Below are 69,467 nucleotides of genomic sequence, written 5' to 3' on the forward strand. Positions count from 1 at the left end.
ATGCCCCTTCGGAGGAAGGACGGAGAATAGCGGGGACTTGTAAGGCACCCAGCTAGTCGCCAAAGCTGCATTCACGGCGCTGGCGGGGTCTATTTGATGCCGAGACGAGGCGAGTGGAAGAACGTGAGACGCTCGCGCGCCGTTCTCGTCGGCGACCTCGAGTGCGACGGCTCACACCAGACTCCACACAATGGCCTCTACGAACCGCCCGGCGGCAAAAGGCAAGTCAGACAATTGTTGGTCGCTGTTTACCGAAAACTCAATAAGCTTTCAGTCGCAGCAGTCAAGCAAAACTTGCCCCGAAGATTTCGCACGACTCGAACGCAACCAACACTCGAGTTCCCCACGCCGAATCTGTCCGTCTCATCCAATGCAGGCTCGTGATTCAAACAATGCCGCGAGGAAACGGACGGAGGACAACAGACGGGAAGCGGAAGGTAGCATGTGACCTCGGGCGACAAATCTCGCAACCCCTCCGATGCATCCAAAACATGAAAGGAGGGGGGAGGCCATGCGGCTCACACAGGACGCGGGTTGATTTAACCTGCTAGGATGCTTGTTTTAATCGTGGCCCAAAGTGCTGGAACCCTCTGATCCAGACTGCCGTTTTTGCAGACGGAATTCCCGAGCAGATTTTAGTCCGATGACCGACCTCGTTGGAATTCCGAGAGTAACCCATGGGCCGGGATAGTGGTTGCCAAGGACCGTTTGCAGGCCAGAACCTTCCTCTTCTCTCGTGATGTGCTGAGCCAAGAAAGGACGGAGATAAAAGGGACGAAAACATGGCAAGCTCCTGGGCAGTCCATACCTGCCTTTCGTCGCCGCCCAGGAACTCTCAAACTGTACCGTCATGCAGCGGCCACGGTCATGACTGGCGGCCCCTATTCCCGACTGTGGAAACCCTAGCAATCCGTGGCCCGCGTCTTTTTTTGAGGTGCCCCTCATCATCCGTTACCCGGGGCTTCCGCAGCTGCATTTCAGGTTTTTCTTTTCTCCATGGAGTAGGAGAAGGAAATCATGCACCTCCTCCGCTGGTGCCGAATATCTGTTCGTCCGATCCTGGCCCGAGTTGAGCCGTTGCTGGACCTCGCACACGATAGTTACTGCTATGTGCTGTGTGGACTGAATCGAGCAACGGAATTCCGGGTGGGTATTGTCACTGCAATCGTCTTGTACTATTCATGTCATTTTCCAACTCCTTACATCACCCTTGGCAACCAATCTGCCTATGCGTTCGTTCCCACTAGTCGTTTCCGGAATACCTCACGACATTGTGGTTTGAAAAAGCCCTCCTCTTGTCCGGTCGACCAGTTGATTGAAGCCGACTTTGATCCAACTCTCGTGAAACGCGCGAATGAGCCCAAAGACCGTCTGTGATGACATAATTTAGTAGTGATAAGATAACAGCCCCGAGCTTCAAGTGACCCCCACTAAAACTCCCATCCAACGCCCGACGCGAAAACGGCGTCGCCCACGCGTCGGCACCTCGACGACCATTCCATCCTGCGGTGCTACCTGTGTTCCGATGTGACTGAGGTTTCCATCACGGCCTACGCCCTTCATTCAATAGTGAGGAACCTGCGCGATAATCTGTATTGCAGCTTGGACACGAGTAAAACAAGAACTGCACAAGGTTGTACCGCACTTCCACTTACCCTCCGTCGGCCATGGCTCGGAAATCGGGCAACACCACCCAGGCTGGAGGCGCAACCGGCAGCCGAGATATTAGGAGCTTCTTTGGGACTGCATCGAGATCTGCCACACCGACGGTGTCATCGTTGCAGGCCTCCCAAGAATCCGGATCAGGAATTCCGAGATCGCAGTCGTCCGATGCCGCCGCCCCGGAGATACCAAATCGTGCTCGCGTCCAGGCCCGGAATGTGAAGCCGCCCCGGCAAACGGTGACCAGGAGTACCCGTTCAAAAAAAGCACAAGATGCAACCTCAGTTGCAGACACCATAGTTGTCGCCTCGGGTCGGCCTGTGTCTCCGACGACGGCGGCCTGCCCGCTGCCACTCACATCGTCGAGTTTAGACACTTCGGTATCGTCACTATCGGAACTCCACACTACTCCGGTCCTCCCGCCATCATTGCGGCGTCTCATCTATCAGACACCAGGCCGCAGTAGGCCCCGATCACGATCACGATCGCGCACTCCAGTAAATAATGCCACTCCCAGGCAGTCGCCCTCGGGGCAGAGCAGCGGCTCCTTGCGAAAGATACGATTCTCTTCGCTACCCGCGTCAATCAAGCAGTCTCCTGAGCCGGAGGAAGTTACGACACCTCGGCGCCGGCTCTTTGGGCAGAGCCCAGCCAAAAGGACGGTCAGCCAGAGCCCGCCCGAGTCCCAGTCGGCTGGCATACTCCCCGACATATCATTGTCGCGGACGAGCAGGCCATCGGGCATACTCAAGCGTAACAGCTCAGGGGAACCGAAAGCCGCAGGAACTCCCAACAGCTTGCCGTCCCTCCCTAGTCTACCCAGCTCTCCCAGCATTCGATCGTCTCCATCAACAGCGAAGAAGCGTCCTATTTTCGGTAGAGACGCGGTGATCAAAGGTTCTGACGATGAGGATGATGACGTCTCATTATCTGATGATTCTTTCCCCGATCTTGACATGCTGGGTCCGACCAAGCCGAGGCCAGACGGAACGCCAAAAGCCAAGAGACGGGCCAGGTTTATTCACAAATCGCCTCTTACCATCCAGCCAAAGCACAAATTTGATTTCAAGACGCTGGATGCGCACTCGCAAAGACACGATGTACTGTTTGACAGTCCCAAACGGCCAGCCGCGCCAGAGGTCAAGGATGAAGTGATGGAGGACCTGGGAGCCAGCCCCAGTAAAGCACGTCAGAAGTTGATCGAGATTGCTGGCGTCAAGTCCGAGGAGGATGCGGACAAAGCGATGAGGGCAATGGAGCGGGCTGATGCCGGTGCGTCCAGGACCAAGTGGTATTTCTTCAATAAAGAGGACGACGGTCTAGGTGAGCCCGCTCCTTTTCCACAGAGGTGCGCAAAGGGGCCCTGGTCTTTCCTTGCCAAGGCGGAAACGCGAAACCGACACATTTTGTCCGGGATGCCCGCCAGCCTGGCAATCACCGTTGGACTTCCGGACGAGCTATACCTCTGGATCTTAGACATGGCCACTGTCGAACAGGTCAGCGTCCTCCGAGAGGAATACCGCAGAATCGCCGCGGCCAGCGCGAAGCATGTCAAGCGGCTCGTCACGCCCCAGCGTCTCGAAGAAATCTTGCGCAGGCTGGACGCCGCAGATCATGTCGGTGACGAGGTGCTTAAACCGGTCAGAGAAGTCCGAGACATATATGCCGATCGCAACTGGCAGCCTCTTCAGTCGTTCCTGGAATGGCTGTATTGGGTGGCAGCTCAGCTCAGCCACGACTCGATGGTCTTCGCCGTCAAGATGCTGCTCCGTATGGCGGCTGACAGGGTGGTTCTCGAGAACGCGGATATCCTCACGCATCATCAGCATGCCCTGGAGGGTTTGGTGAACTCGGTGGCGGACGATGCCTGGGATGGCTTTGTGAGTCGAGCTTCAAGGCACGGGTTCGGGGCTCTTTGCTGACCTAGACACTACTTAGTGCTTCGAGATCTGCTCGTCTCTCTATCACGGATTCGACAAGACGTCACTCCGGATACTGCCGCTGCTCTGTATGCCGGTTACCTCGCCAAAACTCCATGAGCTACGGAGACGACTGGCGGTTGCGTTCTTCCTCCGGGACGCAGCGCTGGCCAGCGAGCACCCCGACGACGTCGTCTCTCTGCGTGTCATCATTGCCCGGGTAAAGGACAGTGACTTTCAGACCGGCCACAGAACTAACTACACCGATCTGCAAGCCCTGGTGCAGCTCCTCGACATGGCCGTGGATGACGGCTCCTTTGTGCATGGCAAGGACGACCGGGAGCAGGAAAAGGAGTTCAACGCAGAAGTTGACGATCTTACGAAGCGCCTCAAGGCCATCTGGCGCGGCATCAACGACACCGGGGCCGCGAACCTGGCGCGCACAGAAGCCAAGAGCGTCCTCGAGTGGGTTGGGGAGCGCCTCAGCTACTCAGTGCGGACGAAGCGTCCGCCCACACAAAGCATATTTGACGACGAAGGACCGTCGTCGGCGAAGAAGAAGCGGCAGCAGGACTTCATGCACAAGTTTGTCCACCCGAGGAAGAACAAGCCGGCTGGGGCAACAAACGCCAAGGTCGAATTACCGTCGAGCGAGGACGACACATTCGTGACGGCACTCGGTTAATGATGATGGACTCGTAGTATAACGATAACTACCTAATACGCCAAGAGTTGGCCACGATCATACAGCATCTAAGATACACCACAGGAAGGGGGGGTTCAGAAACAGGGTGGCGCCGGGGGTTTCCTTCATGCAGCGTTGCGTTTGTCTAGCCCCAGGTGAGGGAGAAAAGGGGGTAAGGGGGCTATGTATGTATTTGCAGGGCGCGCGCTTTCGGTGAGAGGGTGTGCCTTAATCAGTGAACCTGCGGTTGGGGTTCTTTCCAAACAGAGTCTCGCGGACGGCCGGCAGACCGGTGTCCTGGAGGATGTTTAGGCGTTCCTCGAATGTGTTGTTGATTTCGATCTTTCCCTTTCCGCCTACGATGAATACACCACCGGCGCTGTTTTTCATCTTCGTTAGCTTCTGTTCCTGCGGGCACAGTGATAAGTACGTGAGAAGGCGGGGGGGTGAAACATGCCTCTCCGCTGGCAGAGGGTTGGGCTCGTCAATCTTGGCGGACGTGTCCTTGCCGACCTCCTTCTTGTATTCCTTGACGGCGTCCTCAATGGCCTTCTTGACGACATCAAAGTCGGCTTTCCGCGCGCGGATTACGACCTCGGGTTCGGCGAGGGCGTAGAGGCCCTCGATGATCAGGTTCTTGAGGGTAGCCTGGTACTTGCCCTTGTCCTTTGTGGCGGAGGACAGCTTCTTGCGGGCGTCCTCAAAGATATTGTCGAGGAGCTCCTGGCGGGCGCCGAGGACCTTGAGGCGCGTCTTGTTGGAGGCGGTGGAGCGGGTGATCTGCTGGGACATCTGGGCCTGCTTGAACTTCTTCTCGTACTGGCTGTCGATGGCGTCCGTCTCCTGGCGGACGAGCTTGGACTTTTCGATTGCGAACTCCTCGTTGGCCTTGATCTCGATCTCGCGGGCCTTCTCCATCGCCTCCTGTTTGATGAACGCTGTCATCTTTCGGAGCTCCTGACTGACCTGTCCGTCACCCCCCTGGAGTTAGTGAATGTAATTTTAGAGGCACTGTGTGTTCTTATGTTGTCGATGCGTGGGAGCTTACTTGGTCGTCGGTCAAAGGTTGGTGCGACATGATGGGCGGTTTGGGGGGGTTCGTCGGCGTAAGCGTCTTTGTTTTCGGGATCAATTAGGTTTGTAGGGAAACAAGGACAACGACGGGCAATGATGGATCGCGCGGAATGTGTAGTGAGAAGGTGGGTGAGCCCGTCGGTGGTTGAGATAAGTCGCGATGGGAGGGGGGGGGTAGGTAGTTGAATGAAGCTGTTGTTTGACGAGGCCTTGCTACCTACTCAAAGCCGCCGCAGCAGCGCACTAGCCGGCAAGCATCACTAGGTACGTTCGGCCCAGCTTCAGCGACCTGCACTAACCCACCCACAGACAGCAGGTAATCCGTCAGCCACACCGACTTGGGTAGCGTCCAAGGACCCGCTTGGACAATCTGGAAGAAAGAAAAAACGCAAGCCACATGTGATCCGTGCGTGTCTGACTAGTGGGCTCCATGTTGTCTCTCCAGCCACGTTTCCTTTCGAAGTCAGTGACATCACGCACGACCTGAGTGAAAAAGATAAGATAGCGTTTTCAAGCATCCGGCTGTCAGGTGACGCCGGGCCGAGAAGCAGCCGCACCGCCACGGGCACTGAATAATGCAATGCAGGCGGGATCTGAAGAGTGGAGAGTCCTACCCTGGCTGCAGTGTCGTGGTGGTGCTTGGTTGCTGCGTGTACTTCGTACTCCGTACCATTGGGGAAGTGTTGTCCCTCACTTCTCCCCTTGGGGCACTTCCGCCCTGGCCAGATCCGAACCCCCCCCCCCGACCCTCTCTTTCTCTACACCGATAGCCATTGCGTCGTGGTACGTCTGTCTGTCTGATGTTTCGAACTGAGGCCACGATCTAATATAGAAGGTGGCTCACCGACTCTGGTCATGTTAATGGGAATCCCCATGCTTTAACAACGCGCATTAAATTGGTTTATACGCAAGCATCTGTTCCTTGCAGGGAGAAAGGTTTCTGTTTCCCCTTAACTGCCGTTAGGACGAACTAGGCGCGCACCCAGACCTTGAAACCCATCTGCAAGCTCTTTCTTGGCGGCTATTGGAGTGAAGCGCAGCAGCATACCTTGTCGCCCAAAACGTGGCGACCTGTGTTCGGCCAAACGTCTCTAGCTACATCTTTCCCCCCCCCCTCATAACGTTGAAGCGATTCCCGCACCGCTCTTTCGTCCGCCTCCTCCATCCTACCGAAGCGTCTGATCACTCGCCAAAGTCGATTCTATCTGATCATTCCGCAAAGGGAAACGATACCCCCTTCGCCCACCCCCACGACACGAACGCCAGGGCAGACCGAGGAGAGGGAACGAGGGAGAAGGGTTGACCGACGATAATTCATGATCCTGACGGCTGCTGCTTCAAACATAATCACTGCCGCCGCCAAATGACCGACACCTAGCTGGATCTTGTGCGCGCAATGGGGTCCCTTGGCGGCATCTCCCCAGGGGGGACAATCGCCGTACGCTTCCCAACTCCATTTGCGCCGGGCATCCGTCCCCTTGAAACCAGGTAGCTAACGTGTGCACCTTGACGCAGATCGGAATCATCGTCGGCCTCTTATCCACCAGCGTCCAGAGCCTGGGGCTCACCCTGCAGCGGAAATCCCACATCCTCGAAGACGAAAAGGGCCCGCACGAGATACGCCGTCCGCCGTACCGGAGGGGCAGATGGCAACTGGGAATGGGCATGTTCATCGCCGCCAACCTTCTCGGTAGCTCCGTCCAGATATCGACCCTCCCTCTCCCCGTGCTCTCGACCCTGCAGGCCTCGGGCCTCGTCTTCAACTCGATATGCGCCACCCTCATCCTCAATGAGCCCTTCACGAGGTGGTCGCTTTGGGGTACGCTGCTGGTCTGCACCGGCGCCGTACTGATCGCCATCTTCGGCGCCATCCCCGCGCCCGCTCACAACCTGCAGGAGCTGCTGGAGCTACTCGGCCGGAAACCGTTCATCGTGTGGATGAGCATGCAGGCTTTACTAGTCCTGTCCATAGCTATCAGCATCGACTGCCTCGACCACTTCACAAGCATGTCGCTCAACTCGAAGTTCCGCTTCGTCCGTGGTCTTTCGTATGGGTGCATAAGCGGCATCCTCTCGGCGCATTCGCTGCTGGTCGCTAAGTCGGCCGTTGAGCTGATCATTAAGACGATCGCGGACGGCAACAACCAGTTCGTACATTGGCAAGCTTGGGCCCTCGTGATGGCGCTGATTACTCTGGCTTTGAGCCAGCTCTACTACCTGCATCGCGGTCTAAAGCTTGTCTCTACCTCGGTGCTATACCCCTTGGTATTCTGTATCTATAACATCATCGCGATCCTGGACGGCTTGATCTACTTCAAGCAGACGGACATGATCAACCCCCTCCGCGCGTGTCTCATTGCTCTGGGAACGGTGATACTGCTGGCCGGCGTCCTGGCCTTGTCCTGGCGTCTCAGCGACGAGCAGCACGCGCCTGGCGTTGGCCAATCATCCCTGGCGCCCGGCCTCGGCCTCGTGGAAGACACAGAAGACGAAGAGGAGTCCCTCCTGGGTGGTGACGACCTATACAGCCTCCACGAAGAGGACGATCCCTTGCCTGCAACGACCTACTCGACATTTAATGTGGCAAGCGGCGAGACATCACCGATGGCTCCCACGCTTAAACGCAAAAAGACGGGCAGGAGATGGCAAGAACGCGCCGAAATCTGGGACGAACTCGAGGACCGCGACACGCCTACTCCGCCTACCGCGCGCAGGCGCTCCAGCACGATGCCCGACGTTAGCGAATCGACATCACTACTCCCGCACCGCCGCGGCGTGAGCAGCGGCAGCGGCAGCCAGTTTCCCCCTCTCACTCCCACCTCAGATGTGGGACCCGGCAGCGACTCACCCTCATTACGTCGGCCCTTAGGGCGCAGAAGACGTAAATCTACGGGGTTCCCGGGCTTCACGGCCCGCCGGCGGCGCAAGAGCCAGAGCAGCATGCCCACGTTGCAGGACGCGCTGGGCGGCATCTGGAGGCTCAAGTGGTGGCGGCCCGACAGAAGACCCGGCAGCGCGGCGGCGGATGACGGTGCAAGTAACCCACCGGGAAGCAGTGGAAGCGGCAGTGCATGGCCCGTGTTCCGAGACGATCCTCCGCCGCCTACAGAGCAAGAGGAAGGGGATGCCGGAAGAGGGAAGGGAAACGGCAGCGGTAGCGGGTCCCAGGATAGGGGGCGGAGCGGCGGGCCGAATGACGATTCGCCTGTATGAGTATCGGAACATTGTCATGTCTTCATTCCCTTTTTAAACACTTCTGTTCTCTTATAATCCAGAACATATTTTCATCAGGTCTATCAGAAAGTGAGTGAGTCGGCGATCCACGCGTGTCGTGGTTCATTGAAAAAAGCATCTTGACCGACCTATTCGCATTCATATGCATGCCACAAGGGCCTAGCATTACTATTATATCATTAGAATTATATCTCTTTGGTTCCAATGCTGGGGCGAGGTCGAGACGGCGCTTTAGTGTTGTCACTTGGGTTCCTCACCGAATTCCCAAACTTATGAGTAGTAGACACGAAGACGTGGCGACGGACAACGCCAGCAAACCCAATTACGCAGTAGGTTATTGGGTCTGATAATCCCACGTTGTGCACAATGTGCGTTGGGCCTGGTCTTTGTTTTCTCGGTCTTTTTTGGGGGAGGGGGAGGGGGTTTATGACGCAGACCGTTACGGTCCATCCGAAACGAAGATAGCTGCGGCAGTAATAACCAATCCTACATCGCCGACACACGCACATTAGTGGGCTCCGGTGACATCTCCCTACCCTTTCTTCGTCGGGACTTTGAGTCCTCCGTGTGGTGAGGACGTGGGCGGTGCAGACCGCGCTTGTATGTGCATGCATTTCGGTGTTGGCATGTGTCACCGGGACGACTCAAAAAGGGCGCGCAAACGTGGTGTTTTCTTCCGCCGCATCTGCAAAGGCGTGGAACGGACTTCGTGCGCGCGCGTGGCCTTCCCGATACCCGCCCTTCTTTAAACTCCTCGCCGAACCCCATCCCGGCTCCACGGGCGGGCAGGCACACGAGCTATATTTATCACGTCAGAGGCCGGAAAGCGACATGACGCGAAACCTTGTCCGATGCGCGCTGACCAGTGCTCAACGGGCTTGGCTGCACACAGAGAGTTCGATCTGGACGGAAGATTGTCGAGGTCTAGACGCTCCTCCTCTCCACCACCCCTCTCCCGTTTGGCTTTGACGACTACGCACTCCATGTCTTCGGGGCCAGCGCGGGCATCTCCACGCCCAGGCTCCTCCAGGGCAGCCGGCTCGCCCCCTCAAGCCAGCCCACACGGTCATCCAGACGCTAAGAAGAAGAGGAAGGAGGATGAGGAAAAGAAATCGGTCGCGGCGTAGGACCGCAGCCATCAAGTGTTTATTACATCGCCGCCTTCGCCGATGCTCTCCCAAGCGCCAGTGCTGGAGGTAAATGGGGGGTCGCCTGGCCCTTCCCCCGGTTCCTGCCCCGCAAAAGATTGGCGTTCCGTTTATACGCGCCGGGGTGGTTTGGTTTTTTACGCCAAACCACAGACCGTCAGGCGGTGATATTGACAGCCCTCGGCGAAATGGGTTGGCTACTTTGATCAGGCCAATATATGCCATGTCGAGCCGGGTTTTGATGTCCTCCCCTCCCCACCCACCCCCTTCCAGCTCTGCCAACGAACGAACCGATATAACAGATGTATTCGTAGGGGGTAAGGACTAGGGGAAAACCCTCAACGTGGGCACGAGGGTTTTCTTGGCAATGTTTACCCCAGACGAAGGCGTCCATGCTATTTCAAGCTGAGATAACTTTCGCCCACCTGCTCTGTGGAGCTCCAGCCTAAACACACCAGGCTCCCGGGGTTTCTATAATAAAGAGCCCTGGGATCTCGTCCATCCCCAGCTGCCAGGGGCCGCTAATCAGATATGTTGCATCTTTGCCCTGGCTGTGTCTACGTCCCTCACGTCATTGCTGCCACGAATAGATTTATAGGAGTGGCACACGCACACTAGGTTGACAACCGAGATTGTTGTATATATGAGCTAATCTCGTTCGTCGCCGTCTTCTGCATGTCCTCTGTGTACCAGCTTCGGGTGGGCAACGAGGAAGCACCGCCGCCCCCTATTCTTGCACATCCGGTGACTCGGAATCCGCATTCACTTGCTCAGTCACGCACAAACTCGCATACACCAACACACGACAAGACGATAGAACGGGATTCACGTGTATACACACACACACGCACACACACGCACAGCGTTGAGAAACAGGTTTGATTTCAGAGCAAGATCCCCCCTATGTACAGAACAGAGATAATCGACACTAAAAATCTATGATGTCCACACTGAGACAAGAAAAAAGTTGACGTCGATCTGACTCGAGAGATAAGACGACCGAGGTCAGAAGGGGAGTGAGTATGGGCCGTCACACTGAAAGACTTTCGCATCGAATATCTCCGTCCAGAATTGTCGTTTCGATGAGTCGAGGGTCGTGAGGCTCCCTTCTCTCCCCGGACGACGAGGAAAACCGAGGAGGCTCTGTGGAAGCAGAGAAAAGGGGGGGTAAGATATTGATTCTGCCTGTCCATTTTGTCTAAGGAGCAAGATTAAAGACATTCAATGACAGCGGCGGTGAGGCGATTATCACTTCATTCTCATCCCAAGAAAAAAAGAAAAAAAGAGGGGGAGGAGTGCCACGCTCGCTCCCTTACTGCCACACAGCAAGAAAAGGTGGTGTTTCTGAAGTAAGGTTTCCAGAACGAGAGATGAGAGAGGTTTGAGTTGCCCGATCCGTGGCTTGCGACATTGCCCTGAAAAACGAGACTGCCGAGATTTTAGAAACCGCGGGAGCCGGCCTTCTCGTCAATGTGGCGGTAGCGTTCGCGCTCTTTGCGGTCCTTAAGAAGCATAGCCGTGCATAAGACGAGGAGGGCATCGACACCGACCATGCCGAAGACGGCGGTGAAGATGTTATCGATGAAGATGTTGGCGAAGCTCGTAATCGGGGTTGCGCAGCCACGCTGCAGGGCGGCGGCGGCAGGACTCGGGCATTGGGCATCGGTGATGAATGCAGGTGAAGTGCTGTTGAAATATCCACAGCATTTGAACTGGTGGTTCATGTTAGGCCCAAGAATACTTGATCGATGGGTAGGTATCGCGAGCATCACTTACAGCAGTCTGCATCATATCCTGGATGCGGGGGTCTTGAGCGTTCCACGTCTTGCCGAAATCGTTCTTGGTGTTGAGGGTAATAACCCAGAGATAGACACCGAGGATAAGGCTGAAGAGGCCACAGAAGGTCGTCATGTAGCCCGAGATCTTGAGCCAGCCGCGAGTCGGCGTAATCATACCGGGGAGGGTGCTAACGAAAGTGACGAAGATGAAGATGGCATTGACGATACCAGCTAAGACCGAGTCAGTACTCATTACGACAAATATCGCCTATCACGAGGTGCCAGCGGGCGTGTTCGCATCACTCCGTCCCTTACGCACCTGTCAATGGGAATTTAGCCGTCAGCAGACGCATGACGGCTGCGACTCCTTCCGTAGGCGTCTCCCCGACGAGGCTCTGGTTGATGAGGGAGAAACCGAGGAGAAGGGCTCCAGTGATGAGGAAGACGATGTCGGCGGCCACGAAGGCCAAGAGAATCCTGTTCGCCATGACTGGTGGTGTTTCTTAAAAAACCGAGCAACCGTAGAGACCCGACAACCAAGATGTCGCTCGGAGAGACTTGGCTGCTCCTCTTCCCTTTCCTTTCCTGATTCGAGATATTCCTCCTGTTTTGTTTTTTTCCGTAATAGTTTTTAAGACTTGAGATTGGTGAGTTTGACGACCGGCGTCTTTCGATGTTGTTCGGTACGGGTTCGAATGTGCGTTCGTCGCCTTTGCTGCGTCGGGGGTAAGGACTGTCTTCGACCAGCAAATCAAGTAAACTTCCACCACCCAGCGGGGACAATCGAGCGCACACAAAAAAAACCGAAGGGAGAAAAGAAAGAAGCTGACGAAAACGTCGCGAAGAAGAGAACAAGGGGGGGGGTTGAACGATTGTACAGAAGAATGTGAAGATGGATCAGAAATCTCCCTCCAAGGGGAAGCGCAACTTGCTACACGAAGCAAAAGGGGAGGAGAAGAGGCTGCTGGTGCAGGCTGGTGCAGGCGGGTGGCCCGTAAAAGGCGATTAGATGTCTGAGCCTCGAGGACGCGGGAGAGCGTCCGGTAAGGGGGGTCCACAAAACTGTCTCGGACGATGATGGCAAGGGAGGCCGGCCCTAGAGAGAATCACAGGATTCAAACAAGCAGCAGAGGGGCATTCTATCGAGAAGGGGAAAGGGCCACGACGGGATGGTGGGTGTCATCGTCTTGTGTGGTTACGTAGGGGACTGACGGCGCTGTGGTCAGGGCCCTCCCTGGTCTTATCCACGAGGTCTCGAACAGCGACGGCGAGGATGAGAAACGCACTGAAACAGCTTGGAACCAGTCCACAAATTGCACACTGTGAGCGAAGGCCTGCTTGTTCTACCAAAAACTGTGCGAGATCTACCCAGCCCCCACAAAAGGGAACACTGGAGAGACTGTGTGAAGGGGGAGGAAAATGGGCTGAGGAAGGTCATGATGAATCCGATTCCCTGACGAGATGCGTTTCAGGACCAAGGGGCGGCCTCATGCAGGCGGCAGAGCACACCCCAACCTAGGACCGGTGCAAGCGCCAGCGTCCGAGATTGTAACCAATCACAACGCTGAAATGGTTCAAGAGTCGCCTGATTGGGGGAGCTCGCCCGTTTTGCCAATGGCTTAGGGCTGCTGTTAGCTGGCTTGGTCCTTGCAGCAGTGTGAGAGCGTGTGCGTCTATCGGGCTTGCAATGTGCTGCGCAGCCCACTAGTAGTAGTGTACCTATGTCGGTAGAAGGTCGGTAGTATCCGTAGGTGGTAGGTAGGTGCATTTCCCCCTTTCCACTCCTCCACATCCCGGATGGAAGCGTGGCTCATGCCTGCGACGACGAGACTTACATCAGCGGCCGGCGGCTCCCTGTGGAGAGAGTGAGAGACAAAAACCCAGAGGAAAGACACTCGGGCCGCCCTGGCTTAATTACATCATCGTCAAAAGGAAAACAGGAGACGAGCTCAGGAACCGATGTCTGGAAGGCGCCCACATAGATACCGAGACATGCCACAAACTCGGCGGGATCCCACTCCACGCCGCGTCATCATTCCACCGCCGGCCGAGCCTACCGAACCCGTGACCTTTTCCCGTTGGCGTATACCTGCATAGACGCCCGGCATGTGAATGGAGCCACGGAACACACGATGCAGAGTGATCTTTTCAATTGAGGGGCTGTGAACCACAACACCACCGACTGCGGTGGCACGACATTACCGCCACATACATACCGGTAGTACATGCAATTTCCACGCTCTTGGCCGCCCCCTGGCAACCCATGTCGCTAGCGCCCGTCGTCCCCACTACCTTACTTTGATACCTACCACGGAATACACTACCTACTAAAGTAACCCTGAGATGGACGGCTTCCGAAACCGATGCCGCTGCTGCAATTGTGACCCTCGGAGCGGTCATGCACGTGCTGGGCCAAGATCGGTGCCTTTTTTCTTTTATTTTTTCTTCTTTCTATTGTGTCTCCCCTCTTTTCCCCCTCGGGATTCATGATCCGTTAAGCCTCTTTCTTACGCAGCCCTAGGATACGACAATAGCACCATGTATCGTCCCCGTACGCGCATGCCACTTGGCTGGGTTTGCTGCCGCTGGATTTGGGACGCCCAGACCTGTCAAAACAATACTGCCCAACTCTGATACCTTACCAAAGGAAAAGGGGCCAAAGCGTAACGAAATGTTGTTGCTACCTCAACTATAGTCTATCGCCGCCAGTTTCCATCGCTTCGACTTACTGGCCAAATGGAACGGGGGGAAAGGGTAGGTATTGCCGTTCGATGTCGAGGGGGGCCTCGTGCTGTTTCGTACGTGCCCTGCCGGCAATGCTGTTTCGTTCCGTGTTGATTTCTACGCATTCTCCGCGGAAAGAAGCCAAAACAGGAGAGTGAGCCCGCACACGCGAGACTTCGAATGGTGGGGACACCAGAGCCTTCGGTATTGCAGAACCGGTTATGTCGGCAACAGGCTGACGCAGGTGCTGGTCTGTCCCAGTATCACGGTTCGCAAATAGTTGATCGACCTTTAGAGCGGCTCGTCGAGAGGGGAACACCGCCTCGACTCGCCCAATCTCTTTAGACGACGGCAGTTGTATCCGACCTAAGCATGACGCGCAGCAAATGATCACTTACTACGTACGAAATTCGCATGTAGTTTGAGATTCCACCCACTTGGTGTAAACTCTAATCGCGCCGTCGAGAGGCACAGCCGGCACTTGGACGCCACCGATCAACCTTGGTCAGTAACCAACGCATACTAGCAAATCGTTCCCATACCAACAGGCTGTGTCGCATTAACATTTAACTTACCAAGCGGCCGGCATCGCTTTGGACCGGAATGGAAAGAAATTTTGATATCCGTAACATTAACAAAAAAGGAAGGGAAAGAGAAAAACAGAAGAAAGGTAGCAAGAATAAAAATAAAAATATAAGAGAGAAAGAAGAAAACCCCAGGAACAGCAAGGAAAATTACATAGCGAAGCAAAATAGAGAATAAGGCCCTAACCAGGGATCGAACCTGGGACCTCTCCCATGCTGAGAAGCTATTCGCAACCCTAAGGGAGAATCATACCGCTAGACCATCAGGGCTTATTGACTCAAAGTCACCTCTTTGATTGAACAAATGCTCCGAAAATTCTATTCAAGTTGGTAGTGTGGGACCACGATGTTGCACGACCAGGGTCAACTAGCTGGACAGGGATATGACGAGAGAGATGCGATCAGAGCAACGGGTTCAAGATATGTCAGCCTCTACGGATATTGTGGTACGATATGGTTTCAGCCGCATCTCTGATACAGGAGACTCCCGCTAATGCTCCGCAAGCTGATTGGCAGTACTATGGCTTTGATATCCCGGCATTGCCAGACTCCCCTCTTCACTGCTCATCTGCAGGGCAGACGCGCTAAAGAAGCTACGTTGGGCTGATACCCCCCCAATATTATAACCAACTTTTGATCCCTTGAGTTTAGTCCACTAAAATGAAAGCCACATCCCCTTTGTGACCGCCATGGCGTCGTTCAGACACACCTTTTTCGTCCTTGACCTACGTGCTGACGTACAGACGTCTATAATACCGCATGTATCTGTGTCGTGATGCCTTTGGAGATGCACACAGGAAGCTGGGATCTGGAACGGAACAGTGATGCACAATTTTTCTAAGCAACCGCTTAACTTTAGGCGTCAACACAAGCATCTTGACATCCGCCCCCGTGTTCTTAGTGAAGGCGGTGGTCAAGGAGGGTGTAAAGAAGCAAAGCCAAAGGAGAATAGGGAGGTGCATGCCGAACGCCTATGGAAAGGCTGATGATGCACGTATCCCATCATGATTATTATGTCTGCGCGAGGTGCTGGAGACGCCACAGTAGGATATTGGTGAGTTTGGCCAGACCACCTTGTGGGCTTGACAAAGTCCAGGACGGCTGTTACGTTCGTGGTTCTGGGGAGAATATATGTCCCTCAGACATATGCGCACATGGTGGCCGTTTTCTGTCGGCGGCGTCCACTACTGAGATCATCCCAGACGCGGATGTCCTCAAAATGCCCGAGGAGACTGCATGGTGAGCACTGCTCGCATGAGGATCAGCTTTTCCAGCCGGTACATTCAAGAGCAGTAGGAGCGGCAACAGAAGACCTGGGATCCTCTTGCTCTGTATGCTCGTCTCAACTGCACAAATTCGGTGGGCTTCGACATATATGTCTTTCAAATAGTCACGGTATGGCTATACAAGATCTACGCACAACCGCTATCCCACCAGCGGGGTCCTAACTGCGATTCATGCGTCGATTGCCCTTGTTTTTGCCACAGCCTTTGTCCATGGTTTAATAAGCCTCGCGGGTGCTCAAAGCAATGTGAGGGTACTGTCCGATTGACCGGGCCCTTGTTCGTATTATCATACCGATGCTCAACCTTGAAGGCTTGTCCACATAGAGTATCAGGTCTTTCTGACTATTAACAGTAATCAGAATGACAGCGATTAACAGGTCATACATGTCACGCCAACATGCTTCCTGAAGCATCACAGTATCTTGCCGCAGCTTCCATACAACCTTCTCCTCCTCATTGAGTACCCGATGGCTGCGACCCGCGCGGTCTGCTGCCAGCCTCAAGCCGAAGCAAATCCCAGATCTCATTCCCAACAACCCCGTGTGTGTCTGCGACCGGTACCGCAAAGATCATCATGGTATTACTTGGACGTCGTGGCACGAAATTCAGTGGCTTCGGTTTCTCAGCCTGTTTGAGTTTGCGTTGTTTTTAGTGCAACGGGCGCCAAGTTGGGGACGTTTCTTCTTCAAAGTCCACCAGAGCTACCCAAGTCGTTCTTGACTACCGCTTGAAGGCTCAGATGGAGGTTCAGAAACAAGATAATGCTCTGATAACTCAATCATTATGTTTCTGGAAGGGAGCCGTCTCTGATAAATTGGCCGTTGTATCTGGTCGAGTATTCTCTTGGGGGCCTGCCTGCCTGCTATGGATGCGCATGCTACGGCTTTGCTGGCACGCCTGGATTCGGCGTCCGGAGATTTTGGAAGCTAGGTTACGTGTATTATCGTCAAGTCTTTACTTGTTTAGGTCAATTATCAATATAACCGACCCGCGTACCAAAAGCCGCCTGCCAGACGGACGATGTTGAACGAACCGGCAACATGGACGGGATAATTACCAAAGCCTGTAAGCTATCTGCGGTATATGACACCTTACTGCTCAAGATAGCACACCGACGGCATTGTTGGGCATGGCGCGATACGTTCTCAGACAGACCAATATGATGGTGCAAACTGGCCATATCACACACCGGCTGAGTAAGATAGAAGTAAACTAGCGGGTATGACTATTCCAGTCAATGGAAGACGTCGGTATGCTCCAGGCCAATTCAAAGACTATAGCGAAGAATGTTGCTTTAATGTACCCCGATTCTTAGCTTGTGTTTATGGTCTTCCAAAAACCTTTCAGTGTCGTCAAATATTGCGTTCAGTCAGCGCTGGTTATCATACCAAACGCCTGCCGGCCCCTGCGTAGAATAAGCCTACACCTGCTGAGATAAAATCAAAGAACATCTATATGGACATGTTGACACTCAACCCCATGAAGCAATGGACTTGAAAAACTGATATACACATTGATAAATAAGGTGCTCACCTATCTCGCCATCTCTCTGATAATGCATAACCGGAATCAAGAACAATACAAAGCTCGTCTCTCGACGTTCAGATCTAACCAGCACAACTCAAAGAACTGTCCTAGGTGGGTAATGTATTCGCTCGGAGAGTGTCCCACGATGATAACCACAGCATCCAATTCTGGTACATTCTCTTTATGCTTGGTGTAGCCTCATGCAGCTGGAGCTTTTACCATACATATAAGTTATACTAGACCCAATTTCCGCCCATAGGGTTGCGTAATGTCAGGATGAGAATCAGTGGAATTACATTCAACGAACCAGGCGACATGAGAAAAATGGATTCCTGATGGCACCACAATCTTGAAATCATCGGCATCGCCATCATTTACGGCATCTCAGCTACAGAGAGGGGACCCATCAGCCTTCTACCTCATTACACTGCAACTCCTTCCGCTTGGACGAAAGCAACCTCATCTTCTTTCCCATCACGTGCAACGTCGCCCGCCGGATCGAAAAGTAGATCTATCAAAGCAGCCGAGTAGGTAAGGAGATGAAATGGAGACGAGCCCCAACAGATGTCGAGTAAAACAGACTTTCCTGAATTCATTTCGTCATAGCCTCGCTCACCCGCTTACCGCTGTCGACTCCAAGTTCAGTGGTGTCGAAAATCCGGTATACATTACTGCAAATTCTGGAGCAATACTGCCGCACTTACTTCGGGGTGGATATCCAATCAACTACCTACCCGAAGGGTCGAGTGCGAGCCTTTTCTTACTTTGTCCTCGCCTTAGAGTCCTCGAAGCTGTCCAAGAGCAATACAACCGAGCGTGTTTGCTGTAACTGTCGTTCTGGTAACGTATAAAATGCATTTTTGGTCTCATGTGGTACCGTTGAATGATAAGATTGACTCTAGTAATCCCGTACCACAGGCCCCAGAGTTGCAGTCAAGTGTTTGATTCACACACACAACTGAACTAGAAGCACCCCCTTTTCTATTCGTATAGAGAACTGCTTTGATGATGAAATCTCTTATGTCAACGTTGGAAATAAGTCTGTGTTTCCAAGCGGCCGTGAAGCCTTGCTGCGTTGCTTGGAGCCTAGTCCTAGTCCGAATGAGCCCCTTGCCCGAAAAAACCCAGTAGCTGTGCGGAACAGGTTGGTCGCACGCCTTGCTCGTGACTTCTGCATCAGTGGGTGCATACAGTTTGTGATGGGCCGAGGAAGCATGACTGTCAACCCCAGTATACGCCGAGGCCTTGCGTGCCGTTCACGATTTTCAGCGGTAGATCCATCAACTTCTGGGCAGGTAGGTTATCGAGAACGAGAGTGTGAAGACTCGCATAGCTTTTTTCATGGAATGAACTTTGCCGCAGCAGTCCATCGCGGACTACAGCTGCACAGGAAGTGCCGTATCGACACTCGCAGATCCAAGTGCTGCAGCTTTCTCCTCTAGAGTAACACATCGAATGAGATATGGTAATGAAATCTCGAAACTACTAGCACATCACGTCGTAGCCAAAAACTCTGTGTGAGGCAATTAAAGGCCACAGCAAAAGGTATCTGTAGCGGTCGGTTGACGTTGTTCCTCCCCACCCTTAGCTTAGTCCCCGAAACCGACGCCACGAGACAGCACAAGAATTGGCAGGAGCAATAAGCTAAGGGGGACTGCGCAGAAGTAGGCACCGAGAAAAAAGACTGTCAGAGATGTACTGGAGGGGTGATGATCATGAGGCAGTCTCTGCTCCTTCACCACTCGTAGTTTACATGACATTCTCCAATGGGCGAGTCAATCCACTGCGTGCCGTTTCGACGCAGACGGGTGCTTGCACTTGAGGATACTAAAATAGGGCAAATTAGCCCCGAGCCACAGGATGAGAGAAACAGACTGTTGTCTGAAGTGTCGTAGACGAAGCCTTAACAGAGCTCGAGCTTGGGATCTCCTGTGAGACTCAATGAACTCCACCTGGCAAAGGGGGGCAACATAGGGGCACGCCGATGTCTCACGACCAGACCAACGGGTGCATAGTAAACACATTTTACTCATAGAATATGGAGTATAGGATCCAAGGCGAGGTGACTTCTCTCTGCCGTCGTAGCAACCGTGGTGAGACGTGATGTCATCACACGCTCCGGAATGTTGTCTCGCAAGAACGCGTCCACCGTCTTTCCGAAACCCAACAACCGCCTTCGCCTATCATCCGCGAGCCCCGTCCCTTCTAGTTTTTACTTCCTAAAGCCGGAAACATGTGCCGAGCCAAGGCTCACATTATATCTCTAGATTCATCCATCTCACTGAGGTGGTGGAGAGAAGCCTGGGGCCCTGGGGCCTCAGCGTGTGGAGCAGGCTCCAGAGAGGGAGCCGAAGCGCTCTACGTGGTGCCGGAACCCAGCTCTTGGGACAGAGGTGTCCAGCTGTCGATCGTTCCCAGCTCTCTGAACAGTTTGGAGCCAAATATGCGTTTCCTCTGGCTCTCTGAGGAGCGTCTGTAGATGACCGGAGCCGGGAGACTAGGGTTCTGGTGTTTTGTATATGGATACTGCTCCGCCTGTGGCCCGCCGGGCTGACAGATTCGGTTAGGTGCTGAAAACGTCAAGTTTGGCTTTTGCTGAGACCCTACTCAGGGGCATCCTCGGAGGGTAAAGCCGCTAGCAGCACGGTCTGGTCGGCGACAGTGCACACTTCATGCAAACCAGACCGGATCGTTCAAGCCCTGCGTTGCAGAAGACGATGGCCCCGGCGCCAAAGACGTTGAGTAGGGAAGTTTGCCAGTGTCGATTAAGGAATTACGGATAGACTTGCAGGATATGGTTTCGGCCGGTAGGCACCAACACCAAGGCCCGCGAGATCGGATACACCGGCGGTTTTTACGACAGCCAGAAGAAGGTTGGCCGGTGAGAGACGCGGCTCTGTAGAGCGGTAGGCAAATGCGATTCGTAAAGGCTCCTTGATATTCCAGGGACTCGTATGCTAACATGGGCCGAACTCAGGTTATGAAGACTCAGCAAAGCGGCTTATTCGGACATGCCCGGCAAGCGAGCCACTAACGAGCAAAAAAGAATAGGTGGATGGTGTTGCCAGCGTGTGTACCTCGGTCAAGATAATATTCCCTGTAAAACCAAGTCATCTGAAGCAGTACGGCTCTGGCTTGCGAGATACGGACGGCGTGAGCTTGCGGCCGAGCATGCTATGGTCAGGTATGTCCGCTTCCTTCTGTCCCCCAGTTCTATGCCGTGCCATGGTCTCATCGAGCGCTTGGCAGAGGAGAAGATGCTCCGAGCGGTGTTGAATACAGGATGGCCGACGACAAGCCGGAGCGTATGACCTTTGTACAGTAGTTGCACATTCGGGTTCTGGGAGTAATGGTTGGATTTGTGAAACCCGAGATATTGAGAGATAGAGCCCGTGCGATCAGATCGGCTTGAAACAAGACCGTGGTCCTCGGCGAACACGATTTGCATCATATCAGTGACGGTATATCAAGTCTTGACGTGATATCATCAATACTATAACAAGCGAGCAAGCAGTCAAGCTTCAGGTAAGGTTTGGTCCTAGTCTTTGACTGCATAATTTGCCCCATCCATTTCACGTATTACTGTCCGTCGAGTCTGCCGGATACCCAGGAGGCTGGCTCAGCAGTCGTCTCATGCACCGCATGCTGCAGAGCGAGAGTGCGAAAACGATATGGATCGCGAGGCCGGTTCGACATGCTTAAAAGCTGGGTGGGCTCATGACGCAAAGTCAATTAAGGGGTGTACGGATGCGTAGTCAACGGGGTTCTCGGCTTGCGATGGTTGATGCCAGCCTATGACTATGCGAAAAGGTAGACAATCTAGTGTATGCTATGCGTGCCCGACAGGTGCCGGTGACTTGGTAGGGACCGTTGAGGTCGGACCATGTCGAACGCGACGAAACTTGCAGTGTCGGTTGCAGTCCGAAGTATGCACGCACACACACTCCTCTGTACTCCGTATGGAGTAGGTATTCGTGCACACACACTGACTGTGCCGGGCAGAGCGGTTAGGAGGAGTGGGTGGGGCTAGAGGTAGGGAGAGGGGGTGGAGGGGAATCAGCAACGAGTGAATCAGTCGCAACACCGGATTCTGTGACCAACCCCTGGGAAGGCGCTCGAGGAACCAATGTCACGTGCGCGGGAAAAGGCCCGGTTTGGCCACCCAGTGACCGGACTTAGCGGTGGGAGTATCTATAGGGGGACTTTGCCCATTGATGCCGCCAGGGACGCTCACCTCTACCTATGGAGGTGGAAGGAAGGATACGTACGCATTGCTTCTCGGTATGCCCCGCGCCTGCTCACACGCCGTCCAGCTCCGCACCATCTGGCGTTACCAAGCTTGTGTCCTACCCAAGCAGTCAAGGTAGGTACTTGGCTTGCGTGAGGTTGTGCGGCGGCGAGATGCCGCAGGCTCATAAGCGCACTACAATAAATGGAACTGGCAATGAACAGGCCACCCGTGACTTGACACCAGACGCGCAGCTTCTGTTGCGTGCCCCGAAGTCCGAGTTAGTTTGATCGTGATTGGTGTTCCAGCCAGCGCGCGCTGGTGGCATACCCGCCCCAGATACCCTTGACCCTGGGAAATGGAGTCGTCGACATGTTGATGTGAGCGAGGCAGTCAATCAGGACCGGACCCTCGAGGCATCCGCATGTGCCCATTTCACCAACCGTGTCGGTGGCTTCGGCTTGCTGGCTCGCTCGCTCGTTGCTGACAGGCGATCGATGGGGAGAAGGAGTGTCCACTCAGTCTTGTTGCTGTTGTTGATTGCACGGCGAGCGATTCCCATCTTCAGGAGCCAAGGTGGTAAGGTGAATCAATCCTTTACTCCCACCCACATGCAGACAGACAGACAGACAGACAGACAGACAGACAGACAGACAGACACACACCTGCAGTCAGGCACGCACACAATACATTGAAAATCGATTCTCTCATTTACCGTTGCATTTTTCCTCGACTCGGGTATCCGCACGGGTAGCGGATCAAGTACCCTCCAACGCAGCTCGCACCGTGTGGTCCCATCATTTAGCTTCCTGATGAGGCATAGCGTCCACCTTTCGGTCCTCCTTTTTGTCGCCCAGCAGCACCAATTGTCCGCGGGTACGTACTATGTGCAACTGTATGTAGAGGTCTCCAGTAGTGACCAGCAAAATACGCCCCACCCTAACCTGGCCTAGCTGGGCCTAGGCCGACGACTCGTCTCCCCTCGCGTGGTCCAAACGCAATCAATGTCAAGGGTGAACATGCCCCAGCTTCTCCTACACACTAAATGATGAACGTCGACGAGGCCGCGGAAACGGATACGTACCAAGCAAGTTTTCCTCCTATGGATGCTCTGCTTGTCGTTCCTTCGCGCGAACGCGCAGCGTTGCCTGCCCGGACACGCTGTGTGGGTAAAGGGTACGTACTTCCCCTGCTGAAGCACGTCCGCCCCCCCCCCCCCCCCTTTGCCCGTATCGATTTCTTTCCTCATCCTGGATAGGGTTGGACCAATCTTGGCCCCCTTGCTCTACACTTCGTTCCACCCCGTTCCACGCACCTCGCCATACTACCTACCTAGTTTTAGTACGGAATAGTTTGTGCATTTCCACCTCGTTCATCGACTTTTGGTGCTCTAAACTAGAAATAAAAATAAATAAAAAAAAGACGGCTACATGGTGCGCCCGCCATCCGCCGATCTTCTGTCGTGGCCCCCCTAGCAAACGGTTCTTCCGACCCAGTCCATGTCTAGCATAGCACGCGCCCGCCGAGCCTGACATGCCCGGCGATGCCCCAGGTCTGCGGTCCTTGAAGGGCTGTCATCTAGGCTGTCAAGGACGCATCGAGCAACGGCCGGATCTCTCTTTCGGGAGCCCAAAAGTCAAATTCGGGCACGCCTTTCCTTCTCAGGCCTGACATACCACTTTGTTCTCCATCACCAGTCCCTTGATTCCCTTTTCGCGTCAGCCTCTTCAACCTCAGTTCAAGCCTCTCTCGTGACTTCAACCGTACCATCACCAACTTCACCAAAACGTTCCTTTCTCCAATCAAGACACAGCAAACCTGGTCGCGCAGGCACCGAAAAAGTCGCTCGGAATACGAGAACCCGTCCAAAAACTGCTAGGCAACCGATCTCGGCCCCTCCGGCCTCTAGCATTCGTACGAGTTCGCCTGCCGTCGTTGCTTTTCTTTCCACCACTCCATCGTCGACTATCTGCAGCTTGCCTCCTGACGCCTTTTCCCCACGACCCGACATGGGCTGAGTGCAGGCTTCGACACAGGTGGGCATGTACGTTTTCTTCGTACGGATGTGACTGCAGTCTGCATTCTGACCCATCCCTCTATCGGGCGATATCGCAAATCTGTCTTGTCACGTCTGTTTCGGCCGTCGTCGGATCCTCGAACGTGCTATCCGAGACACGCGCAGCGGACTCGCCGTGGGTGAACTTTGGCCTTGCATAAAGCACCGGTGCTCCAAGCACGAAGCATATATCCTGCATCCGCATGCGCATGGCAAGGAAATGATGCCCTTGCCACACGGATTTTTACCTGCCTGCCCTAACAACCCAACCCCGTCTGCCCATCAAACACGTCCTCATCCAAGATCCGCTCCTCAGCATCGAAGTCTCTCCCAGCATCACTCTGGCGCACTACTGTGGTCTCGAATTGCATCCATCGGACAATCCTTGAAGGAGAGAACGGAACTGCAGCATACAGCACCCTATCTCTCACGACATTCGGCTCCGGCCCCCCCCCCCCTGCAATCACACGCTTACTGCCTAGCTCTCCCTGACTGTCTCCACTCCGGGGCGACGTTCTCGACACGACCCATGAGCGCCTGAAGCACTGTGTGCTGTGCCGCAACGCGACCGCGTCGTTTCCCCATCCACCTTGCAGCAAACCACCAACCGAATCCTTGCCACAACTCCCCTGTCCGCGCCGTGTCGTGTCGTTTGATGTCGGCCAGCGGCGACGGCGTGGGGCATCCATTGAGCGAACGGACGAATGAAGGAACACCCACCAGCCCACAGGCTCTCAGAGGCACCTACCGGTACTAAGGTACACTTCCTGTATATTACCCCGTCGCAGCTGGGGTCTGGCCAGCGCTATCGATTCCAAGAGAATGGATGCCCGCCTCGAGGGGTACAGTACATACATCGTACATATCCGTACACAAGCACAATCTCAGCACGTTGCCAATTTCCGCCAATCACTGATTGGCCAGATTGTCCCTGGGCTGCTAATTCTGGTAGATGATGAAAGTCGTCTAATCAGGCGCGTCAAATGTCGCTTCGGTACCTGTCCAGCAATCGATTGCAGCATTAGGACAGAAAGCGACATTAACGGTCTTTGGCGCTTCTTTAGAACCCGGCGACTCACCGAGCCGCTGCTAGCAGGTCGCGTCTTGTCTTGACCGCTGCAAGAAGCTTTCCAGACTACGCTGCTTCAAGGCCCTACCGAGGACCAACTTTCAGCCGATCGTCGGTCTTGTCAGTGCCCATGTATGTATGTACTATGAGCTACTTGCCCTTTGCGGATGGCATGCCAGCGCTGATTGAGGCAGGCTTCTAGAGCGCCACTCAAAAAATGGGCGCAAATGAGCCTGGCCGAGCGACAGCTCTCCAAACCAGGAAATCAGCTTCGGGTGACATCTGGGAACACCCCTACACCTTGTGCAGCAAAGCTAAGCCAGCCAGCCCGCCCGTGTCACAGTGTCCCACACATGTCCTGCCTGTGCAGAATACCCAACTTCATAGTCCAAGAACTCCAATTGTTCTGCGAGTGCCAGCACCAAGGGCCGTTCGGAAGCCTTACGCGCAGCTCGGGTATCCAACCGGCCCACTGGGGACATCGTCATGTCTTTGACCAGCTGAAAGCAGTCAACCAAGCGGGCCATTCAATAACTGCAAAAGACCGAAGACAGACCAGGACAAGCCGAGGCTCTCGATTCCGCTAGTCGCGGTAGCTGACAGGGGTTCAATCTTGTACCCTACGATACCCACTAGGTGGTTGTCGCACTTGTGGGGGGGCCTAATCATCGAGCCAAATGGGCCCCCACCAAGACCTTGGGATCATTGATTATTTCGTTGGCGTGCTCGCTCAACAGTGCGCGCGCTTGGTGGTCTCTCGTGTCTCGACCTCGAGGTCTCAATGTCAAGGCTGGGATTCGGGGTTGAAAGATGATCTTTCAACGACACTCGAGTGCTTTGCCCACGCGGTTTGTCTCGGGAGCGGCCCATTTGCTCTCTCTCTCTCTCTCTCTCTCTCTCTCTCTCTCGCGCGCGCGCGCGGATCCTTACATTGCAGTCGTCAACCGTGATGTTCTGACCATTGTTGCTGGCCAGACAGGAAGCGCTCTCGGTGCACACGCACACGCACACACACACACTACGATAGTGGCTTGTTATGTATTTACTGCTTGGGATCGGGAGGAGTCAAAATTGAGGGCAGATAGAGGGGGGATTAGTTTTTTTTTTTTTTTTTAAAAAAAAACCATGCGCGGCCGGGGTTCAGTACATTCGTGGGGTGTTGGCTGACAGGAGCTGTCTTCTGTCCCAGCTTGACGAAGGTACAAAGCGCATGGCCGCTCAACCCAGGAGAGGATAGACTTACATGTAAATGCTTACATGTAAACTAGTCCTGAATGCGACGGTGCGAAAATGATTTAGGTTCTTCTGACAGCGCGCCGACGTCTGCGCTCTGTCTTGCGTTAGCTTGATACTCCTAGGGAACCGTCTTCCACGGTGTCGGCACATAATACCTGAGCGACCAGGAACGGATCCCAAACCGGACAAGTCAGGTACAGGTTCTGCAGAAATGCCGACCACGGCGCAAAAACCAGAAGCATCACCAAAAGACACAACAACGGAGTCGCTTCGACAAAGCTGATAACCAAGTGTTCCGTCATCTGCTGGTCTCTCTCGGTCTGTGTTACGCTCAGACCATAGCTTACACACCACCTAGACAGTGGATATGGAAGGGTATTGGCAGTCAAGTCACGAGTGCAGGACCAGTATTCGTACCCATGGCGGTGGGATTCCCCCTCAAGGAGACCAGGCTGTCGCTGGTCTGGTGCGGTCGGCCGCTACCTGACCGAAAGGCCCACAGGTAGAGCGGGACGCAACCTAACAGTGCCAATGGGAAGCAGGGCCATCCCTTGGCGTGGCTCCTGCGCCGGCACCGTCTGTCCCTGAGACTTTGGACTTGAGAGTCGCGAAGCCGGCGGGATCGGGTAGGTTTGCGACAGGAAGGCTGGGGAAGGAGTCGAGAGACCCGGTTGTACGAAACTACCTAACGTGCACCTCGTGAGCAGCAAGAGCAATTGCAAACCAGGGAGGCGCGCGTGGTTGCGCTTGCATTGCTAGAAGAAAACCTTTGCAGCCAGGCTGCAGGTGGATGCAGGCTAGTATCTCGCTCATCTCTTGTTCCTAGGTTATCTACGGGGCCCTCGAGAGGAAGGAGGAACAGGACGATGCAGCTCGTTATTGTGTTTATCACCCTACCCCCTCCCTCAGATGGTGCTTGATCGCGCTGATATGTCCAAGGCAATTGAAAATGAAAAATTAAAAAGGGGGAAGAGAAGATAAGCCGTGCCGCCATGTCAATGGCTGTAGAATGGCCTCCTTCCGTGGCGGCGGAGACGACGACAAGTCAGTGTGTGTGTTGAGAGAAGGAAGGTCACCTCCAGAGGCCCCACTCTCCTCTTTCGACACGATGCATGGCGCCTCGGCCAATCATGTCGACGCATGGTCAGGGCTGGTTGTGGCTCTTTCTTGCCTTTTGCCTGCCTGTCTTTCGTCCCTTCGGGTCGCTCTTTCCTTCGCGTTCTGGCTCTCGCTCCCTGTGCCTGCGCCTGGAGTGTTGTCGATTGTCCCTTGACACACCTTAGATTTCGCCCCCCCTGATCTGCTTCTCCATCGCCCGTTGACTTTTCGGTTCTCGCCCAAACGTTCGCAAACGCGCACTCCATCCCCCTCCTTCCATCTCATCTTTTTTTTCTCCTTTTGCTTCTCAGCGTCTATTCTACATGATGTTTCTCTGCATAGCCGAGAACTCGCAATGCGTGCACGGAGCACGGAGCGGGTCGATGAGCGAGAGGAATCTGCGAAACAAAGGTGTTGAACGGAGGATACTCTTCTACACTTGGCCCGTCCATCCAACCATCCACCCACCCACCACGACACAAACATCCTACACTACCTAGGTAGGTAAAAGTACGGATACGGAGTACATAAGGCAATACATGCACCGCGACGTACCCGAGGTACGTACACGCACCACCATCTCTCTCCTTGCCATCCCAGGTCCCAAAAGGTGTCGAGGTATCGTTGTGCCGCGCACTGTACGCTACAACGCGGCTAGCAGTTGACACCCCTGTCGCTTTCTCAAGGCCCCCCCGTCGCGACCGTGAGGTATGCGTAGAGAGAGGCCTAGAGCCCAAGCCCGCCACCCACCCACCCCGCCTTTCGTTTTTCCTTAAACTGTCTGGTTGTGGCCGCAGCCCGTGCTACAACCTCACTATCCTCTTTTCATTCACTCCGCAGTTCCCTCTTGCCTTATTCTCAATCGAGCTCTTTCCCCAACTGACACTTGTTGCTTGTTTTCGAGCAGGGGAAACCGCTTGACGACGACCAACAACGTTCACCCATACCAACCTGCTACTTGGCTCTCTCGAATAGCCTGAGGTTTAATTCTGGAGCAGCCAGAATATCCTTCCTTGGCCCCGTGTCTTCGATTACATCTCCGGACGAGAGAGAGAAAGGGAACCTCCGTCGGAGCTCGGCTTTGCCTTACCACACCTCTATCTCTGCTCTCTCTTCTCCTTCTCTTCCGGTCAAAAAACCCCACACCCCTTCCCCCCCAAGTCACCCAAATCGCGTTTTTCCTTTTTCTGTGCGACTAGCCACCCACCCACCCACCGCGACCATAATATACGCTCCTCTGCAGCAATACGCCAACCGCTCGGCTCTTAATTCGCACTGCAGCCAGTTTTCTGTCCTGTTTCGCCAGGCCGAGCCATCCCGCTTTCGCTGTGAACAACCACCACCACCACCCACGCGTTCAACCCACTACTTCCAAGACCAATTCCTTCGACAGCACGTCGGCGCCTGTCAAAAGATAGTCGCTTTCGACCGTCGACTGTTTAGGACAAATCTCGTCCCTCCACTGACCCCTCGACAAGTGCGAAGTGCATTGCATCTCAGGCACGGAAGCTCCAAAAGTCAAACAAAGCAAATAAAAAATTAAACCTGCAAATTCCTCGCTTCCGTTGGTCGGCAGAGGGGGGGAAAAAAGGTCGCTTCGACATTCACACACCACCACCAATCGCCCGAGTACCTCCACTACCTTACACCTTACCTTTTACTACCCTAACCTACCCGTCTTTCAACCTTCCCTACCTTTTCCACCTCCACCTCCCGCAAAAGGCACCGCATCGCATCCGCTCCGCACCAGACTCGATACAGGCTACGTCCCGTTTCGACCTGCTTTTTCTGCGACAGGAGCCCAAGCTGCACACAGCAGCACCTCTTCCTCCCTGATCAAGTATAGATCAATCGGCACCACGCTCAAAAGAGCATCTCCACCGCTTTTACCTTTTTCTGCCTCGCTTGTGACACCGTCCAACAAGTCCACAATGGCCGACATCACCGACCAACACGACCAGACTTCGCCCACCGACCTCGACGAGTCCCAGGTCGGCAACGGCAACGTCCCCGAGAACAGAGGTGTCAAGCGCCAGCGTCCCAGCACTGCCGACGACGACGACGACGATGACGAGAAGGGCGGCCGCGAGCGTCGCAAGATCGAGATCAAGTTCATCAACGACAAGTCACGTCGTCACATCACCTTCTCGAAGCGTAAGGCTGGAATCATGAAGAAGGTGAGCATACACCACGCCCAATCGTTCCTGCACTCTCGCTGCTGTTATGATCGCTTATCCTCGCGTGCGCGCGCGCGCGCGCGAGCGATCACATACATGGCGCTTTCTGCTCATCAGTTGCTGACCCCGATTTGCTATAGGCCTACGAGCTTTCCGTCCTCACTGGCACCCAGGTCCTGCTCCTCGTCGTTTCCGAGACGGGTCTTGTCTACACATTTACGACGCCCAAGCTGCAACCGCTTGTGACCAAGGCTGAGGGCAAGAACTTGATTCAAGTACGTCCACGTTGCTCTCAGCGCGACTACTCGTTAAGAGACACCACGCTAACCTTTGATGCAGGCCTGCCTGAACGCCCCCGAGCCCTCTCAGGGTGGTGAGAACGGCGTCGACGACTCGAACCAGGTCGACTCCCCCGAGGAGCCTCCCCAACAACACCTACCTCCTCAGGCCGGCCGCCAGGGCATGCCGCAAAACCCCCACATGCCTCCCAACTACATGCCCAACGTCGGCATGGATCCTTCGCAGGCGCTCGCATACCAGAGCTACGTGCAGCAACAACAACGGGGCGGCGGCTACGCCATGCCGCCGCAGTCTGGTCTCCCCCAGCACACCTCGCATCAGTCATGATAACCAGGTTATCTCTTGACTTGTGCATTTCTCGCTGATACCAGACACATTCTGCATCTCCCAAACCTTGGCCGTTGGTCCTCGTGTTTCTTCGTCCTACGTCGAGGTTCTGGCTGTTTGGCGTTATAAATCGATGTGGCCACTTTACTGCACCTCGTCCCACTACGTTTTTTTCTTTAATTCCCTTGATTCCGAATTCTACTTGCTGCCAATTCGGATGCCGCAGACTTCGTGCAACTCGACCACGCTGCCTTGGTTTCTGAGGACGCAAGGCTCTGTATGCCTTGCTTATCGCGGAGCAAGTTCCAATGATGCGCAATGAGGGTCATACTGGGGTGCGTTACGAGGGACGGAGTAATATTGGTGTATGCATCTGAAAAGACAGGGCCGGGGTGACATGTCGAAAGAGACAACCTCGTTGAACCCGGCCTTTTGCTGTGGAGTTGGTTGAAGAGCTGACTCCATGCGAGGCTTGTGTGGATTCGAGCTTGTGTGGCACCGTGGGCCAACCCCCTTTCCCTTTCTTTTTCATTTTCTCTCTTTCTCTCTCTCCCTTGGGCGGCGGAGGTTGCGATGTTCGAGAAGTCTGCCCTGAGGAAAGGGCTGGAGGGGGAAGGGGGATTCCGGCATGGGAAAGGTGGTTTTCATTCAGCATGAGAGCATGATATCTCACGGCTGGGCAGGCACGGCTTCTTCTTTTTTTTTTCTCCCTCGCCCCTCCCGGAATGGACTTTGACGATTTGTCTCAATTCGGGGATCAATGAGGACCAGACACGCGCGAATTTTACTCCCCCTAACTCGTAGGGACTTGGCTCGACACCCCCCTTCTCGGCCCTGGACAAATCAACAAAAAAAAACCTACAAAAGTCCCATGTTTACACGCTCATGTTGAACGCCAAATGCGCCCACCCTCAGCAGTCCGAACCCAGCTCGGTTTGGCAGCAAGGGGCTATCAGGAGAAACGTCGGGGAAGCGGCTGTATGGGGAAGAGGAAGGAGATGCAAGAGAGCCAACTTTGTATGATAGTATATCCCCGCGCGCGCGCCTACATTTTTTATCGGTTTCTCAACGTCTTTTTCTACTTCTACCGCCACCATCACCGCTGCTGCTACTATACTACCTCTACTACTACTACATCGTACTACAACTAGACCAGTCAGGGCCTGACAAATGCTAATCTTTCGACGCTTCCTACACTGTAAGCTTGGACCCTCCAGCGATACCTGTGAGCCCCCCATCCTCGTCGGGGGGTTTTATATCTTAAAAAAAATATTTTATATCTCCTTTTTCAGATTTTGCACTGATGCCTCACGAGTTCGGAGGATCCGGCTTTAGACACATGTCCCCCCTTTCGCCTGCCCGTAGGCGCATCTTCCGTCTCCCCCATGTCCGTTTGCGGACAGAATCGCGTCAGTCTCTGCCCCGTGCTGCCCTCCTGCCCGCGCGCTCTCTCTCCGGCGTCCGCCACCCGGCCGTGGACACGCATTCCGCAGCGGTGACATGACAAGTGGCTGAACTTTAAAGGAGAATTCGAGACACTTCGTCAGTAGTCCGCCGCCGCCGTCGACCCCCCCTCCTTTCCGCCTCCCGTCCGCCAGCCCTCGCTTATCCCCTTCCTCCCCTGTTCCCTTTCCTTCCACCCTCCCCTTTTATCAAGGTTGTCTCTTTGTCAGAGTTCGTGATGGCTAATCCCACATGTGTATGTGGCTGCGCAAAGGCGCGTTTCTTTTGACCTAATCTGGCGGCCGCATATCAAGACCAACCTGCTTTTCTCACCCTTTGGACTATTCTTTTCTTTTCTTTTCTCCCGTCTTTTGTTTCTGTTCTTCTTCCTTGGGTTATCCCAATTGGATTCGAGCTTCGGTCGGGCGGTGGGCGGTGTCGTCCTCGCCCGTCATTCCATTGAGCTAAGCTGCGGCCCCACGTGAATTTGCGGCATCCGAGTGTGTGATGCGTGGAGGGGGAAAGGATGGGTTCGATAGCGGCTGTTCTGGCCCGACATTGAGATCTTCGCTTTCCCCCCCCCCCCTTCTCCCCGTGTCGCAGACTCCCGAGATACCGGAGATCGGATTGCAAGGATATGATGGATGGATGGGTGAACGACTTGAATGCTGTTTTTGGCCGTCTGCTGGGTTGTGATTCGGCGAGTATGTGGCCTGCCTTTGCTCAGTCTAACCGCTGGAGGTGGACAGGTGGACGGTAGCCCTTTCGGGAGTCCTGCCCCGCCAGCCGGCGTGCCTGTTCATTGCCAGTCAGTGTGCTCCGTACCCTGCCTGCCTCGCTAGATGTAGTGCGCTCGTCCGCAGGGCGGGGTTTGGCGGGGAAAGGTGGTAGTGGCCAGCCCATCAAGTAGTAAAGCAGAAACACATTGAACAGTTCGTCGTGGGCGGTCTTGCATCTGCGGAAAGTCAGATCATGGTTAAACGACAGCATTCGTCTTGGGAGCCAGAGACCGTGAGGAATGATGCTCTGCATCATAGTCACATGCATGATTTCGCTTTCGTCCCGTGTACCTGGCGGATTGGTAATCAGTCGCGGGGTCTCGGTCGTTTCTTAGCTGTTTCCATTTCCGAAGACCTGACGCTGCTGGTGGCGATGGTGGAGGTTTTTTTCAGGAGGGGGTGAGGTACTTTCTGGATTCGGACATGATGCAGGGACAGCTCGTTGCCTGTTTGGGCCTGGCGGACATTGATGGGATTCGCGCCGTTGAAAGCCGCGATGAGAAGCCATGGTCGGGTCAACAGCATTGAGAAGATGGATTCGATACAAGTGTTTGTTTAGGCTTCATTAAATGGACGTCTCGCTTGGATACCCGGAGCGAATGCCTGCGTCGTTCCTCTAGATGAGCATCGTTCATCAGCCGTCACAATGGTCTCTTCCATTCTCAATGTGTGGATTCTTATGCCCAATGGCCCAGCCACCAAGAGCGAGCAGGACTGGGAGTGTCTTTGTAAATTCCGGAGCCCGTAGAAGTTTAAGTGTCGTGTGCTCCGTCTTCAGATGTAGTTATGGAAAGCAATACGCAAGACGTTGTCTTTGTGCTCGTTGTCTCTGGCATCGGACATTGCGCCGGGTCCCCTGTCTCTTCGGGCATTTGGCAACTTTACCTCGTCGCAATTCCGGTTCCCAATCAGACGGATGTTGACCAGGGTCCACCAGAGACTGAGGCCCGGAGACGGTGACTTTGTAACACACAGTGCCCGGAGTTGGGTATATGATGATGATGATGATAATATTTAACCGCCCGTCAGGTCCAAACTTGTAGCACAAGGCGCCCTAAACAGTCTATCTTCTATATCCCACTAGTCTAAACAGCTGACCAAAGAGTATCTACTAGAGGGTGGATAATAGAGAGGGAGAAGAAGGGTGTTCTAGTTCGTGTGGGTACGCAGGTGGCCTAGGCGAGAGCGCCTTAGACTAGTAATATAGGTGTATAGAAGAGAAGTCTAGCCTTTAGGCTGATTACTCTAGTCTTTAGAGGCCTTTCTCCTCTCTATTTCTTGTTCTTGCTCAAGCAGCTAGCTTACTAGCTATCGATTCGCTGGTCGGGCTGGTCGGGAGGCTGGCTTAGCTGAGTCTGATTGATTGATTTGGCCGGTTGGAGGGATTGAGCAGGCCGGAGAGAGGAAGTTGGAGTTGTTAAAGAGGGCTAGATTAAATCGCAATCTAGAAAGAAGAGCAAGGAGTCGCTCTTAAGCTTCCTAGAGCAATAGATAGAACCTCCAGGAGAGTCTCTATTGCTCTGAGGCGAATTGAGGTAAATGGCGATTTCATTGTTTTGATTCGTAGGCGGGGTGGTGTTAAGGGCTTGTTACCCCAATTAGGCCCTTTTCCCCTAAAAAGGGGCAAAATTGGGGCCTACGTTAATGTTGCACTAACAATGCAAATCAGAGGTGGTAGGTGTCTGTGGGAGGTTGCCCGGAGTTGGGTATACTCTTTGCCAGTTGACGAGTGTCGGGGTCGGAAAGACAGTAAAGATACAATGTAAGATGAAGGGCTGATACAGCCACCATAGCTTCGCCGCCTGTTGTCGCTACTTCATCAAACCTCGGCCTGGCTGGGACGAAGCGGCAGAGGATCGTCGATCCCTGGCACTGATGTGGGTTATCTCGACAGTTGCGCAACGACAAAGAGGCTTGCTTGCCAGCTGTTCATGGCTGCAACGCAAAAGCAGACGGCGCAAAGGGAGACGCTCTAGCTGTAGCACCGGCATCCTTCCGTCTTCTCACATGGAACTTGCCGCCTGGCTTCGTTTTCTGGTAAACGGATAAACGAAACAAACTAAACGGGTAAGAGCATCGGAGCCACGAAGCCTGAACAACCCACGGAAAGAGCAGCTCAGATGAAACGAACCGAGGCAAACTTCCTAGAATACGGCCCTCGGGAAGGACTAACGGTGCGATGAGTATCTCCGTGTATGGACGACCTTTTCTTTTCATTTCTTTTCATCGAGGAAGGCGACTTAGAGTTGTCGGGGTCTCGTAGGGAGGATGCCTGTTCATGGACGGTTGCTACGTGTCCGTACTCGCAAGACAGCAAGACATTAGGTAAGCACGTGTGCCCAAGGAAGGGGTAAGGTTCTTGTCCAAACCGTTCATATCGTTACCCCACCATTATTGGTGGTGTGTCTTGCAGTGTGGGTTGAGCTGTGGCCATTATGTTGAGCGGCCCCCCGACAAGCCAAATGTTTGATAGGCAGCCCAGACACGATACGGTTCAGCAATGACCCATGTGGTGATGCATGAGGAACCTGGATGTGAATAGTATGGGGAGACACCAATGAATGCTTGGCCTTGGCACGTCTTACAACCCTGAGAGGGGGGAACCGAAGGAGCGGGTTGAGGGGTTTTGAGAAGGTTTCTGCACGGACCAGGTGGCGGTACCGGAAGAACCCATGTACTTATACTAATATCACTACCACAGAAGTCAAGGGCACTAGGCACAGCACGAGGAACTCATGATTGGGGGGCATCAGACCTCACGACGGCTTTTTTTATCATCACAGCTTTTGGCTCGGCGGCTGTCCGCTGGGGTAGGGAGTGTGCAGGATCGCGAGAATAATACACAATCCAATAGAAATATGGTAGAATCCTTCTTAACTGAGGTCCCCCTCCCCCGGGGGAAAAAAGGCCTACAGAGAATAAAAAGTAAATAGTAGGTATATCAAAGGCTTGAACTGACTTCCTCGCTTTTGCATTCTCGTGATCGCGTTTCTTCATTCCCGTCTCCTCGGCTACCACAAAACTACCGATATACCCGCAGGGTTTCGTATTAACGCAGTAGGAGCAAGTTAACCGAGTCTTCGACGTTCTCTCCCTAGCCAAACGTCTGATAGCCTCTAGTGCTCACCCAAAGTAGCAAAGCGACCGAGAGCGAGACTGCCCAGGAAGACGCCGGCCAAAACCGAGAGCAGGTAACCAACGTTCATGGTCATGACAGCCAACATGCTAAGGCCATTGTCAGTTTGATGATGCACGGGGAGAACAACGGGGCCACGTACAGTAAATATCCGACCCCAGCAATAGCGGTGTCAATTAGGGCACGGATGGGATCGACCGAAAACCTCCACGGCCTCCATATCCCGTGCTGCTTCTGGACGACAGTGACGTTCTCCTCGACGCCGTTCTCCGAGAGCACCATCTGTTTCGCCATGCTCTCCGACGAAATTTGACCGGCCATACCCATCTTTCCGTTGACGCTGATGTAGCGACGCTTGAAGTCCTTGTCAAGCCATCGCTTCTCCTGGATGGACTTGAGCGCCACCATGCCGCGCATGCAGACGGCGAGAAAGATGAGGAAGATGCAGGTTGCGGCGTAGGTGCCGACGCTGTTCGGGGTCCACGCCTCGGTGTACAGAGGAGTCTTGATGCTGTTCTGGAAGATGCTCATCATCATCATGCTCATGCTGCCGCCGCTGCTGCTGCTGCTGCTGTTCATCGAGCCGGATCCCATGTCCATTCCCGGCATAGCGTCGGCGGCGGTCGCTGCGCCGTGGGCCTCGTCCCCATGCCTGGCCATTAGAAAGCTGTCCATCGCGGCGGTGTCGTGGGTGAAGCGGTCGACGCTGGCGGCTCGGCAGTAAGGGAAGAGGATGGAATGTATTCGTAGATCAAGGGAGTACCGGTCCGAGAATCAACGGACAAACCAGGCTCCAGTCCCGGTCGTCAAGATCGTTATCACTTCGGATTGAGGGTAAGGAGGAGGGGGCGTGAGAGAGAGAGAGAGTTCTTCAGATGGAAAAAAACGCCAAGATGTAGAGGACAAGGCGACGAGGTCAGTGTTATAGATTGGGAGTGAGAGGGGTTGCGTGAGATCTTCAGACGCTTCGAGCAAGGAGGGCGTTACGGATTGGGTTGCGAAGATAACAGGGCGGCGAAACGAGAGCAAGTTTTCCGCATTAATAGCAAGTGACTTGGCTTCTACCAAGATGCCTCAGCCGGGCAGTGACTTTTTGTTGTCCGTGCTGACGTTGTTAGCAGGCGAGTGCCGTGGACCATGCATCAAGCTGATAAGGACATACGGTTGTGCTGCTACTGTGGCAAGGGCGCTCCCTCAGAAACGTGCGCACTGGTGGAGTAGGTATGCGACAACGCCAAGGGTGGATGGTAAATGGGTCTTTCCTATCTCTCACCGCTTCTCATTGGTCCTCTATCATTCTTAGCTTCGACGGCGCAGGAAAGGCAGGAAGGGCAGGAAGTGCAGGAAGTACCGTCACCTCTTCCACTAACAATTTCCTGCTCGAGTGACTTAATTTTAAAACAAACTGCTCACCTTGTTACAGTCCGACATCAGCCGCTTTCCTATTCTGTACCATTTTCCCGCGTTTTCGACATTGTCGGCCTTTGAACGAATAAACAGACGAGATAAATTATATTCGTTGGACTGAACGTTGTCGCCTCATACTCAAGGCTTACCCGCCACCCTATCCAATGGCACGATGTTACTAATAATACCAGTTTTCAGCCGCCCTACATCCAGAGCATCTCAAATAGATGCTCCAAGAGGCGACGATACAGACATGGACTTGCACTGGAAAGGGTCGGCAGATGGCCGGATCGACCCCGTGTCTGACATCCAATCCCGAACCCCTGCCAACCACGAGCATGGGACTGTGGCCATTGTTGGAATTCTGTCGCCGGATCCTGCAATGCTTGGTTGGCTTGGCACACCTGGAACTGATGCGAAAGTCGACCTTACTGCTATCGTTCGAAACGCCTACCGCAGCTACCTTGCCAGCAAAAGAAATAAGCACATCTTGAGGTCTCATGCACCGCTAATAAGCCCAAAGTCTATCCGCCCTTTCAAATGCTCGTCCGATGTCACCTTGGCCCAGCCTACCTATTCTCTTCTGTCCTGCCGCCTCATAAAGGGATCGACCCCGCAACCCTCTATATCCCAAGACAGCCAATCGCAATCATGTTTCCCCATCTCTCCCTCACAAGGTACATAGATAATGGCTGGGCCGCCAAGCACGCCTTGTTGACTGACAACTTTCTTCCTCATGCCCCATTCCTTGCACAACGCGCGGTTTCCGATCTCCGAGGGACTAGTCCAATGGTCTCGGGATCTGTTCGGCTGAAATCCCACAATCTTATTGTACCTCATGGTGACGTTTTATTGCAAGCACCATCGCATCTTGCTCGGGCAGTCGGATCTATCCCGTGCGACTACCTACTAAGCATCAAGGAAAGCATTGCACGCCTACGACTACTAGGGAAATCAAACAGGGGCCATGTTTGCACGGACCACTGAGAATAGAAAGTGTACTTATGCTAACACTGACTTTCTCCAACCATGCAATGACTTAGAGTTACCAGTTTGCTTCTTAGGTGTCCCTGTCCCTAACTTGCTTTCCTGACTATCTCTATGGGCAGCCGGGCTTATGAACCGCCCAAGCGGTTGAAGTTTCGCCAGAGTCATAATATAGAAACTACATGTAGAGTAAGCACTGTCGAAGGTACGATAGGTGTCAAGCCACCTCCGTGTCGGCATTCCGCAGCAAAGTCGTCTCACGGTTGCTCAGTCAAGAACGTTGCGTCGTCAATGCTGGCACGTGTACGACAGACGACGAGTCAGAACCCTTGCAACCTTTCTAATCGGCACCTAAACGCCATCCTTTTAGTAGGTATTCGGACTTTGAACCTTCGTATGGTGGAGAGGGTGTGATGAAGCTTAAGTCGCCAAACCGGGTGCACCCACGACTCATTAGCTCAAGCACTGTTACACTGGAATAACCTGCAACAACAGCATCCTAGAAAACGTACCGATCTTTGCTGCGAGAAGAAGACAGCATTAGAAAAAAGAAAAAGGGAGAAGGAAAAAAAGGTAAGACAGCCCCACTCGGAATACCAGAAAAGACGCTTAGACAGTGATTTGCTGTTTCGCCTTACCAAACGAGTCGATGACCAACTCAGTTTATCAACGCCTTTCTGGACTAACAACTACCTCGACAGGATGCGGCGCGACGGGTGATGATACGGTGTCCGTCGTGTCCGGTCTCCACATCAAGTAATGCACAAAGATGCGGACTCTGGTCAAAACGAACGACAGCTTTCTGCTGGGTAACCATAGAGAGACGAAGCATCCAAGTTATCCCCTGAGCAGGATGCTTGGTAAAACCTCGCTCACGCTATAACTGGCACACAGGAAGAGCGGGGTTCTCCCCTGGACCGTGATGGAATCGGAATGCATCTTTCACACAATCGGCATCGTCACCACGCACGACTGCGGAACCCCATGTTGCAGGGGTGCCCGGCGATCACCGATCCGAACGAATGCAACCGCTGGCGATTTAGTGCCTTCTGGACAGCCCTTCCCGGTTATCCTTGGGTATTCACCAGCCCGACTGCGGTAAAAAGCGTTTGATGTCTTTTGGGTCGGAAAAACCATCGTCTCACAGTGTTCTGCAGCCTTCCGCAAGATGCATGACTGCCGCTCTATCCATATTCGCCACCCCCGTCCACGTCACGTCGGCACCGGATGGTTCCCACTCGGTCACAAATCACTTTGGTCGCGGATATTTGTCTCCATCAGACATGGAGACCGATCTGCACCAGCCCGCAGCATATCCACGGTTGAGGCCACAGATTTAGTCAAAGGTGGGACCCTATCTGCACCCAACCCAAATCGCGGAGCCGGGATTAAGGAGTGGACAACGCAAGTTGCCGAGCCTATTTTAACGACTTGCAACGGATGCCCTTGCTCCGCAGAGTGGCTGCTCATCGTTAGCCCGATAAATGCTGTGTTGAACTACTAAGTTGACGTTCAATGGGAGCCGTCGCAGCCTCGGCGACAGCCGATCTACTGCGGGGGTCACTCCGTGATCTCGACTAATACAAGCCTCGAACTGCTCGAACCAAGAGGGGTTTGCCGACTCATCAAAGCCGTCGCGGAGTTCGCATGGCACTTGGCTCGAACCTTATGGACTTTCTTCCTCGGCTGCATGTGCAAAGCATGGCGGTTCCATGCTCTTTAATATACTGTCGTGAATAGCCACGCGAAGAAGGCTGGTGGTTGATTTTCATACGTTCCAAAGCTCCCGATTTCGCCCATGTCACAGCATGCCCGACGTATGATTGGCGTGCATCAACAGCTTGGGCCAACTTGACAGCCAACGGGGAGCGGAGGGTCAATGTGCTGGGTGTCACGTAACACAGATGGCAGTGCTGCAGTGAGTGCCATTTCTTTCCACGAATCGGCCAAAGTCCATCAGCAGGGGTATCTTCGCCGAAAGGAGGCTATCCGTATACACGCCCATGAGCGGAGTAATTGTACCACGTCGGAGACGTCGGCTAGGCAGAAGAGGGGGCCGTTAAAAGTGCAACGGCTTCTGGCCTCCTGATAAAATGGCACATAGTGATTGGTACAGGCACCCTCGACGCGATACCTGCCTCCACGACGAATACTTCACCGGACGTGATGCAGGCGGTGAGATTAAGTCAGTGCAGCGTGGATAGTATCAGGACATGGAGCTGCTGCCAGCTTTGGGAGGATTCAAAACCGCTGGTACCCGGTCCCAAGGGCGGATTTCGGCTCAGCGGAACCGGCCGTTCGGCATAACACCAAGATGAAAAGCTGCAAATACAAGCTCTGTCGAAGAACTTTGCAGTGGCAGAACTCTCGCATATAATTTGGCAAGTTGAAGACGACAGACACACACCGGAGAAAAACAGGCTGAAGCCGTCACAAGATTTGGAAAGGAGCCGGCCAATCCCATCAACCTGTACGCCGACTCTTTTTTGAAGGAGCTTGTCTTGGATGATATCATGGGTCGATCGAACGCAGAAGACACAAACGTGGCGAGGACACCCAGGTCGACAGGACGGTGGGCGTTTGATTGTTATGGGGATCCCCAATCCTGCATCCGGAAGTTCAGCCTCTTCCACCTTGAGGGGAAACTGCTAGACTCGAACCAGGATGAGCGATGGTTTATTTACCGAGTGGCCAGACAGACAGCATTTGCGTGGCGCGGCAGGCTTTTTCGTCTCCGAGGGGCTTGTCAACGCCCTGGTCTCGCGACCAGTCTGCTGGACCTTTTCGCCTTGGCCGCGGTTAACAAGGCGTCTCTCCTCCCACGTTGAGCCAGAGTCCGAAAGAGAAGGCGCACGAAGGGTGTCCGCCCAAACGTCCGCCACGCCCAAGTGGCCTCTGTGTGGGAAGGGGGGGGGGGGGGGGGGGGAGGTTCGGAAGACGAGCATTGGACCCTCTCGCGATGCACAAACGAGAACCTCTAGAAAGCGGGAGCAAACAAGCCGCCCAGATCAACTTTGCCAAGACCAGACACCGATGTGTGACATTGTGCGCCGGGCCTGTCAGAATATACTCGCTTTTCTGAGCCATCCCTCCGGCGATGGCGTCAAGCACGATCACGACGTCAATGTGGGTTGTCACGGAGAATGGCCTTGTCGCCCCTCACCCAACACTTTCGTCGCGCGGGGGGGGGGGGAGACTTTCCAATGCGCCGAGGAAGCCATTCCCCATACGGCAGAGTTGATACAGGGCCTCATCAGAGCTGCCCATTAATTCCAGAGCCCCCCTCCCGGGCGTGTTACCTGACTGCGGCTGGACGACCGGTTCGTCAAGCCCGCGTGCTCGCATGGAGGTGGCATAGCTCGCCCACTAGTGATGCTGCTGAACACGAGGGGAGATGGTGGAAAGGGGGGGCTAGAAAGTTCCGGCCGACTTCTTGCCAGCTTACTCGCTTCACCTCTGCAGCCGGCTTGCTTTCACCTGCCCACTCCCCTCCCCGCCCAGCGGGGCTTTGTTCCCTGGATCGGGAATTTTGGGCATGTTCAATGACAGGACTAAATCCGACGCCTGGCTCTGAACGGGACCCAGGTACCGTGTTCGATATTGCGTCTTTACCTGCACAACGAGCGAGGCCGACTCGTCCCGAGGTCCCCAACGTAGCATATATGCAAGGGAGCAAAATAGTCTTTTGGCACGTTTCTGTCTCCCATTCTCCCATTCTCTCATATACCTGCGTTGTGAACGTCGCAAGCACTATTCCAAGTTGGACCGAAACCCTCGCCAGGACGCTGAGGTCAGCTCGGACTCTCGGCGACGAACTAGACTGCCTCTGCCCCACCGCTCGGGGAATATTGTCACGATAAGCTTTGCTGGTACCCCGGGGCGAGAAGGCCGCCTACAACTGACATGACACGGAAAGCGTAGAGACTAACCCTCCAGCTCCGATTTGCGCTTCGATTCGGGCGCATCCTGCCGGATGAAGGCAAACCCCCAACAGAGAAGGAGACCAAAAGGGCCGACGTCACTTGTTCGGACACGCACCCGAGCAACGAACCGGGTTTCCTGTCGGGACTTTTTTCTTTTTCTTTTTCTTCTCCGTCGGACCCATCCCTCATCTTGGGCCTCCCCGCCTTCTGTGAGGCGGGAAAAACAAAAGATAAGTAGATAGATAACGGGGGAACCTACCTACCCAGGTTCCATGGTGTTTGTTGCGCACTCTCTTTCCTCATGCCATCCGATGTTTCGAGCATGGTGCCTAGGTATCCATCTGTCATCCCATCTCTTCTCCCGGTCATTCACCCATTCACACTAGCCCTCCCCCAACCAAGCGTGAGCACGTCCCCCCCTTTCTCAGCCCTCGATCTCGTCCGTCCATGCCGCCATCTCACCTTAGTCTCTCCCCACCCCTGTAATACGCTTGAAAGGCCCTAGACCCCAGGGCTCGTACCACTCTCGGACATCTCACCTAAATGTGTATATTCACGATCTCAAGGGGAAGGGGGTGGGGATACGCAATGCCTCCGCGAGAGTCTTGAATGAGAGTTTGAGACCATCTGTGTTGGGTATGGAAAAGGTTGGGGGGGTCGACAAGTCTCGTATACTTTCGCCTCTCTCTCTCTCTCTCTCGTTTCTCTGCCGCCCCCATAGTAGAGTCTCGAACGCGCCGCCCGAGGGTGCTTTCGTCGCCGGCGTCTAGCCCGGAGAGAAAGGGGGGAACGAGGACAAAGATGGCCGAGCTAGGCCGGGCAATGTTTCTGGTCTTCTTCACATGCCAGCCAGTCCCCGGTTCGGGGCTGCCCTCATCGTCTCCCGGAGCCCCCGCTGTTGCGTCACGGTAAAATGACCAGAGAACCTTTCCAATTTGGGCATGTGTCGACAGATATGCGAACAGCGAGCTGGATCATCTTTGCATTTTCAAATCTCGGAGCGCGTGCACAGCGTAATAGTACATGAGGGGGCCCCTTTGACCCTTAATAATCTTTGGTATCTCACAAAACAGTCCCGTGAACCCAACTCCACCCTACCTTGAGGGATTCATTTGTCCCACAACTCCAACCTAACCTGTCCAATGTGTCCTTCCAATTTCTGTCTGATCCGTGACTAGATCTTTACCCCCGTTGTCGTATGAGACCCTAATGCCCATCGTGATCCGTCCCAAACCATGGCAATAACTCCCCTCTTTTCTCCGAATATTGGACATGGTAAAACCATGAAACCAGTCCTCATGCCAGTCGTAGACAAAGGTCTACGCTATATTCCTTTCGCCATGAATGCCAGCGCGTCTGTCCCATACCAGCCCTCGTAATCTTTGGTGCAAACAAGTTCCCCGGGAAAGCAAATCGTGATGATAGGAAACTTTGCGTGGCGAAAAAAAAAAAGGTGAAAACAGTGCCAGGTGACTCGCCCTCTATGACCCTGATAGTCCCTTACCCATTAGTGTGCCGTGGTATCGGTAAAGTAACAATTCCTGGCTAGTCGTGTGTGGCCAAACGCACGGAGAAAATGAAAGACGATGACGAGGTCCGCGATCAAAACGTAAAGAGCGGGAAATTAGAGGGCGGGTTCGAGTCGGTCACTTTTTTTGATAACGCCCAACATGCCTCGCTCCTGTGTTTCTCCGGGCCATCTACCCCACAAAGTGTGGCTGTTCTCGTAGCTCCGTCGTGATGCGTCTCTGCTTACTAGTGTGGTGGTCGCAGGCTCAGAGGTTGCAGCACACGTGCGATGGGTTCGCTCAGTAGCTCCGCGGTGGCAACGTTCGATCCACCATTCAGTCGAGACTGCAGCATTATCATCATGAAATCGAGACCCCGTGCTGGACGCCTCACTCTCGCCTGAGAGGTGGTGTTCCGTCGTCAGAGTGTTCCTGCGGAGAGCGGCGGCCGTTGTCGTTTTGGCTTTCCCCGTCCTTGTTACCGCAGCCCTTAACAAGCCGGTGTCGCTATGGCAGTTGTTAGCTGTCGTCTGTCTCAGGGTCGATTGTGGTAGTCGCTGTCACTAAGCATTCGGAGAACATACCTTCAGGGCGTCCTTGCGGGAAAAGCTTTTGTCGCAGAAGTTACAGGGAAACGGCTTGACAGCAAGATGGATACGCTTGTGTCTCTTCAAGTCGTGGTTTCGGTTGAAAGATTGAGGGCACTGATCGCACTTGAAAGGTCGCTCTGCTTGAGAATTCGGCTGTCCGCCATGGCCGTACATCGAGGCTCCGAGGTGATGCGCTCCGTACCCCCCGGGAACGCCCATGCCAGAAACAAGTGACATTGAATGGCCGGGTGATGTGAGGTTCGACATGATCGGCCCTCCCATCGACGGTACGTGGTATGTCGAGTAGCGGTAGGAACCAGGGGGGGCCATGGCGGAAGGGTGTTGAAGAGAAGCAAGACCCCTTCCGGGACCGCCTGAAGTCGTCGGGGAATGGGCTGTGGGCGACGTGTGCTGAAAGCTGGGGAACGGCGATTGCTGAGGAGCGGAAGACGTCGAGTAGTAGCCGGGGGTCGCTGGTGGTCGGGACTGCGTATACGTGTCAACGTGTGAAGGAACACCGCCGGGCGTGGATGGCTGCGTCGAGACTGAGGCTTGGGATCCGAGGATCCCAGCCTGGGGCGTTGGGGGGCCCTGGGAAGGCAAACTAACTGGAGTAGAGCCCGTTCCTCCTGCAGAGTAGCCCGACTGGAAGGACTGATGCTGTCCGTAGGGCGGCGCAGGAAGACCTTCGCCCCCCGTCGCTGGAGACTGCGAAGTGCGAGAATAGGACATTGGAGACTGCTGCTCATAGGTGCTTCCCCGAGGAGCGTACTGTGGCGGTTGGCCGAGGGATTGCGGGTTCCCGGAGCTGAGCTGGTACGAATTGGAGGGAGTCGGCCATGACCCTTGAACGCCCGCCGGGTAGTAGGAACTTTGCGAGCTCGCGGTGTTGACGCCGGAAGACAGCGGGCTTAACCCTTCACCTGGTACCCCTGACGGCGATGTTAGACCAGAGCTGGCGGTATTGGGAGAGTGTTGGGTATTTGAGGCGACGGAAGAGGAGGATGGCGGAGCCGACGGCGTGATCATTGCCGGAGCTTGCCACGTAGACGGTGATTGAAGAGGCTGGTTGTGATAATTAAAAGGGTATTGATGAAGGTGTCTACTCATACTGGGTACATCTTGGGTTGACGACGGCAGATGGAAAGGCGGCAAAGCCTGCGTGGCCTGTCTCCGAGCTGTAAAGCTTGAAGAAGTCTCCATGGCCATGGTGGGTCAGGTGTCGTAGTAAGCAGGTGGTGCTCGATTCTGCCGGTCACGCTGCTGTCTTCTTTTTCTTGCTTTGCGGGAAGCAGGGCCAGCAGGCACCGAGGGAGGACCGTTGGAGGATCAAAGTCTGATGGGACCACAACCCTGAGGACAAGGCGCGGATGGGTGCCAAGGTGTTTCCCCCCCTCCCTCGAGTATGAAGGCAGGGACTGGCGGGCGGATCTCGAGGAAGCTGCGTCGGAGCTGGAAAAAAAAGTCGGAACTTCAACACGAAGCTCTGGAATGTAGCCGGGGAAACTCCTGGCCACTGCTGACTTTATCAACGCTCGCAAGTGACTCGCGGGAACACACAGTCGAATGTTCGACCAGGCCAGGCGGAATTCCGCAACCCCTAAATGAAGGGATGGAAGCGGAGTAGACGACAAGAGACGAGACGGGGAGACAAGTCAGGATGACGGGAGGCAGAGAATGGTCAGGCTCCGAGGTGGTGGTGGATGGGTTGCTCGCCTTGATGGATGGATAGATGGATGATGGGTGATGGGTGGATGGATGGATGGAATTGGATAATACGCAGTAAATAGACAACAGGCCTTGTGGACGGATCCGCAAAGAGGCTTTGTGTGCAGGTTTTAAGCTATCCTGGAGCGAGATGTCGAAAGGAGTTATCGTGCGTCGATCACATTAGGGCGACAATCCGTTCCTCCAGTGCGGAAAGGCGGCTGTCGAATATATGTAGCTCCTTGATGGTGCGGGACTTGGACTGGGGGAGCTAAACCGAGATCTCCTTAGGCCAAAGCCAGCCAGGCTCTAGCTCGGGAGGGCTGAAGGGGGCTTGTGAATGGGCAGTCGAATACCAAAATGCTACCGGAGGACCCTGGGCGCCTCAGCTCCAAGTACCGGGGGTGGGTAGTTGTGTCCGACAAGGAAGAGGGGGGGAGGAGAAAGACGACGATGAGTGATGTACCATCTGCCCTATGAGACGAGACGAAAGGCAGAGAATCCCCTGGCTCGGTCTCTTATTCTCTGGTATGGCGTGTTGGCAGCAGCGGGAGCTCTTCGAATGTCTGAAGAGGCAAATGATAGCGGCGGAGAGGAGAAAGAAGTAGGATGAGAGATGTGATCAAAGTAGTGCTTTTCTCTCCCGGTCAGTGTCTGTCTCTCTGAGAAGGATGTCTCTCTCTCCTTTTTTGTCTCTGTGCCGTCCCCGCTTGGCCTGACAATCATCGAGGCCCAGTCGGGGGGGCAGTACCAAGATACAGTAGAGTAAGGCAGGCCTCTGCAGTCGAGGTACTCAGCGTTCTGCTTCTGGGGCCTACCCCGTACCTGGGGAGGTGGGCAGCAGTGGCGTATTGACCGACCTTTGGTTTGGGACCACAGGGTCTGGGCGTTGGATGTCGAAGGCGGAACACAAGCAAGCTGCTGAGACGGTGTGTTTGGAGAAGAAGGGGGTGTGTTGCTCAAAGGTAGCTGCTGGTCTCTGGAGATTAAAGGTTATCATTTCATTGACGGACAGCCCAGACTGAAGACAGCTCTCTCGCTGGCGTGGATCAAGTCGGTATCAGGAGCGGGCAAGGCTCCTTCCTTGCCTTGGGGAAACACACAGACGAGGAGGGTGAGGACAAGGAGGGAGGGGCGCGAGATAAGATTGGTGGGCAGAACTCAGATGCCTCTACCAAAGGGGGGGGGGGGGGGGCGTAGGCTTAGAGGTAGCCCAGGTATCGTAGCTGCATTGGGACTAGAAGATGGGAGTGAGGGTTGAATGGTCGGGGAGGGAGTGAGGGAATGGGGATGTTCCAGCCAGGTCTGTCATCATCAATCAGTTGGCCATTGCAAGAAGGCTAGGTAGGAAAGGGGGGGGGGGGGAGGGGGTGTGAGATCCGACCTCCTGCCATTCGGGAAAAGAAACAATGGAAAAAGCAATCGGCGGCGTGTGCGGGCGAAAGAGGAAGAGACGGGGGAAGGCGTGTGAATAGATTGATGGTACACTACCCAACTGGGCCGCCGAACGAAGAGCGCGGTAGCAGAAACAAGACACAGAGAACCGGAGAGACCTATACAGAGAGGCAGAGACAGCAAGTAAGAAGAAAGATGGAGAGAAAGAGAGAGAACCGGGGCTAGAGGCTGGAACCCTTGACCCTGTCAGTCTGGCTCCGTCACTAAGCAGGTGAGAGTCCCTCCCCCCCTTCACCAAAGCCAAACCAAACCGAACCGAACCCACCAGCACCAGACACTTGGATCCCATCTCCCTTATCCCCCGAGATTGACGTCTCCAGGCCAAGGAACGAGATGCATGTGCTTTTCTGGCCCTGCCTTCCTAATTCCGGGGGGGGGGGGGGGGGGGGAGGGACGGGAATGGCCGTATCACTTTCTTGTTGTGAGGCAATGTAATAAGAATAGTCCTGTCGTCGACAATGAGACGACCTGTCCAACTCCATCCCTTCACTCGCCGGACGATGGAGAGGACTTGGGACGAACTGTCTGATAAGTGGTGTTGGTGTTAGCTCTCCGCCTATGGATGGCATCGTCACAGATGCCGTAGAGTCAAGGCACCTGACAAGCGAGAAATACAGTCCGTACGAATTGTGCTTGTCCGATTGCCCATTAGCAGCAGCTTGTGACCCGCAGTGCCGCCGCACCAGTGGATTGAAGGGTAGCCATGTCGTGCAGTGCACCTCCACCCGGAACTCGGAGTTGGTTAAGACGGATAATGAATATTAATCATAAATCCCATCCATCAGCGACAAGCAGCGGGAAACCCTGCCCTCGGGCCCCAACTTATTCGCATCTTGACCGTATTATGGCATGGTCCACTCTGAGCTAGGTATCGTCTTCGGGCGCGGTCGTCCCGGAACAGTGAAGGTGCCTGCTCAGACTAACCACTTTGCTCTTCTGCTTCGTCCAGGATGGACTCAGCCCAGATGTGGGTTGCGTCGGGTGTGTATCCTTGGGCCAATATCTGGACACCCTCCCGGGGGGTCCAAGCATTGCCCTGTGGTGCGTGCATCCTCTCAGGTTAGCTTAACCCCTGGTCCTGCATGAGCTCAACCCTTTTTTTTTTCCCCTCTTTTTTTTTCTTTTTTTTCCTTCTCCCCCCCCCCCCCCCCCAACTTCCCTTGTCCAGACTTGAGGTCACTCGTTGCTTTCCGTACCGGCACGCATCCTCAGTGTGCCTGTACGGTGGTGTTGCTCTCCCGCTCGCGCAGACCTCTCCTGCAATGCTGGCTGGTCTTCGATCGACCAAGAGTGCCGTGTTCGACGTGGCCCGACGACTTGACTGGGGTGTGGCGTGAAAGATTCCGTTAATTACCTGCCTGCTGCCGCCATATTGCTGACGCGTGCCGGAACAGTGCCTGCAACAGTGACCTCTTTACCAGCATATCATCTGAAGTGACATTGCAGACAGCCGAAAGTCCGGTCCGGGAGAGATTCCAGTCACTTCCCGAGTGTCCATCCGTGTTTGGGACAGAGGGCTGTGAACGTCGCGGAACGACACCGTTGCGACGCGATGATATGAAGACTGACGCTGAAGATCGTCCGTGCGGCTGGAAAGTGCGAAACGACGACCAGAAGTGGTTGCCTAAAAACTCACAAGGGTCGATACACTGCAGTTTGATTCCATCTGCCGAACAAACGTTCCTCGAGGCTCCGTCGTCATCTTGAGGTTCATGGTCTATCCCTTCCACGTCAAACATGGGAATGGACTTGACTGAGGCTCCCTGGAGTGTGTAAGAGCGACACAGACACTGCCAGCACCTCGGCGGGTGATGATCCCTTCGACACGGCCAAGAGAAATCAACAGGGGTGGTAGTACCCCATTTGGAAGCTGTACTCCGTATTGCACTGCCAATATCGCCTGTGCATCCATCCAGCCCTTCGTCGATTGTTCTTACGGTGAGTGGCCTTGTCGGGGAGGAGGGCCTGTCAGCAACAGTCCGTGTCCGTGGCCGTTGATGGACCTGTAGCCGATGGTCAATGCTCATCCCGGTTTCCAGCTCCCAGCGTGCCGTGATGAGGCCCGGGAGTTGTGCAGAGCCCCATGCGCGCGCCGGCTCTGGTGTCAAGGTCTCTCTCTCTCTCTCTTTTAGAGAGAGTGTCTGGTTTGCTAGCATACGAGGAGACGGAGACGATACGCCGCTATTACTATGTACCCATCATCGCTTCCCGACTCGTGATGATCCACAATGCCCGTTCCGAAGTGGGCTCGGGCGGTGTTGCGCCCCAGTGCCATCTGATCTGGACTGACAAGCTGTCATGGACGCATGTACATACCCGTCGCAACTGCTTGGGTCCCTGCGCCGTATAAGATATGATATAAGCCCCCTCTGTGCACGGTTGATGCAGAACCAACCTGCAGAGTACGCGACGTCTATGCGGTCTCGGTGAGGCTCAAGACAACAATCGTCTGCAGACTTGGGGGGGGGGGAATGTACTCTTGCCCAAACATGCACAGTTGACATCGCCTCGTTGAGTTGCCTTTTGTATATACGTTGCTGGCGGTCAACACACAAACAGACGCACTCTCGCTCTCGCTATCCTCGTTGCTGCCCACACGTTTGAATCGATGCCACCGCCTTTGTTCAGTAATTGCCTGTTGTCTCCGCGTCTATCTACCCTGGGGAAGTGGTCTACAGTGAGTAAGTGTTCTGTTTGTAGTCCTTGCTTGTCTGGCCGGGCTTTCCTTCAATCTATCTTCACTGTCCAATTTGGCCTAGGGTTTTGGTCGCCGGTTCCGTGAGCCGAGCTCCGCCGAAGGTTATCAGACTACCCGATGCTCCGCAAACCGCGCCACACCCTCCAGCTGAACCCTTCGCGCTGCCGTACTCTGAGATACGTTGTCGCCTGCTTCATTCGCTGGTTCCAGGGCTTCTCCTTGCACCTGGCCCAGCCGTGTCTCGCTCCGGTAACCTTTTTGCCAGGTGCATCCACTAGCCGGCTGCTAAATGTGCCACTACTGCGTGGTCCAGCTGCATGAGAGCGCATACAGCTTAGCATCCCCGAGTACGTGCTACGGTCCCACGGTGCCAATGGAGAGGGGAAGTGTCTCTGCACCTCTGATCGTTATTGCACTTTGGACTTTGGCCATGCCATGTCCAAGCTCAAATTGAACGAAGGAACCGACACTGGAACACCAGTGAGACGCATCCGTATTGATAAGCCATTTTCTCCTGGCTCGGATTGGGAACCGCAACGACCCAGTTGTTTTCCCACCTTGGGATGTTCCGTGAACAAAGAAAGAGGCTGCGTAAGCGATCCATCTGATGCATGCTTCGGCCCTGCACCAACCGCCAGTACAAATGTGCTTCCCTCGAAAGCGAGTCGACCAGTAGCTAGCCAGTACCGTACAGCTACCCAGAGCTCAAGCAAGTAATAACGCGAGCAGCTTGCTGCCATGCATGCAGGGGTGGCCTCTTTCATCGCTGGGATTGAGGGTAATCCTTGTACGTCGTTGCATGGCCCGGGGGGGGGGGGGGGGGGGGGGGGGGATGGTGACGCTTTCGCAACCCACCGCCCTTCATCGAGGACAGGGCTAGTCTCTTCATCTTCCGTCTATTCGCCCAGGTGTTCCCGCAAGCCGAGTGCCATCATCTCGCATTGCAGACCTGGTCCGCTGTCTTTTGGTAGGTGACAGTCGCGCGCCGGGCTTGGCAGAAGCCCAGGGCGAGAGGCGTTTGCGTTTCTCTCCTCGGAAGTTTGGGTCATCTGGTTCCGCATTGCTTGCCTGTGAAAGCCTATGCATCATTCTCGTACGCGCCAGCTTCCCCAGTCGCACTGGTCTCCCGAACGGGGGGGACACGGGGACTGCATGTGCATGGTGTCTGTTCCGCACTGGGGCAATTCCGACACGGCGTGCTTTTCATGCCTCCCTCTCGACTCTGGTAAAGCTAGTTGGCCATCGATCGCACGTCACGTACTCAGGAGTCTAACCCCTAGTTAGATTGGAGCCAGGGCTGGGTCACGGCCTTACCTTCATTAGGGAATATTTGGCGAGTCGTGGGGAACGCGTACAGGGAAGACACCTTCATCTCTGGCACGAAGATCACCGTGAAAGCCGATATTAGGTAGTCGAGCCTCAACTTCGTCAAAGGAACTGCGTAGGTACTTCGAGCCGGGATTGTGATCGATATATGTAAATTGTTTCCAATTTTAGTATGTTCCTGTGATTGAGTTTTGTGAATGCGTTACATTGAGCAGGCCATCTTGCCGTGACTGCGGGTTGGGGTCTCATCTTGTGTAACCCGAGCTCGACGTCTTGTTGGGCAAACAGACTGGAAGCGCCGAACAATCGACAAGGCAGAGAGCCGTCATCCTCTCCTGTTATGAACTGGGTATACGGATATACTATGGGATAAAGGATTCACGAAGCCGAGGCCTCACAGCTGACCGCGCTCACCGCTGGGGCTAAGCACGCTTGGTTGACAATACCCAGAGCAGGTCATGTCGGATGCAAGAACCTGACGGATGGCCAGGATTTGTATCTTGATCTGACTACCATTGAGCACATGTAGTTGCAGCAGCAGCCATAGTAGAGGTATCCCTCAAGCGTGCCGGTTTGGTGCATGTTGAGGCTGTAAACCGACCTTAGAAGCCCTCTTTGCCGTCTTGCCTTAAACGGCAGAGGCTTATTTTACCTCGTCAGACAGCCACGTCGCCGGGGCACGAGCTGATCGCCCTGACTATGAGACTGCCTAATCGATCCCCCATCGTTTTCGCGGTGCGCCAGTCGACGGAATCCGCCTGCCACAAAGAAATACTTGGCGACCGGCACCAACGGAAATGGGCGTCCGGCAGGGAGGCTCATGGGCAAGTGGGATTACCAAGCCAAGTAGCGTGCTGAGCCCCCCCTTTTCATTCCAGCCCTCTCGTTGTGCTCTATGTATCCGTACCGTTGCTTTGGGTTTCTAATGATATATGTACGAAAACCAATGCTGATAGTGTTTTTCTTCTTCTTTTTTCTTTCAACCGACCGGTTACTAAGCGGTATGGCTCTTGAAAACTTCAAGCACTTCCCCCCTGGCGACCCGAGCCATTTGTATTGCGGGAACGGTATGTCTTTTTCGGACTCGGGTTCAGATTGCCGCAAAGCGATAATTTTCTCAATATCGGTTTGTTGAAGCGTTAGCTTGTATATTGCGGAGCGGTCGCGTTGCAGATAGAACAGAAACGGCAATCCTGTAATGAGGATTTCTTTATTGCACTTGATGACTGTCTCAGGCTGCAAGACGAGTTTGGGGCCCGCGATCCTCTGATGTTGTCACGGCTCATTCTCTTGTTCAAAGTCGTCACATCCAAGAAGCATGAGCGACCAGGTGTGGCAGCAACGGCTTGAGGGGGTGGCTCCATCGGATGCCCGTAGGGGCAGGCCCTGCCGAAAGGCCCATTGAGCTGTAGGCAACCACTCTCAGCGATACGGACGTAGAATGGTTGCGAGCCCTATCACAGACCCCTACTATGTAGGGCATGACGCCGATTTGGCTACTAGTAAGGGGAGGTTTCCGACCCATCGGGCTCATCGGAGCGCCTCCGCTTGATGCGCGTCTGAACCGGGAAAGTAAAGGTTTTCGGACAATTATCTCTTCGGTGCGTGGTGGACGATGTGCGATAGCAACACGGCAGTCTGTGATGACAGGTACATGTGCGGGCTGTCGGATCGAGGGGCAATGACCTGCAAACCGGTAAGAGTTCACGTCCATGGCCGAGGTGGCATCCCGCAGACGCACAATAAGATGCGGCGCGAGGGAGGCGTTTTGGCTTCGCGGGAAGAGAACCAGCGCCACCGAGGGCGCCAGGCCGACCGTGCTCCTTGATGGCGTTTTCCAGGGGTCGAACGGGAAGGCTTTCAAGCTAGGCTCCGGTTCACACACCAAGGCACTCTGGTTGAGCAGAGGTTCTCTCGATAGGAACCAGCCAACCCGAGAAAATGGTCGAATCAAGAGGGACGGACCGAGGGAGTGGCAGAAAGAAGAAAGAGGGCTGACATTGGGACTGGGATGTAAGCCAGGTGGCCGCGTGAGGTGTGATGGGATGTGTTTTTTGGGAAGCCCGGGGGGGGGGGGGGGGGGCTCGACCGGATAGGCGAGGATGGCGAGAGAAGTTATCCGTAGTCGGTTTGTGGCAATTTCCTGCAAGGTGTGGGCAAGTGCGACCGATCGGGGCCAGTCGGTTGTGGCAGGCAGGTAAGGTCGGTCGGGTGGCAGACGTCTTTCAGCTGCAGTGGGGTGCGGCGCTTGGCCCGTTCTGGAAGGGACTACCAGGGTAATAAATGAGGGTAATGTAGCCGCGGCGACGGTTCTGGAGTCCTGGCACGCACACGGGGAGGGGAGCAAAAGGTGGTGGGGTGAGTCCATGTCATTTTGCTTCCGAAAGGGCTGGCTGGCCAACTAACAGGATAGCTGGGTCGATGAATGCCGCCCTGGATGGGTATTGTACCTACACTACAGGATTGCATGCAGAGGCGTGACCTGACCCGTAACCTAAGCTTGGGTTTGGCGGAACGGGAAGCCAAGCACGATAGATGCCAGGCTGGGCAAACTAGCTACCCCTACAGCACACATGCCCTAGCAAGGGAGAGAGGAGTGACAATGCTCAGGAAGTTTGGGGATCCAGGCACTCGATACGTTATGTGTGAAGGATGGGCAGTGGGTTTCTGTGGTCGGGGTACGGTATCCTGGCGAGCGTTGGGAATTCCGAGGATCCGGTCGAGGCCATAACGGTCAGTAAGCCATGGGAGCAAAAGTCACATTATGTATGTTGGAGGCGGAGACGACTCGGCGCACGAGGCGTTTTCTCCGACGATAATGATGAGGAACGAGCAGGGAAGGGGAAAGAAACAGAAGAAACATTATGCCGCCCGCAAGTGGGTGGACACTCGCCAGATGGAATACGGTGGGTGGGGAGACGGGCCTTCAACGCATGTATGGGACAGGTACGAGACTGGGCTAGGCTGGGCTGGGCTGGATCGGTTGGTAGTTTATCTGCAGCCGGCAAGGAATCATGAGAAGGAAGGTCAGTCTGGTCAGGCAGACATGTCGCTCCTCGGTTCCTTCCTCGCCATGTCCACCGCCCTTGTAGACTGACACGTTGGGCAAAGAAGACTGGAAAGACTGAATGAAGCAGGACAGGCAGGTGAGGTGCACCGATGCGGACATGGTACTCAGTACAGGTGGAAGCTTACATAAACAGCTGAGCGGGAACCGGCAAAGGTGGGTGGGTACTCACCAGGACATGGGACACGCGTGGTCCGTGGAGGAAGGGCAGGCACTGGGACGAACATAGCATACTAGGTACGTGTAGGCGTGGCTTCAACTCGTGGCTTCAACTTTAAATCGGAGCATGGGGAGGTCCCGGTCGGGGGAGACCACCTGAGACTCGAGACTAAAGCTGCCGCCGCTTGCCTCGGGTCTGCTCTGGCAGGCAAGGAGGAATGAATACATGTCCACCGGTGCTGGTCTTGACCAAGAACCAAAGTTCCTAACTTTCTTTGCCCAGGGCAGGGAGGGCGCATCCTTTCATAATATTGCACCCGATCCCAACCCGTGGGATGTAGGGGCATGGACGAGTATGTACATGTACTTACACCAGCTGCATCTTCTAGCCGCCCTAACCTTCCGACCAAGTATGTTTGTCTTATTCTGTCAGGCAACTTACTGCGAGTCTGCCGCCGTTTCCATCACTGCAAGCGAGCATTTCAGTCTGTCGACTCCTTTTCCTGCTCCTTTTTCTTTCTTTTGCTTGCCCACCCCCCCTGCCTTTGACGCGCGCGCGCTACTACATAGTACCATATCGCGAGGCACCGGGAATGAAAGCATCCAAGCGTCCTCCCCGGTTCCCCTTCCCCCCTTTGAAGCAACGCCCGCCCCAACAGCCTAACCGCACCTTGCCTTGCCTAGATAAGCTACCAGCGCCATCGTAGACCGCACTAGATGCAGTGATGCAGGCTTAATCAGCTTGTCCCTTCTGGTTCTGCCATTGATCGTCGTGTCTCTGGGTAGAAGCTGCTGAAGCCACTCTGACCCGGACCACTGGCACTGGACCCTTTAGGACTTTGACGCCTCCCAGCGCCCCGTGCTGCCGCCGTCGCTTACCGCCGCTTGCCATCCCATCCTGAGGTCGCACCGTTCCCGCGCTCTCTTCTGCCAGTGACCCAGCTGTCGGGTTGGTCGGTTGCTACAACGTGCGTGCGTGCCTCTCTCCCTACACTGCGACCTAGGTAATCAACTATACCCACCTACCTACGGTAGCCAGGCATCTAGGTACCTCCTTATTTATTCATTATCCATCATCTTTTACTTGCCTCGTCTCACCCAACACTCAGGCCGCTTTGTCGTAACGCGACAATCCCATTCTTGATTAACCCCCCTCCCCAAAATCAACAAGTCAAACTCCCTTGTTCCACCGCAATCCTCCTGCCCGTGCCAGTCTATCGGCGAATTGCCCAATTCGGCCTTCACTGCTACTAGACCCCTACATATGGAGCACTAGCGCATGAGATGCTCCCTTTTCCCAACTTCGCCCCTCTCCCCCATACGTCCCTGTCGCCGCTGCCGTCCTCGCCCTTGGGCCCAAGCATTGCCTATGAACGACCAACGCGGCGTGGCCACCTGAGAGAACAAGACGTTCGTGGCCAGAGCTGCGCCGCATCTACGCCATCAGTCCAGTGCCCTTCGCCAGCCGCGATCGTGGCAGCCGTCAACTTCCACATCTGCCTCGCCTCGGGCGCTAGCCACCAAATCTTGTCGGCAAGTTCCATCCATGCACATCACAGACCCTTTTGGATCCAGCCAGGCTTCCTCTTCAGCCCCTTTCATCCCATGTCTGTTGGGTTTTCTTCAGACCTCGACAAAACTCGCCTTCTATCTCCTTGAGACCAGGCGGGGGGCTATGCTTCATCGCTTTCATCACCACCATCACCAAAACTGCTTTCTTTACCCCATTCACCCTCGTCGTCATCGTCGTCAGCGGTGTCTACTAGGTGCCGTGCCGTGTATGCAAGACAAACTGCAAAGCTATGCCTCCGACAATCATGACTCTCGGAGTACAAACACCAGGATAGACGTCACCAGCACACGCGGTGTCTAGCTCTCAAGTCCCCATTTCCTGTGTCAACGCATCAACTTCGTGATCGAAGATAGCGGAAGTGGATTATGTGGTGCATACGGCCAATATACTGACTCTCTCCCAGATTTCTACATCTATATGGCTGATCCGTCGACAAATATCACTCACGTGCGTCATGTCCGGAGTAGCCTTAACAAGCTTGGAGTGTCTTGAACTCTCATGCCAACATCATTCATAGGCCATGAATTGCAAGGTGTTTCCACTGTTGTCTACAGATTGCACCAGCCGCTCTGCCTTCCGAGTGTAAGGGAGGTTATCTGCGGCTCTTCTCTCGGCTGATATGGCCATGAATTCTCATGCGTCTCACGTTGATCGGCTTGAGTCTCGGGATATCCAAACGCACCACTCGACCCGGCGAGTGTATCCAGTGAATCCCCTTCATCATATCGTCAAGACAATTCGGCTCCATTATTCGGTTCTGTCAGCGTCACATAAGGTCTGCATGTACGGTGCACTTTGACCCGAGTCCCTTGAGACTGACGCATTGTTCAACAAGTTCCTTGGCCCCATCTTTGAACATGGCCGAACCAGTCCCGAAGTGTTGACGACTTTGGATACGCGGACATATCATCCTGTGTTTTGGGTCAGCCCTGTGTTGTGTGAGACACAAGCATAGCTTTTTCCTGGTTAGAAGTGTTCTCGGGCCCGATCTACATCCGCAACCGATGTTTGCGTCCTCGGTGTTTTCATACCCCCCTCCCCTCCCCCTGCTGGGGACACATAACAAATCTCGCCAGAGCATGAAAGGTAATCACTTTTGGTTTCTGGGCACTGAACCCGGTGGCAACTCTTCGATTTGGCTCAATTCCACTCTGTCGGAGGCCTGGGCTGACCCTTGATTGGTTCAACCTGTATTCTGATCTTCCTTCAACCAGCCCAGACTGTCACTGCTGGTACTTTGCCTGCTGGATGAAGCACATCACGTTGCCTTTCCTTCGACTTCCACTTGGAATTGTATCAACCCACTCATTAGCTGCTGGGGCAAATTCCATTACCGGGAATTTAGTGCACACTAGAACCCCTTACAGCGGTCTCCAACATTGGTCATCATTTTCTGCTTATACTTTTCTCTTTCTCGGATACCGCGGCTTTTCCCCACAGCCGCCTCGCAGCGATCGAAACGCTGCCCGGATCCCCCATCTCACGGTATCAGCTACAACAGATTCATGACGCTGTTTTGTCTTGCAGGGCGCTGAGAGAGGGTCCGAGACGAAGCGTTGCTTTTGAGAATCTAACGACACCAACATGGTATTCTCGACGCTAGGAGGGCCGCTAGTCTTGCCTCCCCATCTGTCATATTTTGCGTCTCATACATTCCCCCAAGTGTTTTGGCATTGGAAACCTCGGTCAACCTGCGCGATACGTTCCAGTTCGACGTCACTGGAACATGACCACAGCGGGGTTCCAAGTCGGCGTGGGGTCTCGTAGAGGGGGGTTCATGAATCGACTGCCGTATGTGTGTGCTGAGTCTTGGCTATCCGCTTGCATGGTTCATCATGTCGTCGCAGAGCAGGCGCTACGCTTCAGTTACACGACACCGGGTAATCTCATCGGTGTCGCATATTTCTTCTTTTTTCACCGATTGCATGTATCCATAACGGACTTTCAGCAGGGGCCAAACGATCACCAATCGGTGAAGTGAACCAACCCGCCCTCGTGGTTTGCATATCACACCCGAGGATCAAAATAATCAAGAGTTGCAGCCAACAGCAAATCCCGCCAAATTACTACACCCACAGTTTCTCGAGATACGTCGTGAACAGCAGACTTATATCAACTTTGGCGGCGGAATAAGATGAGCTGCAGCTAACTTTGTCTCGGCCAACACAAAGCTTTGATGACAACCGGGGTCATCTGGAAGGTGCTTGTACATGGGTAGGCACAGCGAGCACCCCAAATTCGATATTTCCTTGGAAATGGAGCCCGCCTCAAATACGAACAAGCGTGACTCTCACCGCGTACGCTGAAGAGAGAAGAGGAAACGCAGCACGCGTCTATTTTTCAAGTTGCTTTTGATATTTCGAAGCTTAGCGACGCGGAGAAAGGCCCAGGCCCCAGAGCAGCGGCAACGGAACAAGACACTAGGGACTGCTTTCTTTTCCTGGTTTCGGCCTCTCGACCTGGGAGCCAGCTTCTGGTGTTCAGATCAGAGACAAGACATCTGTATGCTCAAGCTAGAGCACTTTCTTTCCAGGCTTATCGGGTCAAACATCATCCCAGTCAACCAGTCATATCGCCAGTGACTCTCCGAATGTTGCGCCTCCTAGCTCGCCATAACGTCTCGTGACACCGATTCATCATAAATGACCAAACTTTCGGGACCGGGAACAAAAGGAAAATTGACCTCACCCCAGGGACCTGATGTGGTCAAGCCAACACCCCTCGTTTTAGCCCTGAATTGCTTCGCGACGTGTGCGTCTGCTGACCCGTCATTTATGGTTGGTATCTTCACCTAGAAACGACCCATCACATTGTCCTGACTTACTGTGACGCATAGTTTAGATAATCCGATTCAATCCCGGTCCTCAATCACCATAGAAGGAACCAAGATACCACGAAGCGAGCCGAATTCGGTTACATGATGCGAACACTGGGCGAGGGAACTGAGCTCCCTCCCCACGATGGCAATCCTCGGCATGGGCATATCAACAACACACACACACGCCCTCCCACCCTCCCCCCACAGATCAGCATTGGCTCAGGTCGAGCCACGCATCTCGAAGCTCCTTTTTGAAGATGGCGAAGAAGACTGGGGCGATTGGATCCTCCTAAAAGAAAGCCCCGATCGTACGACCAGCCAAGACTCCCCACCTCCATGGATATTCTAAATCCCCCACCCCATGAAGACAAGAAAGCATCACCCCTCCAACGATGGCTGAACGATGGCTGATACCACGCCAGCCGAAGAAGAACACGGTAGGACAGACAGAGCTTCTCAACCCAAACGACTTCACCTTCGCCCAGACGGCCCGTTCCAGGCTCGTAAGGTAGCCTGACCTAGGCCGGCACTTCCATCAGCCTGCCTCTGCGGGTCACGGGCTGTCTCACTCATCGCCTGGACGGCCGACCATCCCGCCATGCACTGAAACAACCCGTTGTGACCTGTCGATATGATAGAATAGCAACGATAGAGGCAATTGTGCGTTATTCATCTCCTCCCAGACGGCATCCTAACCCGCAAAGACACGCCAACTAGGTAAGCGGATCATCACTTGCGCGATATCCCTCACTCACTATCTCGCACTTCGGCGACGGGCCCGCTTCCGGCGGGCACCCGATGTCCGGCCGACCTCGTCCGTGAATGTCACTTTCTAGCGTTTCCCAACAGACACCTTCGTGCCACGGTAAGAACCGCCGTCCACTCTGGCCCTGTGCCAACTCAAGACGTCATTGACGCTCCTCGGAGGTAACGCCGAAGAGCAAGTGAGCGAAGCGCGAGGCGCGCGCGGCTTGTAGGGTCCAGTCACGATGCGGTCGTCCATCTGAGTGGCCTTTCTTTTTTTTGTCGGCAGATCACATACACACACACACACACACACACACACAATCAAGAGCGCACAGCCCACCAGTTCACACGGTGGTGTTTTCCTTGGGCAATACACCCACCCCTTGGAAGCGTCGTCGGGGGTTGATGGTCGCAAGGGCAAGCCCTCGCGATCGGCCCGTCTCACCGTTCATGATCAAAAACCTAGACCTAAAGGGCCAAGAAACCCTTCCTTTGCCTCCCGTGTCCACAGAGAAAATCTTGCTGCTGCTGCTGCTGCTGCTGCATCTCCGCGTAACCACGAAGCCACGAAGCCACGGAGGGGTCCCTCCTGACCAACCAAAGGAGCCCCGTCAAGCCCACGCCCGAAGCCACAGAGCAGCCTTCTTTGCATCATTGGTGGGGAGAGGGTGTTGGAGGACTCCGAGACCTCGAGGCGAACGGCGGTCCAAGTTCGCCTCGGAACAGATACCCGGTAGAGTCGTCATTTGAAAGGGGAGGAGAGGGGAGGGGGGTGCATGAGAAGGAAAGAAAGATCTTGGTCTGCATTCATTCTGCCTTTACACTTGTAGGCCAATACAAGAACAGGCTTCCCATATCGTAGCCGTCAATCTCCCCCTCACCCATCGCAACAAACGTGGTGATCCAAACGATTTTATTTTTTGCCTCCCACTCTTCCCCCGAGACCCATCCGTCGGTGAAACATACATTCTCGACTCATTCCCGAACTTGATCCCCCTTTCCTGAACCAATCCCAGTGGATGGGTTGTGATTAGTGAACCAAACGTTCCAATACGCATCACATATTGCAGGCGTGGAGTCTCGTTATTCCCCGAAGCTGAAACTTTTTGACTAGCTCCTGCTTCTCCTCCTCCTCCTCCTCCTCGTCCAACAGCTTACAACTTGGCAGCAGGGCGTGCGTTGCCGACGGTGGTGATCTCGTTGTACAGCAGACTGTGAAGAAGTGATTCGTCAGCCCAACTGGCGTCTCATCAAAGTCCCGGGGCTTCGAGATGGACAATCTCCGAAGGCGCGAAAAGCCACTCCAGTCGGGAATGCCGATGAAAAGCAATCAAGCGCCAACCGCCGAGCGGTGGCGATGTTGCGACGTGTCGACGTAGGATGGGGAGCGTGGATGGATGAACGGGTGAATGGAGGGGTGGAGGAATGGAGATGAGGGCGTGGAAGAAACTTACGTGGTCAGGAAATCGGCGTAGTCCTCCCCGGTGATCTGGCCAGCAAAGTACTGCGCGGCAAGTTGGAATTTGTTGCCCTTGGGCGCCTTGCTGGACAGCTCGTCGGCCGACTCCTTGAGGAGCTTGAGGGCGTAGGCCTTGTCGACCTTCTTGCCCTCGGCCGTGGACACGCCGTGCTTCACCCATTGCCAGAGCTGGGAGCGAGAGACCTCGGCGGTGGCGGCATCCTCCCTGTGGTGGGGTATGGGTAAGTCTCCTTCTGCGCAGTCGCTTCGCGCACCGCGTTACTCTTGGAGGGATTGGACTTACATAAGGTAGTTAATGGGGACGCAACCGACGCCGCGGATCCAGGCCTCCATGTAGCCGAGACCGATGTTGAGATTCTTCTTGATGCCCTCCTCAGTGATCTTGCCGGGGACATTCATGTTGAGCAGGTCGTTTTGGCCGATTCTGACGTCCTCGCGGCGGACGAACAGCTGGTTGGGCGTCGGCATGTTCTTGTTGAAGACTTCGGAGGCGATGGCCGCCAGGGCGGGGTGGGCGACCCAGGTTCTGCAATGTTGGTGTCAGTGGCTGCTGGCCCTTGCGACCAGGAAGCACGAGGTAGTAAGCAAGCGAGAAACGAACTCACCCATCGTGGCCGGCGCGCACTTCACGCAGCTTGTCGGCGCGAACGCCTTCCATGGCCTTGTCGTTGGCGGCCTTGTCGTCCTTAATGGGAATCTGGGCTGCCATGCCACCCATGGCGTGAACGCCTCTCTTGTGGCAGGTCTGGATGAGGAGCTTGACCTGCGCAAAAGGTTAGTCTGACATTTCTCTCACCCTCTCACAAACAGACACGACGGGCGGAAAGTCCACTGACGTAGGCGTCCATGAAGGGTACCGTCATAGTCACGGCGCTGCGGTCCGGCAGGATGAAGTTAGAGTTGTTCCTGAACTTCTTGATGGTGCTGAAGATGTAGTCCCAGCGGCCGCAGTTGAGACCGGAGCTGTGGTCTCTCAGTTCGTAGATGATCTCGTCCATCTCAAAGGCGGCCAGGATGGTCTCGATCAGGACGGTGCCACGGATGGTGCCACGTGGCAGGCCGACGTAGTCCTGGGCGAGGTTGAAGACGTCGTTCCACAAGCGAGCCTCGAGATGGGACTCCATCTTGGGGAGGTAGAAGTATGGGCCAATGCCGATCTTGAGAGTCTGGTGGGCGTTGTGGTAGAAGTACAGGCCAAAGTCGAAGAGGGAGCCGGAAATGGGCTCGCCGTCGACGGTGACGTGCTTCTCCTCCAGGTGCCAGCCGCGGGGGCGGACGATCAGGGTAGGCAGCGTCCGGTCGGTACGCAGCTTGTACTCCTTGGGCCCCTGCTTGAAGTCGACCTGGCGACGGTTGGCATCATAGAGGTTGACCTGGCCGCTGACCATGTTCTCCCACGTCGGGGCGCTCGAGTCTGCGGTGGGGAGTTAGCACGCCGAAGAGGCCAGTATCAATGGGCTTGCAAAAGGAATGGGGATTGGCGTAGACTCACCCTCAAAGTCAGCCATATAAGTCCAGACGTCCGAGTTCAGGGCATTGACGACCATCTTCCGGTCGGTCGGGCCGGTGATCTCGACCCTGCGGTCGACCAGGCCGGGGGCGGGCGGGGCACCCTTCCACGTCGAGTTCTCCCTGATTTGCTTGGTCTCGGGGAGGAAGTCGGGAAGGTTGCCGCGGTCCAGCTCGGCCTGGCGGACCTTGCGGCGTTCGAGTAGAGACTTGCGGGTGGCATTGAAGGAGCGGTGCAGCAGGGCGAGGAAAGCGAGGGCGTCGGGAGTCAGAATCTTGCGCTGGGCGTCCGTGACGGCACCCAGGACGTTGACGCCCTGGAGGATTGACTCGGTGGACGGCATTCTGGTTGTGTATGCGGGATCCTGGTGATGGTGTTTACGAAGTAAATCGTGCTCTACTCGGATCGTCGTCTACGGTCAGCGGCTGGTCTACGGAAGCACCTCGGGTCGTGGCAGGGGTGCTTTCACGTGCAAGAGGAATGCTCACAAGCTTCTAGCCGTGAGACAGCACGTTTAGAGTAAGCGTCTTGTACCAATTTGGGTCGGTGGGGGCTATCTTCGAAGCCTCAAGACGAAGGCAATTGATCTGGGAGAGGGCGTTGTGAATGAAGAAAAGAGGCTGAGGTTCTGGAGGAAGTAGACAAGGGAGAGGAAGATGGCCGACTTGGGATGGGGTGACGAGAAAGTGATATGTAAGGCGCTGTGCAATGGTCAAGAGAGAAGCGATGGACCTCGACGAGTGCTGTCGCAAGCTCGGCACAGACGAGCGAGTCGAGGGGTTGGCTGGCGCGCAACCGTGACATGACATGGGTTGGGTTGGCAATGATGCATGCGCAGACCCGAGAACAAGCCTAGTATAGAGGCAAAAGGGACCCTTGGGAACCTTGACGGCCCCACGCGAGGTACATGCAAACAGGTGGGTATCTGCACCGACGGGGCAGGTATCTGGGTCATCGTGGGCGATGTACTGGGTAGTAGTAGCGATCCCGTCCATTTCTTTCTGGGTTGCCAGGGCCCGGGGTGGGGGGAGAGCGTCGTCGAGGAACCAGAAGCAGCCAGCATTCCTCCCGTCCGTCCATTGTCGTCGGCAGTGATCGGGCTGGTTCGGGTGGAGGGAGAGCTTCAGAGCCGGACAGCGGGGAAAGAGGAGGGAGCGGGAGGAGAGGAGGGGAGAAGACCCAAGCGTCGCGTCGCCCTGTTGGAGAGATCGGGTTACAAAGGAAGCCTTGTCAAAGGAAGACGAAAAAAGTTAGAGGCGATGGTGCTACGCTACGGGGAAGCTTGTGAAAGTGTGGGGAAGCTGCAGTATGAAACCAGAGGACCGCCAGAGAGGCAAAGAGCCGAGCATCTTATCCTGTCAAAGCCAGCCAGCGCGGCAACTTTGCATGTGCTCGCCCGCCTCGCTGGGAGGAATGTACCAAGCATTCCGTCGCAGCTTCAGCCAGGACTCGACCACCTCGAGCCAGAGTTCGAGTCCTCCCCAAGCAGCTGACCACCAAAACAACAAAAGGAAAGAGACGGTGACTCTGAAGCAATTTGGACACAGTCAGCCGTACTCGCAACGGTACAAAACCAAACCTACTCCGCGATTTCGCCTGATTAGCACACGGCCAGCCTTCCATGGTCGCAGTGTCTCTTGTTGGCCGAGTGAACAGCAAAAAAACAGACACAAACTATCAACCCATGGCATAAGAAGGATCACCTGTGTACCTTCTGTTACTCATAAAGGCTGACTGACGATCTCCTTTCCTAGGCAGTGTAAGTTGCCGGCTTGCCACCGTTGTAGCAATTCCGCGTACCAGTGACCTCATTGGAATGCCTCCTGGCAAGATCTCATTGGTTCAGAGGGCAACACGGACGAGAGGGGGAAGCATGCATGGTGGGGTCGGACGGCGATAAGAATTGCAGGGGAAATCATTAGCAGCGCAAGCAGGCAATACTAAACCAGGAGTGTCAGGTGATTCCACAGTCCTTGGGCTCGGATCTCTCGACAGTTTTGCTCGGGGCAAACGCTCTTACTCGAGAACATCAGGCGAGGGGAACAAGGTAAAGAAGGAAGAAAGAAAAAAATTAATCCTTGTTGGAGTTCTGCGCGGGTTCGATAACGCAGAGGTGCTCCAGTTCCCCAGTCCGAGGTCGGATTCGGCCGCGATAAGATCACGGCGGACATGCGCATGTCGCCGCCGGCCAGGGCCGCGGCGGCCACGGTTACTGTTGAAGAGGATCCCACGAGGCGGCCCGCATTTGAAGGTCTCCCGGTAAGTAGTACTTAGTGTAAGGGCTGCCAGCCAATTGAAATTGCGCCGTAATCCACTTTCCTCTAGTCATCAATACAAAGGGTAAAAACGAGAAAGAAGAGAAAGAAAAGGAAAGAAAAAAAAAGGAAGGAAAAAATATCACAGTGAGAAATTTGCGGTAGGCGAGTATTGTACCGTATCTCATCACCAACCTCCATCATCGCCCCTTCGCATACATCCATCCCCCGCTGCTCACTTGCCGTGCTCGCAGTGTATGACGCAGAGCCCAATAATACCCGGTGTTCGAGCTATCCGCGTTTACTTTAGTACACTGAGTAACCTAATTCCGAGTCACCGAGCTGCCGAGGTCTGCTCTCAAAGCTACTAGTCCAATCGGCGTCCTCATGAATGCCGACAGTTTCCGGCCGTTGCCGTCGCACATGAGAGAAACACGCAAGTCTCTAACCTTTCCTAGCAATCAACTTTTGAGGTACCTAAACAACTTGATTCTATAAACAATGCCTTCTTCACCTCTCTGTCCCGATCAGACCCTGGACGGTGTCTCCTGGCTTGTCCGTCCGCTCACCCGTCTGATCGTCATCCAGTCCGCCTAAACTATTAATGCAAGCCACAGCCATGATGCAAGGCAAGCCATCCAACAACATCAATATCCATCTGCCGTCTTCCTGCCCGTCAAATGCTCGTGAAACTTGGTATGTCGAGCCGTCACCCTGTGTCTCAATAATCAAGTCTTGCCCGCCAAGTATGTGCCCAGTCAATACTCTGAGTCCAGGCATATCATGTCTGGTGAGAGTGTGTGTAACAAATGAAAAGAAAGAAAAAGAAAGCATAGCCTGAGGGCCACTGGCTGGCCCTCCTCAATCGAGCAACCTCCCAAACCGGCCACCGAAAATGGAACATCGCTGCCAACCTTCTGACGCCAAATGCAATCTCGTCCATCCTCAGGAATTGAGCGTTTTGATCATCATCTTTTCCTTGGACTTGTCGGCGACAAGCAGGCCGCGTGATTCGAACACCTGCCAAATTGTGTCCACCACCATATGGAAGCTGCTTGCCGCTCCGCGCTCCTGAGATAATCGCATAATGCAAAGCGGCCCCTTCTTCCCGTGCTCGATCACGGTCATAATTTCCACGGCAAATGCTACCTCTTTTATGCCTAAGTCTGGGCAAGGTTAGCCAATGGGGGAACTCCTGGACATTATGCCAATGTCGTTCCGCAAGACTCACAATTCTCAGCCCCAACACGGGCAAACACAATGTTTCTCTCCTTGTCGACCTGTATATCTCCCATGCCGTAACGTCGCCAGCCTTTGAGGAGAATCACAAGTTCCTGCCGAGCTCGCTTCCGCGACATGATCATGCACATGTGTCTTGTTGCTGGTTTGACTCCAAATAGTCGGGCAAGCCAATTTTGATGAACTTCAATGGTTCGCACACCTCTATCCGAGTCTTTGTAGCCCTTAGCCGACTGTCCGCTCGTCTTGTGTTGAACAGCTCGTCGGCGATTCGGAGAAGACGACTCCTCACACTCTGGGCCTGTAAAAGATGTCAGTTGTCCGAGCTCTACCACCTCAATGTTTCGGACATTGTGCATACCAACGATCTCCATTTTGATTTCCGGCTTGACTTTGTTGCTCCTCCAGAAGAGTAAACCGAACCCCTTCTTCTTGACCGCCATTGGCGGAGGTGGCTCGTGAAACTTCGTCTCCGAACGGCTCGGGGCTGTGGACTGGGTCGTCATACTGTATGTCTGTGTCTCCTGGGTTGCTTCGGTATGAATGCTACCCTCTCTAGAAGTGCTTTCTTTCGAAGTCCGCTTGAACCACGACGACTTCTTCTGCTTAGTCGGCCCACTACTGTGGGTTGCAGTGGAGGGAGTCGGTGGCTCATCTATACCCGATGCCCCGTGCATATAGATGTAACGCTCGTCGATCTGATCGTTGTGGCCTGCTGGCTCTGCGGACTTTTTCCGGACGTTCAGAGGCTTGGGGACTGGACTTGTTGCGCTCGGCGAGTTGACCACACGAATCGTCTCGCCTGCCCGAATCAAGTAATCCAGGCCGTCCTTGTCAGTTTGGCCACCAGGTGTCTTTGGTGGCGCAGACACAATCCTGTTCTTGTCGTTCTCGCCCCAATGGTATGAAGAGTCCGAATCTCTTCCGCTCTCATTAATAGCTGGCAAGCGACTCGCTGTCTTGCCATGCTGTTCTTGAGGGGGTGCAGACACGGTGCGGCGGTCTTGCTTAGGTAACAACACAGGGAAGGCCAAGCGGTTGACTTGGTCCACGAACTTTCCAACACGACCAGAGTGCTGCTGTTCATCTTTGGTATGGTCATGGGGCGTTACGGTTCTCTCGATTATAGATTTCGGGGATTGTACCGATCCGAGGGGCGGCAACGGGGGCAAGGGCCTTGTGTCCCATGGGTGGTACGGGTTATTCGAGGCCTCGGTCGATGGTCTCGGTTGTCCAAAAGACAGGCCTGTGGCGTCCCTCTTTATGCCACTACGTTCATTCAAACACACATTGCTTGACTCCTCGGCACTCATGAAGCTGTTGAAGGCTTCGTCACAATCCTTGGCGATGCTGTTGCTGAAGTTGCGCACCTCCTCGTTGACTATTACTGCAGGATCTCGTGGCTTCACCACTTTGAGCTTCGGTCTGGGTCTTTCCATGACGGGAATGTGTCCCGAGGGCCTTTTCGGAGACTTGGATCTCTCGAGGGGTTCGTTGTCTTCGTCGACCTCGGGGACTCCTCGGCGACGCTTTTCTACGTACAGATCGGCAGACTTCTTTCTGATGTGAGAAAAGTCAATACCTCTCTTGTGACGAGAAGCTGGCCGGGCATAGGAGGTTCCTGGTCTGCTGCTATGAAGAGAGTTCATGGAGCTTCGAGGTGATTGGAAACGGCCAGTGTTGTTTGTTCGCTGGGAGTTGACCCGTGAATGACGCAGCGTCGAGACTGTCCTGATACGTGACAACTGTGATGTCTGGGTGTTTTCTCGCTTCATGGATGCTCGACGGGTACGGTGGACCACAATCTTGGCATGACTGGCCTGAGAATTGCCTCGCATCGGTCGACTCGAGTTGTATGGATCGTAGCTCTGAACAGTGCCGTCGTCAGTCTCCGCAACGTGCGAAATGACTGTGAAACGTGAGACACTTCTGCCAGTGCCATCTGCTCTTGGCTGGTTGAACTCCACTGTCGACACTCGTTTCTTCCAGGCAGGTTCGTGAAGATGATGGTAATCGCTGGGTGACTGAGAAAGTTCGGGGAGAAAGTTCTCAAGCTGCTTCTGACGATAATTATAAAGAAGCCAATAAAATAGTTTCTGGTCGTTTTTCCTGGTCATTATTAGTTGCATTCTCAGCAAGTGTAGCCCGGATAGCCACATACGCAGAATCCATCAACTTCAATTTTATCTGATGCTCAGTGAGCATGTGCCACAGAGACCGAAGCTGTCTGACTAGATGGGGATCGACTTCATGGGGCTTCAAGGGGGTGTAGTGAAATTCCTTGCGAAGGTCGTGGAGCTGGCCGTTGTGGCCGAGGTCATCAAGATGGTTGTACTTGCGAATCAGGGGGTGCTGCCACATCTCCTTGATGCTGATTCTGGTGTCAGGATTGGCCACGAGCATACGGCGAATGAGGTCTTTGGCCTCTGCACTCAAGAAATCGGGTATCTCGTATGTTCCTCTCTTGGTCTTCTGCAGCAAAGCTCCGATGTCTGGGTCATCGAAAGGTAGACATGCGGCCAGAAGGGCGTAGAGAATAACGCCCAAGGACCAGATGTCTGCTTTGTCCCCGCGGTAGTGTTTGTGCTTCAGAAGCTCCGGGGCAGCATAGTGAGGGCTACCGCAAGCTGTTTCAAGTCGATGATCTGATGATTGGTGCAATGCGGCCATGCCAAAGTCGGCAATTTTGACTTTGTTGCCAGATTTCAGCAGGATGTTCTCAGGCTTGAGGTCGCGATGGCAAATGTTGAAGGAATGGCAGTATTGAAGAGCGCTCATCATCTGTCGAAAGATGAACATAGCGTTCTCTTCCGAAAAACGGCCGTTGGTATTGATGTAGTCGAATAGGTCGCCCTGTTCGACATACTCGAGTACCAGATAACTATTCCCCAGTCAGAATGTAGGGCCCGAGGTTGAATACTATGGCGACTTACATTTCTGAACGATTCTCCCAAATATCATAAACCTTCATAACGTTTGGGTGGTCGACTAGCTTCAAGATGGCCACTTCTCGCTCGATTGACAGAGGCACGCGCATCTCGCCGTTGATTCTTTCGGGCAGGCTGTCATCATAATCGTGAAGCTCGGCGAGACTGCCAGCTTGAATCAAGTAAGCTGTTTTCTTGGGGACAATTTTGACGGCAGCCAACTCCCCGGATATGCGGTGCTTGCAGAGCCTCACACGGGCAGATGAGCCCTTTCCAAGAGTCTTTCCCAGTAACCAGGGTCCGATATGTGTCTTGTAAGCGTAACCGCTGCTTCTTTTGCTCGATGGAGCAGTGGAAGCCTGAGAGGCCTGTGACATGCGCTTCGATGAGTCGGTCTCGTGGGACGCCCTTGCTCTTGCCACAGCAGGATTGCGTGAAATGGAGGCAGCGTTCGCCCTCGCCCCTGAGACGGGCAAGTCATGTTCATTGACATAGCGTCGACGATCTAAGGAAGTTGCGTGACTCGATTTGCTGACAGCTTTGTCGCGTGGCTTGTAAGGCTTGACGGGAATTTTGGATGAAGCATTATTGATACGCTGAGTAGCATCTGCGAGAGGAGCC

General features: G+C 54.5%; 10 protein-coding genes and 1 non-coding gene across 11 annotated transcripts in view; 3 read left to right on the forward strand and 8 right to left on the reverse strand.

The window, feature by feature from the left end:
- Positions 1-2,618: 2,618 nt before the first annotated feature.
- On the forward strand, positions 2,619-4,266 carry GLRG_02549 (uncharacterized protein; the record flags this gene model as incomplete). Its single annotated transcript, XM_008092558.1, has 2 exons — positions 2,619-3,542; positions 3,601-4,266. 2 exons carry the CDS (start codon positions 2,619-2,621, stop codon positions 4,264-4,266), a joined length of 1,590 nt encoding a protein of 529 aa, XP_008090749.1.
- Positions 4,267-4,494: 228 nt separating this feature from the next.
- On the reverse strand, positions 4,495-5,344 carry GLRG_02550 (ATP synthase subunit; the record flags this gene model as incomplete). Its single annotated transcript, XM_008092559.1, has 2 exons — positions 4,495-5,247; positions 5,315-5,344. The coding sequence occupies 2 exons, from the start codon at positions 5,342-5,344 to the stop codon at positions 4,495-4,497; spliced, it is 783 nt and encodes a 260-aa protein (XP_008090750.1).
- A 1,392-nt stretch (positions 5,345-6,736) lies between these two features.
- Positions 6,737-8,553, forward strand: GLRG_02551 (uncharacterized protein; the record flags this gene model as incomplete). Its single annotated transcript, XM_008092560.1, has 2 exons — positions 6,737-6,778; positions 6,856-8,553. 2 exons carry the CDS (start codon positions 6,737-6,739, stop codon positions 8,551-8,553), a joined length of 1,740 nt encoding a protein of 579 aa, XP_008090751.1.
- Positions 8,554-11,161: 2,608 nt separating this feature from the next.
- GLRG_02552 (tetraspanin) lies at positions 11,162-11,988 on the reverse strand (the record flags this gene model as incomplete). Its single annotated transcript, XM_008092561.1, has 3 exons — positions 11,162-11,434; positions 11,499-11,731; positions 11,820-11,988. 3 exons carry the CDS (start codon positions 11,986-11,988, stop codon positions 11,162-11,164), a joined length of 675 nt encoding a protein of 224 aa, XP_008090752.1.
- A 2,998-nt stretch (positions 11,989-14,986) lies between these two features.
- Positions 14,987-15,078, reverse strand: GLRG_13078. The gene has a single exon. It is a non-coding gene; the product is annotated as a tRNA-Pro (tRNA).
- Positions 15,079-29,239: 14,161 nt separating this feature from the next.
- GLRG_02553 (SRF-type transcription factor) lies at positions 29,240-30,112 on the forward strand (the record flags this gene model as incomplete). The annotated part of the gene is made up of 3 exons (XM_008092562.1): positions 29,240-29,485; positions 29,626-29,760; positions 29,825-30,112. The coding sequence occupies 3 exons, from the start codon at positions 29,240-29,242 to the stop codon at positions 30,110-30,112; spliced, it is 669 nt and encodes a 222-aa protein (XP_008090753.1).
- Positions 30,113-30,452: 340 nt separating this feature from the next.
- GLRG_02554 (uncharacterized protein) lies at positions 30,453-30,767 on the reverse strand (the record flags this gene model as incomplete). The annotated part of the gene is made up of 1 exon (XM_008092563.1): positions 30,453-30,767. One exon carries the CDS (start codon positions 30,765-30,767, stop codon positions 30,453-30,455), a length of 315 nt encoding a protein of 104 aa, XP_008090754.1.
- Positions 30,768-35,450: 4,683 nt separating this feature from the next.
- GLRG_02555 (ctr copper transporter) lies at positions 35,451-36,145 on the reverse strand (the record flags this gene model as incomplete). The annotated part of the gene is made up of 2 exons (XM_008092564.1): positions 35,451-35,559; positions 35,613-36,145. 2 exons carry the CDS (start codon positions 36,143-36,145, stop codon positions 35,451-35,453), a joined length of 642 nt encoding a protein of 213 aa, XP_008090755.1.
- A 7,540-nt stretch (positions 36,146-43,685) lies between these two features.
- Positions 43,686-45,094, reverse strand: GLRG_02556 (uncharacterized protein; the record flags this gene model as incomplete). Its single annotated transcript, XM_008092565.1, has 2 exons — positions 43,686-43,802; positions 43,880-45,094. 2 exons carry the CDS (start codon positions 45,092-45,094, stop codon positions 43,686-43,688), a joined length of 1,332 nt encoding a protein of 443 aa, XP_008090756.1.
- A 15,495-nt stretch (positions 45,095-60,589) lies between these two features.
- On the reverse strand, positions 60,590-62,768 carry GLRG_02557 (malate synthase; the record flags this gene model as incomplete). The annotated part of the gene is made up of 6 exons (XM_008092566.1): positions 60,590-60,647; positions 60,890-61,120; positions 61,199-61,441; positions 61,521-61,678; positions 61,752-62,329; positions 62,408-62,768. The coding sequence occupies 6 exons, from the start codon at positions 62,766-62,768 to the stop codon at positions 60,590-60,592; spliced, it is 1,629 nt and encodes a 542-aa protein (XP_008090757.1).
- A 2,857-nt stretch (positions 62,769-65,625) lies between these two features.
- The window catches only part of GLRG_02558 (uncharacterized protein), a gene marked incomplete at both ends in the record, with an annotated part of 3,880 nt that continues 38 nt past the window's right edge, over positions 65,626-69,467 (reverse strand). Inside the window, 5 exons of the mRNA XM_008092567.1 lie at positions 65,626-65,846; positions 65,912-66,220; positions 66,281-68,028; positions 68,081-68,800; positions 68,853-69,467. The exon at positions 68,853-69,467 is cut by the window's right edge and continues 38 nt beyond it. Of these exons, the coding sequence (XP_008090758.1) occupies positions 65,626-65,846; positions 65,912-66,220; positions 66,281-68,028; positions 68,081-68,800; positions 68,853-69,467 (3,613 nt within the window). The remainder of the gene's footprint in view (positions 65,847-65,911; positions 66,221-66,280; positions 68,029-68,080; positions 68,801-68,852) is intronic.

Source organism: Colletotrichum graminicola, assembly GCF_000149035.1.
Source record: "Colletotrichum graminicola M1.001 genomic scaffold supercont1.5, whole genome shotgun sequence".
In the NCBI taxonomy this organism is placed as follows: domain Eukaryota; kingdom Fungi; phylum Ascomycota; class Sordariomycetes; order Glomerellales; family Glomerellaceae; genus Colletotrichum; species Colletotrichum graminicola.